Consider the following 68,829-nt stretch of genomic DNA (forward strand, 5'->3'; position numbering starts at 1 on the left):
AAAGTTATGAACATTTTCTTTTGTTTTATGTTGTCTTTTTCTCCTCACTTTTTTGTTTCACAATGTTACCGCGACTTACAGCAATCTGACCAATTTTTGCGATCTCCCATATCCCCATTATTGCCGCTAATAATAGTTGCCCAAATTGCCCCATAAATTATTGCATAACAATCATTCTCAATTACAACGGGCATTGGCATACTCTACATTCCATATTCTCGAAAATGAAAGTACATGAAGAAAGCCACTTTTATTTATTTATCTTTTAATCTGTTTAAGGTTACACAAAGAGACGTATAAAACACGTATAAAAGACGTATAAAGTTGTTCTCTAAAACAGAGTTTTCTCAGTAATTAAATATCGCAGCAAGTGAAATGTTGGTGCATTGGATGTAGCTTAACATTTATCTTGTGTGTTTATACAAAATTTTAGAATAAATTTGAAAATCCTTCATTTAAAGCCGTTTTACGCACCATGTTCACAAGATCAAAAACACGTTCCATGACGTTTTTTTCAAATATGCGCCCCGTATAAAAGCACGCCGAGTGATTCTTTTCTTCTTTTTTGTATTGTACTACAAATCGATTAAAGAAATAATGTTGCCATGGGGAAGAACCAAATACAGTACCGATTAAATTTTAAAAGCCCGTTTTTGGGGAACATTTTCGAGAATCTTGCCTGAGAAAAAACTGTTTTGTGAAATTATCGATATCTTGATTAGGGACATTAATTTAGACATCTGAATACCTACATTATTTCTCAACATTCTGCCAATTGAAATCCCATTTGATTTTCACTCCAAATTGAAGCTAGTATTGCAAAAACGAGGTTTTTCCTCCATCAGTTCGTTCAAAATTTCAGCTCCGACATGCGTGTTTATTCTAAGAGCCATTGTGCGGACGCGATTGTAATCACATCCAATTATAGTTATATATCCGCTTCGAGAACAAGCAATTGCGTAAGTTGATGTATGGCCGAGTGGATAGAGCGTTGGACTAGGAATCTGTTATGAACAATTTTTGTGGGTTCGAGTCCCCGTAAGGCTGAATTTTTTTTCTCTCTTTTCTCATTTTTACTTCCTTTCTTTCCTCTTTTCTTTCTCATTTTTTTTCATTTCTTTCTTTCTTTTTCGTTCTTTTTCTTTCTCGCTCTTTCTTTCTCTTTTTCACTACCGTATTTCTTAAATTCTTTCTTGCTCCTTTCGTTTTAGTTTTATTTGATTGATTCGCTGACTGCAGTGAATCGTGATTGATTGTTTTTCACTCTATATAATTCAGAAATTTGTAGGCTTGTTAAGTCTGTCTTGTTGAATATTCTTCCCAAATTTGATTTGCAAATAATTGCTTTTTGATATTGTTGTTATTGTTGATCATTCAAGGCTATAAATTCAAAATCAACACATTTTCCAGGTCGTAGCTTGACGAGGTGCCCCCCAATCAATTTTAAAATGTATAAAATCCTTATGAAAATTGCCGAAAACGGCTTGTGCTCCCCCCCCCCCGGCATCTGACCCGGCATGCCGCCCCTCATGACCACCACCCCCCCACCACCCCCACCACCCCACCACCACCATCACCACCACCACCCACTCACGAGCTCCGGGCACGAGCTAAGCCAAGTTTCATAGCCTTTTCATGTCTTGACCGTGGATTGCTATTCTATTGTAAGTAGGCCTACGTGGTCCCGGTACGCTTGTTCATTTTCGGCATGGCTGTTTCTGTTATGAACTTACGCCCCTCTGAAATCAAGCGCATGAAAAACTCTCGGCTAATCTTAAGTGGAAAAAGAGAATCATTATTCCTGTATCATGATAAAACAGTAAAAAAAAGGTTTGTATTGTTGTGTGATTGATGCATTCTTTTGAATTCACGAAGTAACTCTTGATAAACTTGATGCTATCACACTGATTTACATGTAAAACCCTCTTCCCTAGTAAAAGTGGCACAATTGTGGTTATACTCTTTCGTCGTTAAGGGGTACTACACCCTGTGGTAAATTTGTGACTATTTTGCATTTTTCTCAAAAAATAATAACACACTGGTAATACAAATTATGTATATTATTGGGGCAAGGAATCCAATTACTACACTGAAATTTCAGTGACTCGAGACAAGCGGTTCGGTATATATGATAGGAAACGAGGTACATGCTAGCGGTACACACCGTCATCATCCCTATATCTTCGTGTTAAAAATTGCCGTGGTAGTACGATAAATCCTCACGTTTTTCAACAACTACGCATGGTGATTTTGTTCGAGATAGGCCGTGCGACTGTTTCTATTCTATGTTTTACGATTTTCGCATGATCAGTATATGGCTGGCCGTAATCGCCACAACGTGGAGCTGCTACGCGTAGCTTACTTTTCGCTTCGCGGAGCTAAATTGACCAATCATGTTAGATCTTTTCATTACGCGGAGCCAGTTGATGCATCATCGTTCCAGAGAGAGAAAACTCTTGCCAAAATTAATGTTTACTATGTGGATTTTAAATGAATCGAATGTAAATAATAAACCACCAACAGTTGTACAGGATCAATACCATTGTTTGATTAGTGTATAGTCAATGTTACCTTGCATGTATGTGCCATGTGTGTGGCGTGTTTGTTTGTTTGTCTACTGTGTCAGGCCAGGATCACTGACACCCACGGTACTGATACTGTCATACTATCACGGTGATCATATTGTTGAATGTTGTTGACTTTAAAATAATCATGATGCAGTCATGTCTATACAGTAGAATTCACCACGACCTTTGAAGGACTTAAACCCCATTAAAAGCTATTAAACCAAGATAACACTCAATGAAAACAGCTCAACTATGTTACATCAGATCTTCTCTGGTTAAATACACACTGCACTTGTGTCTGTTTTACCTGTGCAATGAACAATGAGCTGGTATTATAGTTTCAGTTGGGTGAATGATTATAAAGCGAACGCAAGGTAACAATACTGTCTGAGCTTTTGTTTACGAAATGAGACAATAGTCTGCTTATTGTTAACCAGCGTTCTTGAAAATGAGAAGCATAATGGTTTGCAGACTTAACACGGTTTAGAAATAATTTGTTCATATTTTTTGGTGTTATCTGTCGTTTACATATCCTTCCTAAAACACAAAAGTACCAATATTTCCAAACACCTAAATTAGCTAAAAATTTAGGAAATGTTACAAAACTATATTTTCTAGAATTTCAGAGAATACTTTAAATATTGACTGGTTATTTTTTACACAGTGACGTCATATAGGCAATGGCATAATACTTCTAACATACACTAGGTCACGCGTCAATGGTGAGCGCACTGAGTATTGTGTATTGGAAAACGGGCAGTACCGTAACTACAGTATGTATGGCCTACTACTAGTATATAAAGTAAATCCGAACTGGTTTGCTGAAGGTCGAATTCCGCAGGCCACGCCGCGCAAGATGTACAAATCAGCTCCCGGCGATACACTGCAGATCGCAGAATTGTGTGCATGGTTTACCACCACTCTGCCTAGCTATATAGTTGTGTACAATACTGTATGAGTTTCTTGTGAGTGCATGTCCATCTTAATAATAAGTCGGTTCGTACTTTTCATAAATTACTTTTTGAATCATAACTATCGTGACCGAGGATATCTTGCAACTACGTGAAGCTCGTCTGGCAAATTCTTAATGACTAAATTCGCTTCACGTAATGAGTAAGTCGTACTTGATTGGTCAGTTTTACCTCCGAGTAATGAAAAACTCTAACATGATTGGTCAATTTGGCTCCACGGAACAAAAAGTCAGCTACGCGTAGCAGCTCCACGTTGTGGCGGTTGCGGCCTACCATATCAGTATCCCATATGATATTTCTATTGTAAGAAAATTTTATTTGTTGTCACGTAAATCACAGGTTTCGTTTAAATGTACTAACTGGAAATTAATTGTACTAATTAGTGAGGACCGGTATTTTGCTGTGGATATGTTTAACTGCAATTTTGATGTAAAACATTTGAAATCCTGGGTAAAAATTTTGATAATATTTAACTCTTTGAGAAAATTATTTTATAAAGGAATGCTGGTAAAACCAGGTGCAATACAACGTACATTATTGACACACTATCACGCTCTTTATCTTCGTCAATAATAGAATAATCGATTTCAATCGAATTGAATGCATGAGTTTGTAGTTGACTACTGAGCGACCTAAGCGATCGATTGCTAGCCAATCAGATAGAACTCCTTTTCTTGCGTTCAGTGAAATATCACTCGCCTGTCGCTCACTACCACTCGCCCGTCGCTCACCAACGGAGTATTAAATTTATATTTATCGTATAGGACGTCGACGGTGTGCGGTACCTTATTTCTTATAAACAATTTTACCGTAGAAATTGTTGATAGCCGGTCCTATCCCCGCGTAAATTGTTATCACTTAAATGACCGCAAAGGATGGATCTACGATTAGCTCAGGTTGTTGAGACGTAAACACGAGCGTTTTTTATGACGGATAAAAAATCTTAGGTCTTAGATGGATCTACAATTAGCTCAAATCATGTGGGCGTAAATACACACGTTTCCTATGGCGGATGAAAAACCCTAAGGGTTGACGCAGACATCCCCCCCCCCCCCTTCTTTAACGTTTTATTATGTGACGTCAGTAATGTAATGAATACCGTGTCTTTTGACAGTTAACCAAAATCTGACTCTACGGTTAGTACCAACCACGAACAACTACACGGGTCTTCTGGAAGTGTTTGATGGAACATCAAATTGGGGCAGCGTTTGTGGACGCAGAGCTTGGAACTTTTATGCAGCAGATATAGCATGTCGACAACTAGGTTATTCGTCGGCACAATCTAGCTTTACAAGAACCACTACTCAAACGAAGCATGTCGCATTAATATATGATGTCAACTGCGGAATTAGTGGTCACAAAAACAAAACCTCTCTAAACCAGTGTGATTTTCCTGCTTGGCGTCATAACTACCAAACCTGTTTCCCGTACCAAGTAGCTGGAGTCGTGTGTTCAAGTAAGAAATGTTCAATAGAGGCCATCAGCCTTTCGCCATCTTGTGGGTACAAATGATACGTGTGTTCATGCGTCGGACACTACGCGCAGTGCGCAGCTTGCCACGCAGCTGTTATCACTCATTGACACAGTGATTTTACTGTTCACGCATGCATGGAGATCGAAAGAACATCACAGCGTGTACCCACAAGATGGCGGCATATGACGTCACGTTGATGGCCTCTATACCATATTTCAGACATTTGTAATGAAAACTGGAGCCTTTTTATGATATTGACCCGTGTAGCTCAACATATGACATTTGACTTTTTTGCTTATAACTAATGGCATGTATGATGGTTTTTTAAACCAATGATTGCGCAATATTTTCAGTTTGTCCCCTGTATAGAGTTTGATAACCAAAAACTACCTCTACAGAGTTCAACCACTGATTATTTCGGTGCCATTAGGACATATCAGAATCATTTCCGCTTCACCAAATCCGCAACTGATGCGCAGGTACTCTCAGTGACTTGTGTTTATCACCCCCCCCCCCCTATTTTACAGCTCCCCATTTTACACATGGGTGGAGTGAATCAATTGAGAATTAAGCTATCATTCCCAAGGACGCAACACACTGGCCGGGGTTGGACTCGAATGAAGCTCGCGCCTTAACCATTAGACCACCATAATTTTATCCAGCCCCCGTATCACTGGCACGCGAGGGGTCCTGGGTCGAAATTCGGGGTACCAAACAACTTCTTTGTTCATCTTCTATCGTTTTTAGTTCCTTCTTTCCTTTCCAATAGCCAAAAATCACATGGAGGGTTAGGGAATATGGATAATAATAAATTTACTAAAATATTGTTTAGTTTTAACATTACGGGCTCGTCTTTAAGTGTAATTATACATTTTCTACGCAGTTTATTACAAACATTTTCTCAGCTGGTTGTCGCTCAAATAATGATATAACTAAATATAGCTTTTATCATATTGTTTTCAACATGGCTGTTTTTTCTCACTATTAACAGATTCTGCGGTAATTGATTTTTCAAAAAGTGATGTGCGATTATGGGGAACCGAAGATGAAACCGAAGGAGTCGTACAAATAAGAGCACCAACCGAGTCTGTCTGGAGAACCATGTGCTTTCCACAACAATCGAGAGTGAGTTTATTTACTTACATAGTATTGAACATTTTAATTAATCTACTTTTGCATTTATATTCCATCCCAGGAAAAAAAAACACTTTTCCTTACCAGAACCACACTTGGCATATGTTGCTTGGGTTAATAGAATTGAAAAAAAAAACCACGGGCCACCTCAATTTTTTCCCTGAATCCATGATGGCGCCCAAAATCACCACGTGTGATTTTACTGTTCACGCATGCATGGAGATCGAACGAACATCGCAGCGTGTACCCACAAGATGGCGGCATATGACGTCACGTTGACGGCCTCTATACCATATTTCAGACATTTGTAATGAAAACTGGAGCCTTTTCATGATATTAACCCGTGTAGCTCAACATATGACATTTGACTTTTTTGCTTATAACTAATACAATACAGATTACTATTTTTCCTCGTAATCCTACGGCATGTATGATGGTTTTTTAAACCAATGATTGCGCAATATTTTCAGTTTGACCCCTGTATAGAGTTTGATAACCAAAAACTACATCTACATAGTTCAACCACTGATTATTTTGCTGCCATTAGGACATATCAGAATCATTTCCGCTTCACCAAATCCGCAACTGATGCGCAGGTACTCTCAGCGACTTGTGTTAACCCCCCCCCAATTTACAGCTCCCCATTTTACACATTGGTGATGTGCGATGTACAAAATATCATCAAAATAACACGATTTATGTGAATCAGATGCCATCAATTTGCCTAATATGTATCCATAAGCCAAATATTCAAACTGATTGATTTCAGCCAATGTCTCATCACTTGACCATGAAATAAGGTTAAAAATCGATGATAAACAATGTTTTGACATTTTTATGTGAAGCAAATGCCACCATTTTCGCCTAAAATGTATAAGCAAAATATACAAAAAGATTAACTTCAGTCAATGGCTCATCACTTGACCTTAAAATATACAAGAAGGCTGCCATTTGCACTGTACAGGTTAAAAATCGTTGAAAAAACAATGTTTTGACATCTTTATGTGAAGCAAATGCCACCATTTTCGAATAAAATGTATAAGCAAAATATACAAACAGATTACCTTCAGTCAATGTCTCATCACTTGACCTTAAAATATTCAAAATATATAGCTGCCATTTGCACTGTACAGGTTAAAAATCGTTGGAAAAACTATGTTTTGACATCGTCATGTGAGGCAAATGCAACCATTTCAAGTTCGCCTAAAATATATATAAGCAAAATATTCAAACAGATTAACTTCAGTTAATGTTTCATCACTTGACCTTGAAATATTCAAAATAGCTGCCATTTGCACTATACATGTTACAAAAATTTTTTTTAAAAATGCTTTGACATCTTTATGTGAAGTAAATGCCACCATTTTCATCTAAAATGTATCAGCAAAATACTAGTATACAAAAAAAATAACTTCAGTTAATGTCACATCACTTGACCTTGAAATATTCAAAATGGCTGCCATTTGCACCGGTTAAAATCATTAAAAAACAATGTTTTGACATCTTTATGTGAAGTAAATGCCACCATTTCCATCTAAAATGTATAATCAAAATCTACAAACAGATTAATTTTAGTCAATGTCTCATCCCTTGACCTTGAAATAGTCAAAATGGCAGCTATTTGTACTGTACAGGTTAAAAATCATTGACAATATAATGCTTTGACATCTTTGTGTGAAGTAAATGGCACCATTTCAGCCTAAAATGTATAAGCAAAATACACAAACAGATTAACTTCAGTCAATGTCTCATCACTTGACTTTGAAATATATATATACAAAATGGCTGCCATTTGTAATGTTCAGGTTAAAAATCATTGCAAAATAATGTTTTGTCATCTTTATATGAAGTAAATGCACTGTATAGGTTAAATAGCATTGCAAATATAATGCTTTGACATCTTTAAGTGTGATAAATGACACAATTTTGGCCTAAAATGTATCCAGATGCAGGCCTTGCCGTGTAGATTTCAAAGGCGAGTGGTCAATCGCTCGCTACCTTGATGCTAGGCGAGTAATTGAATCAATCACTAGTGGTCGAATCACTCGCTAGTGGTCAAATCACTCGCTAGTGGTCGAATCACTCGCTAGTGGTCGAATCACTCTCTAGGTCTGAAAGAGCAATCAGTATGAAACACATAAGCACTGCTGACATCCTGTCTTTCAGAAATCAAGACTAATTTATTACGATAAATTGAATACATTGGAAGTGCTAAAACTTGAATGTAATTTAGATTCAAATTGGGTGATTCGCATCGAGCGATATATATTGTCTATGGTGAGTGGAAAATCGCTCGCTAGAAATTGAGGCGAGCGGTGGCGAGCGAGAGCGATCGCTCGCCTCAAACCGCAAGGCCTGCAGATGTAGGCGAAATACAAAGTGATTAATTACAGTCAATAGTCACCATAGGCTATTTAATAAAATTCTCAACTTATAAATGTCCACATTCATTCACCCATTAATTTGTCTGGGACACACTCTATGAGAAACACATGCTGGATGACTATAAGCGAGTTATGGAAAAACGCTCTTTGATTTCATTTGTCTTCAGATTTACATAGAAGCCAGTACCATTGGATATACATTTTGTTCGATCATCAGTGGATATGCCGAACCTGCTATAGCGGAAATAATGGAAGACTGTAACCTGGCACAATTCGTTTCGAACATATCCAGCATTGCATTGGTAGCAGCATTGGAACTCGTTTACGATAATGCGTTGAATCATGACGTTGCTAGCATAGTACAAGTTTCTGCATCAGAGGGCTCGTGTTCTGATTATTACCATTATGGTTTATTCCTTGGATGTGCAAAAGGTAAATGTTTGGTACAGCTGCTACAGCTGAATCATTGTGCACTTTGTGATAAACGCATGAGAGTATCGACAAATGAAGTCCATGTTCAAAGTTATTTTAAGGTATTGAGAATTTGACCCCCAATGACCTTTAGAGGTCATGAAATGTCAAACAGGGGTAAAATTTAAAAATTTTCCAGTCTTGTTGACACATGCACCAAATTATTCCTCTCATCACAAGGAGTCACTTTAACCCGGCCCTATTTAGGCAAATTCGACTGCTCAGTGCCAGAAGTGCAATTATTGCTGCCCTGTGAACATTTATCAATTAATACACATTATAGTGTACTCATCTACACATGGAAGCTGTAATTGCACTTACCCACTTCTGACACTGAGCAATATATTCTTGTTTTGTACACACTGCTTTATTGTCGAAATTGAGTTATATGCAGAACATGAAAATGAATTACAAATATGAGCTGACCTTAAGAATCGACCATGAGGCGGGTTGGTATAGTCCATCATAGGTTTGGCAGAAAACCAGGTACAAATTGCATGATCGTGGAATGTTTAGCCAAAAATCTACTTTTCCATTATAGTTTTGTTCATGGCCAGAATTTTGCGAGTGCGCACTAAACATAGAGTTTGCGAAATGAAGTTTGAAAATTTACTGCAATTTCCACGGCAACTGGAAATATATCGATTGAATGTCTTGCTCACAACGCGAACGACTGATCAGTTACTGCACGAGCAACGTTTTGTCGCTTAAACTCGGGACATGTGTATCAATGACGGATCAAAAGAAGGACATGTGTATAAGCGACTGCATCCCCGAACTGCATCAAACCAATATCTGTGATCAAACTTCTGAATACGAATTTCGACAGTATTTTTTGTGGAACATGAGAGCACCTCAGACCTATCGAATTGCATTCTGAATACGAAGCATGTCTTTCTGATATCAAATAATTTTCATTTTTGAAAATCATAATATAATACAAATTTTATGACAAATTATAAAAATTTGATATTTTTCAAATTTTTGATATTTAACAGTCCTCGAAGTAAATTATATAAATCTAATGATATATTCTTAAAGTGTATGTAGCAGGGAGGAAAAGCCGACAGTCAATTGAAAATTTTACCTTTCATATTGAAGTTATGAATTTTTTCCCAAAAAGACCTAATTTTTTGGTGTTTTGGGGAAAAAATCCATATCTTCTATACGAAAGGTCAAAATTTTCAATTGATCGTCGGCTTTTCATCCCACCTACATACACTTTAAGTATAAATCATCAGATTTACAAAGTTTACTTCAAGTACCGTTAAATATCAAAATATCAATTTTAATGATTTGCCATAAAATGTGTATTAAATTGCGAATTTCAAAAATCAAAATTATTTGATATCAGAATGACATTCTTCGTATTCAGAATGCAATTCGACATGTCTGATGTGCTCTAATGTCCCAAAATAAATACTGTCCAAACGTTCATACCCCAGCCCTTAAATAAATGCGTAATTATTTAACGTTAGCTCTGTCAATTTGATTTTTCCATTTGCCAACACAAAGCGTAATGAAACACCAATTTTTCTTTCATTTCCCTCCTTCCCAATTTCTCTCCTCTTCCCCTCCTGTTTCCTCTTCCCTCCCTTCATCAGATTCTCTTCTCCCTTTACACTCCATCTGTTCTGGCTCTCTCAAACTTACCCACTCTTATAATACTCCACTCCCACTCCAGGGCACTATAATAGTTTCCCCCTCCCCAATGGCGTTGTCAGGGTTTTCCTGGGGAGGGAGGCGAACTTCAAGGGGAAACATTATTGACATGAATGGGCTAAAAAGGCTTAAAACGTAAAATATCACGGCGGCAAGCACACAACACGGGAGGGTCAAGAATGAGGACAATATGTCCAATGGGGTGCTGTACCTGGCTACCACTACTGCACCTCCCTGTCCACTTCCAATACAATACCGATCTTTTCAAATATACTAAATCTCACAGGTGCCCAAGGTGCCTATAGAATTACGATTCAGGTCTTTATCCCTATTCTTTGACATATATGGTTCAATGTATAGGTACCGCGAGAACGTTGTAGTGCAGGGCGATATATTCAAAAAATTTATTCATCTATTGCTTTGGTAGTTAATCCTTTTATTACGTCATTTCTACGGCGAATAGCTGTACATTGGTAGGAAATAATACAGATATAATTATCACGTTTAATGAATAGGGAAGGGGTTGCAATCACCCCTTCAAAGTTCGTGTTACAAAAGATTTAGTTTATGAATAATTCTGTATTAGGTTTCAGCCCCCCGCCTCCCTCATCCATTGATGTTCTACCTCAGCGCCTGGGAAGGTTACGAGGTCAACACGCTCGTTTACAGCTTTTACTGGTGAGTGGCCCATCCGGGTTTTAAATTTCAACTCGGTGTATTGTGCAAAGTATTAATCATACTATGTTGTACTGTGTTATTACACTTATTTTTGCATATTGACCATTTCCACCTTTTGATCTGTAATGCCTTTACTTTAATGTACAAAAGCTTCCAACTGATTGTCCAACCGTTCCTTCATGCGAAAAGGTTTACAAGGAATAATTGGGAAATTTATCTTTCCAGAGTTGAGCTACGAGAATACCAGTATCTTGGTAACTACTGACAGCAGTTGTCAAGGGCGTTGTGGTTATCAACTTGGACTTGCCAGATGTCGCTGTGATCCTCAGTGTGAGCTATTCCAAGATTGCTGTTATGATTATCACGAAACCTGTTTCTCATCAATTAACGAAACAGGAATTGTAGAACCAGCTTTATTCACCTGTGTGTTCCACTAGATAGAGTTTATCCTGATATCGGTTCAGTTCTGCTCGTCAGTAAGTGTCCTGCTAACTGGAGTAATGATTTGGTACAGCACCGTTGTGAAACCTTACCATCAACTTACACTGATCTTGCAGAACGACTTCATTTGGAATGGCCTGTCTCAGATCAGTATGGTGAAAACTTTCAAAACATCTTCTGTGCAATATGTAACGGGAGAGATTTCGGTGACATTCAGCCTTGGGACGTCAAGTATCCTACAAGTTCGCCATTCATGACAGCAGGACAGGAAAATTCTGAAAAATGTGCGACACATCATGAATTCGGAAAAGTGGGAAAACGTCTTCGGGATTGCCTTCCTTCAATAATTGATACATGTCCATCACATGTTAACATGTCCATAGCCAGGGTTTGTGAATCTTACTCCAACTATGTGTGTACAAAAGATGGACAGTATAAAAATAACCACTGTGCCCTCTGCAATGGCGTTGTCGTTGACAGTACGACCTCATGTAGTAGTATTAGTTTTCTAGGTTCAGTTTGGCAGATAATTTGGAAGTTCAAAGCAAACACGCCGTCTTCAAATGCGCGTTCTCGGTATTGTACAGATAAAGACACTGTCTATGATCCATACACAGATGAATGCAGATCATTCTCGTGTCCACCTGGTTATACGTTGAACAACAACAGTGAATGCGTTGTGGCGGCTGGCAAAAGCGATGTCATGGATGGTTTATGTTGTCGCCAACAATTGTCTTGGATCTTTTTTGCATATGATAGATCATCTAATAGCCACAGAAGCGATGACGGAATGAGTGGCACAAACATTTCGTGTCTTCTTCAGGAACTCAACATTTCAATGTATGATGAAAATTCTCACTGGAAAGAAAGTCGTTACTTCGGGGTGTACTCGGACAAATATCTGTTTCAAAGTGATAGGATTTGTAATATGGCTGGAACATTAGACGTCATTTTTCGTACATCCGATGAGATTGCCAATGTTTGCAACAACATGTTTATTGTGTACATGTTCATGTGCAATAATTTCCCTTCAATAATGCTTGTGACGAAACTTGGTTCAGTGGTAAGGCCAGCGAATTTATACCAGTTAATGTGTCTCATGTTACGGAGGTTTTCTTGCATAATGGCCAATACATTCTCCTTGTGTTCAGCCTCCACCAAGTAACCTACACGTATGATATACATCAAGGAACATTCGTCAAAGATGAAACCGTGCAAGTATGTGGTAGGGTTATCAATCTCCTACATTGCCGACTAATCACACTTACAAAAGACAATTACACTGTCATCTCGACAGAAAACGGCTCAAGCGCAATCCATTTTGGCAACGTAACCTTGGAGGAAGAAGAGTATCTAATGTATCCTGATGGCCGAGTTCAGATTTGTGCTGACATGACGAGATTCGTAAACAATTTCTTTGTCTTTTCTGGAAATCTCGCCATAGCAAATATTATAGGGATTAGTTTGTCTCTTTGTGGACTTACTGTAACATTTATCTTACACTGTTGTTATAAAGATCTCCGTCACTTTCACGGTCGTTGCATCATGATACTCAGTGTCTTTCTTTTCATAGCTCAGCTACTGACTACATTGTCTGCATATATTTCATTTCCACCCGGCTTTTGCGTCTTTTCAGCATTAATCAGTCACTATGGCTGGCTTGGTGCTTTCTCATGGATGACGGTCATTGCTCTAAACTTACTGCATATTTTTCGGGGCTCGTTGCAGACCGTCGAAGAATGGGAGTCAGGTCATTTTTGCCGCTATGTAGCTCCAGCCTTTGGCTTTGGTGCACCGTTTATCGTTGTCGTTATTTCTCTCTTTCTTCACTTTACTCACGAATCATTTGCGTACGGAGCAGAATCCATATGCTGGATATCTGATTCTGTCTGTAATTTCTGGGCATTTGGCTTACCAGCTGGTATTTTCCTTGTGGTAAATACAGGGTTGTTTTCAGCCATCGTAGTGTTGGTCTTCAAAAGCCAAAGACGTTCTAGGGAACTTCGCCACCAACAAGAAACTATTCGTACATCTGTAAGAGACATATTACTTTGTTTCAAGGTAAGTACGTGGATTAAAGGTATTTGCTTTCTTATAATAAATATACTTTTGAAATTTTCAGGATTGGTCGATATTTTATATAAACTGGGCTCAAAGAAAAACTTATAATTTTTCACAAGGTCATGTCTTAAAATCCTGTCCATAAGAATGAATTGAAATTACACACATGATTATTTCAATACTCTACTCTAAATACTGGTCAATAACCAAACAGTTGTCCAACTAACACAACAGCGAACCACATTCACAGCTCAATAATTGGCATCCAACACAAGAAATCTGTGTGTAATTGGAATAGTGTGGAACAAGACCTGTTTCGTGAAGAAAGTGTGTGAAAAGCAGGGCAGCCCCATTCCACACTATTCCACTTACTCTTTGGAAATTATCACCTGTGTAAGAATCTTGTACGCATTCTCAGATATTTCTTTTGCTGAGTGCCAAGTATTCGCCTGTGAATGTGGTCCAGAAATCTATTTCCGTGTCAGTGCATGTTGCTGTGGTGTCAGTTGGACAACTGCTTAGTTACTGACATGTGTTTAGAGCAGAATATTGAAGTAATCATGTGTGTAATTTTGGTTCATTTTTATGGACGGGATTTTAAGATATGACCTTGTAAAATATTACAAGTTTCTTTTTGATCCCAGTTTAGCTAGAGTTTCTTAGGTTTTATTAATCGGACTTAAATGTGTGAGAATGTAGATTCCGAAGCCGACCAATAACTTAAGGAAACGAGTGCGGTAAATCTGAATAAAGCAATTATACTCTCAAATCAATTGGTAACAATAGCTATGTTTTTGAATAATAATACAATAAACTGAAAAATAATTATAACGTGAGATTTATGGATGTAATTTGCTGATATGTTCGCATTTCAGATCGAGGTATTAATGGGTATCACGTGGATCATTGGCTTCCTTGCATCATTCCTCGATAATGAGATATTATGGTGGGTCTTCATCATAATAAACTCCCTTCAAGGTGTTTTCATGCTTCTGATTACTCTATGTAGCAGTGATGTGCAGGATAAAATCAACAAGAAGCAGCAAAGAAAATCAGAACCAAAGACCGCTCCACCAACCGTAGAGCCACATACCACTACCGCAGCCGCAGCCGCAGAACCAAATACAACAGCTGCAGAGTCAATACCACTCCGACAACCACAGATTCATATCTCTGAACGGTAAAGCACTCGTACATCAACCTGATCGCCAAACAAAACTGCATTATGTGGTCAGTTTATATCACTATATACGACAGATTATGAAAGCGAAGTCCAGTACACTGTGTATTAGTTATGATACGAGATACAGGCACCGTGCAATATTGCGATTTATTCCGTGAAGGCACAGTCACAACCCTGATTCCATAATTATTTAATGTAAGATGCCTAATCAAAAATTGCTGTGTATGATCAGAATAATTATGATCTTTATAAACATTTTACAGACCGTAGTTTACTTGGACGACCAGGTTGCGTACATGATAGGTACCATCACTCACATTAATATTCTTGTTTTACTTTAGATTAGTGACACATTAGCTACCTGATCAAAACTAAGCACTGCGTTACCCACGAATTCAAAGATAAAGCACCATATATGTCATTGAATGTCCTTCAATCAAAATGAAACTATTACCGTTAGAAAGACGTTTGCATGATCTCTCATCCTATGTAAAATGATCGAATTTCACCAAACTTTGTGGACTCTAGAGGCCATTAAGTCAATTTGGCTAATAATTTTGTTACCCGCGTATCAAAAATAAAATGATCGTGCTGAAAAATGTAAAGTGAATATGCCATAAATGACTATATTATTAAACGAAGTTTCGTTCTATAATTCTGAGGTCCAAGTGATTATTTTATACAAATACATTTAACCATAAAATTCCATAAAATCAAATTTGACGTTACCCACGTATCAACTGTTACCCACGAGTCCAGCAAATATAATTGCCATAACTTAAATTAACATTTAATGACTTTGGACACTGAATTTAGTTTGACAAGCGCTTAAAATTGTAAATCATAAAAATACGTCCACCGCTTTAAAAAAAAGAATCTACCACGATTGAACACATTCATCAGGATCGGTAGAGTAAACTCAGTAACAAAGTTCCTTGTATCTGATCCAATTATACACTTACTTGTGAACGTATCAACAACCACTGTTGCCTTTGTCAACACTTGATGAGGAATGACTGCAGTTACTGACAACCGACGCTAGAGGATTTCCAGCGTGATTTTTGGGTTGCCAGTTGGTTTTCCTTCTAGGGATTTTTTAGGTCCCTGCTGCAGAAACTCATCGAAAATGTGAGAAAGCTGGTAACTTTGTTACTGAGTTTACTCTACCAATCCTGATGAATTTGTTCAATCATGTTAGACAGTCTTACGGACAGAACACAGTGAAACATCTACGTGATTTAGAAAATTGTGAGAAGAAGATACAGCGTCATAGAAACCACCTTGTCTATAGCCTCCGTTGCCGTGACCAAAAGCTAACCCCTTTCAGTTTAAAACTGCGTTGTCCGGTGAACACCATCAAAGGATGTCATCAAGCGAGCGGAGAAGGGCCTCATTAAGAGAGGATACGTGTGGTGAACAACAAAATCAAGAACCTAAAAGCGAAAAAAAAAATATCTTGAAGGAAGAGGTAAACAATGAAATTCCCGCGGAAACTGAGTTGGGACAAAGAATTGATCGTCATCTGGCGACTGTTGGTGAGTCTACGCACGTGGATACTAAACAACGTCACCTACAGAAGTTAAAGATCTTGACTGAAAAAACCGCCGCGAGCAACAAGATGTCCGTCGATTCTACCATTGATTTATCGGGTACGCAGCTCAAGAAATGGGTAATAAACCTCTCAAAGTACAAATTAAACACAGCAGAAACCAGTGTTTTGTCTAAGGGACTTCATTTCGCCATATCACCACCAGAAATATGCGCGGAGGAATATGTACTAGCAACAGAGTTGGCGTGTAAACACCTACCGCTGGCCGATGGGATCCAACTGCGAGCAAAAGTAGCTAGCACGTTAAAATCATCCAAAGTGCCTGAACAAAATATCACCAAAGATGAAAGAAAAGCTATCAAAGACCTGAAAAAAGCGGAGGATATTATCATCCTACCAGCAGACAAAGGGAAATCCACGGTGGTATTAGATAAGGTAGAATATGAGGAGAAAGTCACAACCATGCTCGACGACAAGAAGACGTATGAGGAATTACCAGCTGATCCAACTCAAAAGTACAAGCGTAAACTCGTCTCGATGTTATCTAACATGAAGAAGGAAGGTAAGATCAGTGAAGTTAAGTATAAACAACTGTATCCCACTGCTGAAAACGTGCCTAGGTTATACTGTACACCAAAAATTCACAAGCCAAACACCCCGTTGCGTCCCATCGTTGATTATACGGCGACTATTGGGTATAGCACTTCCAGATGGCTGGCAGATATTCTAGGTGGATTAGTAGGCAACACACAGCATCATGTAAAGAACTCCCATCATAGCTCATCATTTATCTGAGGAACTTAGCAAAGTAATCATCGAGGAAGAGGACATTCTCAACTCCCATGATGTGGTCAGTTTGTTCACAAATACTCCGATTGACCAAGTGTTGAATATCGTGAAAAATAGACTTGAGAATGAGAATGTTCTTCGTGTTTACAACAAAGAGACTGGTTTCAGCTTAGCGAGCGATGACGTCGTACAATTACTTGAATTCATCCTAACGACCACTTATTTTACGTTCAGGGGAAAAATCTATCGCCAGCTCTTCGGTACAGCCATGGGCAGCCCTGTTTCGCCGATAGCAGCAAACATTTTTATGGAAGCGTTAGAACAGCAGGCTATTGCTACAGCTCCCCTCGACTGTAGACCGAAGCTGTGGCTTCGTTATGTTGATGATGTCATAGAAGTAATAAACAAAGACAGCGTTCAGCAGCTGACTGACCACATCAATCAGGTTGATAAGTCTGGCTCCATAAAGTTTACGTTTGAGCAGGAAACACATGGTTCGCTTCCCTTTCTCGACACATTGATCGTAAGGAAAGAAGATGGTACGGTTAAACTCATGGTCTACCGCAAACCAACGCACACCGACCAATACCTTAATTACCATTCCCATCATCCTTTGCACGAAAAGCTTGGGGTCATACGATCGTTGTACTACAGAAAAGACACTATAGCGACAGAAGAGGAGGATAAGGTCGAAGAAGAAAGTAAAGAAAGCCCTTCAGACTTGTGGGTATCCGAGTTGGACATTTGAGAAAGTGAAAGATCAGATGCAGAGTGTGAAACCAAAGAAAACTACAAAGAAGAACGAGGAAAGCAACAAGAGCAAAGGCATGGTTTTTCTACCATATGTGAAAGGCGTCACGGAAAGAGTGTCCAGGGTAATGAAGAACTATAATATATCCACAGCAATGAGGCCACACAACACCCTCAGAAAGCAACTGGTCCACCCAAAAGATAAGCGAGACCCTCTCAACACCACTCAGGCAGTGTATAAAATCCCCTGCAAGAACTGTAACCTGTCTTATATTGGTGAAACAGGAAGAAAATTTGGCACACGCTTAGAAGAACACAAAAGTGAAGTGGAGAAAGTCAGCAACACACAGTGGTCACAAGGGCAGGGAGAAAAGGTCATTGACACGGAACAAGATAGATTCAAACGCTGGATTAAGGAAGCTGTAGAAATTAGGAAGACGGGCCGCACGACTATGAACAGAGACGAGGGGCAGTACCAGCTTTCTCACATTTTCAATGAGTTTCTGCAGCAGGGACCTAAACAATCCCTAGAAGGAAAGCCAACTGGCAACCCAAAAAAATCACGCTGGAAATCCCTCTAGCGTCGGTTGTCAGTAACTGCAGTCATTCCTCATCAAGTGTTGACAAAGGCAATAGAGGTTGTTGAAACGTTTACAAGTAAGTGTATAATTGGATCAGATACAAGGAACTTTGTTACTAAGAATCTACCACGGTTTAAACTTTTGATACCCACGAATCTACTTTTGAATAGATGCTAACCTTGAAAAACAAGGAGATTGTTTATTTTAAGTTTAAATCAGCACATATTCAAGCTATGGGTATGTTATAAGTTGTACAGTACTTACAGTTTATGCATCTAAGAAACGCAAACCCCAAACGGTACTATAGTACTTTTACTGAACATGTTCTTCAGGACTGTTATTGAAAATAAAGACGAATTTCATAGTTCTAGTCCAATAAAACAGCACTTACTGTGGACGTTTCGGAATCTGTCAGATTCCTTTATCAACACTGATGTTGTTGTGACGACCTTCTGTGTACAACTCGTTGTTGCTTAGCAACTTGGTTGCCAGTTGGTTTCTTCAGGAGATCGTCAAATACGTGAGTTAGATTGTATTGCCCCTCGTCTCTGTTCATGGTGGTGCCCTGTTGTCTGATTTTCACTGCCTCTTTGATCCATCGTTTGTATCTGTCTGCCTCTTTGCCTAAAATCTTAGCCTCCTCCCAGTCAATGATGTGGTCTTTCTCGAGAACATGATCTGTGATGACCGATTTATTGGTAGCTGATTGAGATGCTTTCCTGTTTGCCCTCGTACGAACGTTAACACACGCCTTATCTGCCTCTGCCCTATGTTCTTCCAATCGCTTGCCAAATTTCCTCCCCGTCTCACCGACATAGGTTTCATTGCAATTCTTGCAAGGGATGGAATAAACAACCTCTGTGGTGTTGAGCGGGTCCCTTTTATCTTTAGGGTGCACGAGCATGTTTCTTAAGGTGCAATGGGGCTTCATGGCAGCAGAGATGTTGTAACTCTTCAAAGTTCTCGCGATACGCTCCGACACGCCCTCTACGTAGGGGATAACGACAAGGCCTTTTGACTTGGTAGTTTCATCCTTCTTAACTGCCTTCTTCTTCTGCTTTGGTGTATCCATCTGTTGTTTGACTTTCTCAAAACTCCAAGAAGGATAACCGCAGTTATCTATAGTACTTATAGCTTTACCCACGAATTCGGCTTTACCCACGAATCCAAGGATTTACTCGTAATTTATATATTCATCTTAACATTTTGAAAACATGCGAAATAGGTTCCAAAACAGTCCTGTTTAATAGCGTCCTGTTGAAGGTATACTGAAGCTGTATCGTGAAGTTTTGATTGATTATCCTAAATTACCATTTTTTGGGTGAATGCAATTGGTTAGAGAAACGGGAATCATAGAAACACAATGGAGGAATAACCGCATGATGGTTTCCAACCCACGAACATTTTGGTTACCCACGAATCCCTACTTAAATTATAGTTAACAATGTATTGATAGTGTTTTAGTTCATAGGAACTGTCAAACACGATTTAATAGAATATTGCTGCATAAAAATATGGAATGATTTTACTTAAAATAATAATATAAAACTGTTTGCTCTGTCTATTTGAATTTGGTAACTTCATTATTCTCAAAATTTTTATACTCAAAATGCCATAATGATCAATTCTAAATATTCCATTTGGTGTAAAAAGATTAAAATTCATTTTAGTGCCATTGCAGCCTGAATTATTGACATACGGAAAAGTAATTTTTTATTTTTATTAAAAAAATTAATATTAATTGCTATTTTTCAAACGCTGTTACCCCACGAATCCATCCGAGATCCTCATCCTGCGACGAGATACAAAATCTAACTTTATATTTCTATGAAGCATTTATTCTAATCTTTCGAAATAACACAGTGTTGTTAAATGACAGCCACTTTGGAAAGAGTTCGAAGAATTGACACAATCTGAACTGTACACCTGCTTCTTTCTTAAAATTTGTAATAACCAAAATATTCTATTTTACGTTCAACGTCTTCACCGATTTCTAGTGTATATGGGTCACACATAAAATATTGAAAGATATTAAAGAAAGTGAAATTTATGGCGTACAACAGGTGAAAAAGGCTTGAATTCGTGGGTAATGCATATGCGCATTTAACAGTTTATTTGGTCTGGCAAGACCAAATTGATAAGTCTAGATTTGAAAAGGAAAACATTTTTAAAATGGCCCCCAGAGAGAATTTTGTCCCGCTTTGGCTGGAATTTACCATATATGCATTTCAGTGCCACATAGGCTACCTGAATAAATCTGATTACTTATTGTATGTAAACACCTCAAATAAAGAAAGTCCGCAGTCATGTAATCCGTTCTACACCAAAACCTGATCTTGTTATGACAATTTGATTCAAAAGGTCGTGTGCCGAATCTTGTTAGCTACAATTTGATACCAAATTTTCTAGCGAAAACTCTGAATTCACAGAGATTGATACCAGTATATGAAATTTGGTGCATTTTCAAATCTTGCAAATTAAAAACGGACCATGCGGATCTGTAGAGGTGAAAGGCAATGCGCGATCATTCAGTTAGCAACCTGGACAACCGATTCTTTAGAAATGCTTAGTCGCGCTGAAAGTCGATCGATACATGTTAAAATCAGCACAATTCAGAGATACACCTTTTTGCTATGAAATTAATTTTCTCGGTCAAATATAAAGCAATATTTTTTTTTTTCTTCAGTAATGTCAGTTAAAAACTTGGTGCTTGGATATACATTTTTTTACAAATCCTGGTGTTAAAATTAAGCATCAAATTGTGTCTTTTAGTGTGATATTTTTGATTTTTATAGGCCTTCAGTTCGCCCGCGAGCTTTTTACGGAATTCATTTTTAGCGTCTCAAACTAATATAGTTTGCTAAAGAAAGATATTTCCCACCTCTGTAAAGCACATCGTGTGGGTCTATATATTATAGTTTTGTTAGAATTTCCGTTTTTATTTTACCCTTTTTTTTTTCATACTCTAACTCAGTACTTTTATCTCGAGAGCAACCAGCAGAAATAGTCGATATTTCCTTTGTTGTTTATCCAGGTCAATTTTCCATTGAAAGCAAATTGCCCGACCAGCGATTTGGTAGCCCAAATCCCCAATTGAGTGTTCTGGTTAAACATGATCAGTAGGAGCGCTATAGGCCTGGGAATTTCTTTGCTATATTGAAGTTCTAGCAACACTGTAGCCATGCCGGTATTCCTATTAAACTCAGGGATATCGATCCACAATGCTAGTATTAGCCTTAGATTTCACTCGTTGATTTTGAAAAATGGTCAGCCGGCAGTAAAAATGGTGAAATGAAAACGCAAATTCTGACAAAACTATGATATATCGCTCACGGTGATGTGCGTTAGAAAGTTGGGAAAAATCCTTCATTAGCGAACTATCTTACTTTGAAAAGCTAAAAAGTTGATCCAAAAAAGGCTCGCGGGCAGAGTTTAAGCCTATCAAAATCGAAAATCTTACACTAAATGACTAAATTTCACGCCTAAGTTTAACACTAGAATTTGAAAAAAAAAAAATACAGTATCAAGCACTACAATTTTTCCTGACATTTACTGAAAAAATGAAAATGATTGCTTTTCATTTGGCCGAGAAAATTAATTTTACATCGAAAAGGTGTAAATAAAAATTTAGCTCATTTCAACACCAAATTCAATCGTTTGTATTGCCTCATTAAATGACTGAGTGAGCCTTGCCAAACAAAAGAATCGGTTGTCCAGGATGCTAACTGCATTGACATAGCCCGAAATAACCGCTGGGTCATATCGATTGCATCGTGCCCTAGTATTCATCAGTAAAGCACTGTAGCAATCCATGCGTTTTACATTAACAATTGAATAAAGCGCGCACTTGGGATAGTTGACAGGGGCCCATCGTGGGCAAGCAAGCTTGACCATATTGCCACGCTAAGCAATTTCGACCGCGTGCTTCGTTTTGATTTGCAACTTTTGAAAATGCACCAAATGTCATAAACTGGTATCAATCTTTGTCACTTTTGAGTGTTTGTTAGCAAATTTGGTATCAAATTGGAGCTAACAAGATTCTGCACACGACTGTATCAAGCAAATTGTCATAACAAGATCAGGTTTTGGTGTAGGACGGGTTACATGACTGCGGACTTTCTTTATTTGAGCAGTTTATTTCAGTGCCCCATAGGCTACCTGAACAAAGCTAACCATTTAATTGAATGTATTACTGTGTATTAATGCCTTCATTTGGCGCCCATTTTCTACAATTTCTACTACCTTTTCTTGCATCTTTTTCAGATACCATATGCATGAAAAAATTCCTTCCATTTGTATTCAAGCCCTGCCCAGCCCTAATTAGTGGTATTTAAGCTATATTAACTTACCTTGTTATGCATTATATTATATTGTATTGTAATTAATTCTTATGTATTCTATTATTTTGTGATGAAATTAAGGATCTTTCATGCCTTATGAATTATATCATTTTGTGACAAGAACGTATGGTTTATCATTTCCGCAGAAAATGTTGTAACTAGCTGGTAAAAACAAAACTCATAGCGCATTGTTACGTATCTCACACAAAACAAATTGATGCTTCGTAAGGGTTTGACAACGAAATCGCAACTCACAATGATTTCAGTTGGAACACACACTCTACATGTAATTATACTTTTTGGTTTCTATGTATAGTTTACATAGTACTACATGGAATTATTCACTACATGTAGTTCATGTACTGTACTGTAGTACGTAGTACAGTGTGGTACATGTAATATCATTTCTGCAAAGTATATGGACTGTGACACTGTTATGTTCGCACAAATTATTATCATTGGCATCTGTTTTATTTGTAAATAAAGCCAGGGTGATTTTTAACTGTTTTAATGTTCCAATATTCTGACCAAAATACGCTATACCGTACAGTATATTTCGCATTTTGTGTAGTGAAGCAGTGATGGTGTACGGACATAAGTTGTCAATTATTACGCATCTAAGAAGTGTGAACGGTAAATCTTGGGTAGCTTTTTTATCTTAAGCTTCTGGTTTACTTGAAAAAATTAATAAAAGGTAATTGGGAGTGTCTTCGTGGGTCTATTCTAGTGATCAAAATGGGTTATTTTCACATTCGAAAGGACATTTCGTCGCCTTTATGGGCGATCGATTACGGTCGATAACTATGTAGGGTTGGGCGGTATGAGAATTTTGAGTCAACACTACCGCTATACTTTTGTGTGCTAATTGGTATCGGGAGTTTTAAATTATAACTCTTTGTATCGCCCTACACCACTTAAACGAAATGAGACTCCTTAAGTCGAAACTAAGGGCGCTCTAGATAAAAGTAGACATCACGCATAGGCGGCGAACGGCCGTGTAAGAATGTGAGTACTGGAGCAAATGTAATGGTCGACAGAAGAAAGAAAGAAAGAAAGAAAGAAAGAAAGAAAGAAAGAAAGAAAGAAAGAAAGAAAGAAAGAAAGAAAGAAAGAAAGAAAGAAAGAAAGAAAGAAAGAAAGAAAGAAGAAGAAGAAGAAGATGAAGATGAAGAAGAAGAAGAAGAAGAAGAAGAAGAAACTAGACAAAGCTGTGGTCTAAGACCACGAACACAACCGCGTTGTGACCCCTTAATGACCTTTGACCCAAAAATATATTAAAACTCCATAGGCATTGGCTAATGTCAATGCATGGGTGCACGTGGCTTCGATCACTTTGCTATGTTATTTGTGGCAGAAGGGGCATTTTGAAGGTTTTTTGTCTCAGGCCGGAAGTGACCCCTTAATGACCTTTGAACCCAAATAAAAAAATACCACATATAAATTGGGTAGCCACAATTCATGTGTGAACATACCGTTACTGTCCTACGTTTTTCTTAGCTAATAAATTTTTTTGAATGTATTTCGTTTTATACCGGAAAATGACCCCTTAATGACCTTTGACCCCAAATCTTTGAGGACCCCATACACACTGGGTAATAATAATGCATGTGTGCATGTGGTTTCACTGTCCTACGTAATTAGTGGGAGAAGAAGCATTTTAAAGGTATTTCGTTTTATACCGGAAGTGACCTCTTAATGACATTTGACCCTGGATAAAACAATACCACATATACACAGGGTAACCACAATTTATGTGTGAACGTACCGTTACTGTCCTATGTTTTTCTTAGCAATTAAAAATTTTTTGAAGGTTTTTCGTTTTATACCGAAAGTGACCCCTGATGACCTTTGACCCAAAATCTGTGATGACCATATTAACACTGGATAATAACAATGCATGTGTGCAAGTGGCGTCATTGTCCTACGTAATTTGTGGGATGGTAGCATTTTTAGTTGAAATCACGTTTTGACCCCTGTGACCTCTGCGTGACCTTTGACCCCACGAGTTTCATGTGACATGTAGGGGCACGGTCAATAATTGTTGTGACTAAGTTAGGTCAAAATCGATGTAAGTATGTGAGTACTAGAGCAAATGTAATGGTCAACAGAAGAAGAAAGAAGAAGAACTAGACTTAGCTGTGGTCTAACCCACGAACACAGCCGTGTGGTGACCCCTTAATGACCTTTGACCCAAAAATGTATGAAAACTCCCATAGACATTGGCTAATGTCAATGCATGGGTGTACGTGGTACCACTTTGCTGTTATTTGTGGCAGAAGGTGCATTTTGAAGGTTTTTCGTCTCAGACCGGAAGTGACCCCTTAATGACCTTTGACCCAAAGTAAAATAATACCACATATGAATTGGGTAACCACAATTCATGTGTGAACATACCGTTACTGTGCTACGTTTTTCTTAGCTAATAAAATTTGTTGAATGTATTTCGTTTTATACCGGAAGTGACCACATAATGACCTTTGACCCCAAATCTGTGAGGACCCCATAGACACTGGGTAATAACAATGCATGTGTGCAAGTGGCGTCACTTTCCTACGTAATTTGTGGGAGAAGAAGCATTTTAAGGGTATTTCGTTTTATACCGGAAGTGGCCCCTTAATGACCTTTGACCCTAAATAAAAAATACCACATATACACGGGGTAACCACAATTTATGTGTGAACATACCGTTACTGTCTTATGTTTTTCTTAGCAAATAAAATTTTTTGAAGGTTTTTCGTTTTTTACCGGAAGTGACCCCTTAATGACCTTTGACCCCAAATCTGTGAGGACCCCATAGACACTGGATAATAACAATGCATGTGTGCAAGTGGTGTCACTCTCCTACGTAATCTGTGAGAGAAGAAGCATTTTGAGTTGAAATCACGTTTTTGACCCCTATGACCCCTGCTTGACCTTTGACCCCACGAATTTCATGTGACATGTAGGGGCATGTTCAGTGATGGTTGTGACCAAGTTAGGTCAAAATCGGTGCAAGCATCTAAGTGCTAGAGCAAATGTAGTGGTCGGCAGAAAGAAGAAAGAAGAAACTAGATATATTGCATCCTTAGTAAGGCTGCGAAGTCTAGCCGTGACCTTGAAATGACATCTGATGACCTTGAAATGACCTTCACCACATTTTGCATCATATCCACATAACATATACTAATTTTCATTCAAATTGAATAAACTTTGTAATTTGACCCCTTTTGACCTTTAGTTGACCTCTGGTGACCTTGAAATGACCTCCAATATATTTTGAATCATATCAAGATCACATATACTAATTTTCATCTAAATTGGACAAATATTAGAATTTGACCCCTTTTGACCTTTCGTTGACCTCTGGTGACCTTGAAATGACCTCCAATATATTTTGAATCATATCAAGATCACATATACTAATTTTCATTTAAATTGGACAAACTTTAGAATTTTACCCCTTTTGACCCCAAAACACACCCCTCCTCCATGTTTAAGCCAAATCTGATTACAATCGTATATGAACATAATGCTAGAGCCCTTTTGGCATTATTCTGATGATCACAGCACGTAATATGCAGAAAATATTGAATTTTAAAGTGATTTTCAGTAATCAACCATTTTTGTCCCCTGTTTGACCTTGAACTCAAAATCTGTGAGGACCCCATAGACACCAACTAATGTCAATGCATATGTGTCAGTCGCATCTCTGTACCATAGAATCTGTAGGAAAAGAAGCATTTTGAAGGTATTTGGTTATGTGCCGGAAATCCCCCTTAATGACCTTTGACCCAAATCTGTGAGGACCCCATAGGCCCCGGCTATAGCCAAGGTAAATGTCCAAATCTCGAAACTCTACCATGTAATCTATAGGAGAAGAAGCATTTTTGGTAAAAATCACATTTTTAGCCAAAATTACTCATGCATGACGTTTGACCCCAAATGGGTCATGTCAAATGTTAAGGCTGGGGTAGTGGAGCTTGTGCCCAACTTTGGTCATAATCGGTCAAATAATAAAGGAGCTAGAGCAAATTATGTTAAATGTTGACAGAAGAAGAAGAAGAACTAGATATATTGCATCCTTAGTAAGGCTGCGAAGTCTAGCCGTGACCTTGAAATGACATCTGATGACCTTGAAATGACCTTCACCACATTTTGCATCATATCCACATAACATATACTAATTTTCATTCAAATTGAATAAACTTTGTAATTTGACCCCTTTTGACCTTTAGTTGACCTCTGGTGACCTTGAAATGACCTCCAATATATTTTGAATCATATCAAGATCACATATACTAATTTTCATCTAAATTGGACAAATATTAGAATTTGACCCTTTTGACCTTTCGTTGACCTCTGGTGACCTTGAAATGACCTCCAATATATTTTGAATCATATCAAGATCACATATACTAATTTTCATTTAAATTGGACAAACTTGAGAATTTTACCCTTTTGACCCCAAAACAGACCCCTCCTCCATGTTTAAGCCAAATCTGATTACAATCGTATATGAACATAATGCTAGAGCCCTTTTGGCATTATTCTGATGATCACAGCACGTAATATGCAGAAAATATTGAATTTTAAAGTGATTTTCAGTAATCAACCATTTTTGTCCCCTGTATGACCTTGAACTCAAAATCTGTGAGGACCCCATAGACACCAACTAATGTCAATGCATATGTGTCAGTCGCATCTCTGTACCATAGAATCTGTAGGAAAAGAAGCATTTTGAAGGTATTTGGTTATGTGCTGGAAATACCACCTTAATGACCTTTGACCCCAAATCTGTGAGGACCCCATAGGCCCCGGCTATAGCCAAGGTCAATGTATAAATCTCATTACTGTACCATGTAATCTGTAGGAGAAGAAGCATTTTTGGTAAAAATCACATTTTTAGCCAAAATTACTCATGCATGACGTTTGACCCCAAATGGGTCATGTCAAATGTAAAGGCTGGGGTAGTGGAGCTTGTGCCCAAGTTTGGTCATAATCGGTCAAATAATAAAGGAGCTAGAGCAAATTATGTTAAATGTTGACAGAAGAAGAAGAAGAAGAAGAAGAAGAAAGAAATCGCCCAGAAACAGGAGTCTAGCCGCCGCTCGGCTAGACTAAGAAGAAGAAGAACTAGATATATTGCATCCTTAGTAAGGCTGCGAAGTCTAGCCGTGACCTTGAAATGACATCTGATGACCTTGAAATGACCTTCACCACATTTTGCATCATATCCACATAACATATACTAATTTTCATTCAAATTGAATAAACTTTGTAATTTGACCCCTTTTGACCTTTAGTTGACCTCTGGTGACCTTGAAATGACCTCCAATATATTTTGAATCATATCAAGATCACATATACTAATTTTCATTTAAATTGGACAAACTTTAGAATTTTACCCCTTTTGACCCCAAAACAGACCCCTCCTCCATGTTTAAGCCAAATCTGATTACAATCGTACATGAACATAATGCTAGAGCCCTTTTGGCATTATTCTGATGATCACAGCACGTAATATGCAGAAAATATTGAATTTTAAAGTGATTTTCAGTAATCAACCATTTTTGTCCCCTGTTTGACCTTGAACTCAAAATCTGTGAGGACCCCATAGACACCAACTAATGTCAATGCATATGTGTCAGTCGCCTCTCTGTACCATAGAATCTGTAGGAAAAGAAGCATTTTGAAGGTATTTGGTTATGTGCCGGAAATCCCCCCTTAATGACCTTTGACCCCAAATCTGTGAGGACCCCATAGGCCCCGGCTATAGCCAAGGTAAATGTCCAAATCTCGATACTCTACCATGTAATCTGTAGGAGAAGAAGCTGTAGCCAAAATTACTCATGCGTGACGTTTGACCCCAAATGGGTCATGTCATATGTAAAGGCTGGGGTAGTTGAGCTTGTGCGCAAGTTTGGTCATAATCGGTCAAATAATGAAGGAGCTAGAGCAAATTATATCAAATGTTGACAGAAAGAAGAAGAACTAGATATATTGCATCCTTAGTAAGGCTGCGAAGTCTAGCCGTGACCTTGAAATGACATCTGATGACCTTGAAATGACCTTCACCACATTTTGCATCATATCCACATAACATATACTAATTTTCATTCAAATTGAATAAACTTTGTAATTTGACCCCTTTTGACCTTTAGTTGACCTCTGGTGACCTTGAAATGACCTCCAATATATTTTGAATCATATCAAGATCACATATACTAATTTTCATCTAAATTGGACAAATATTAGAATTTGACCCCTTTTGACCTTTCGTTGACCTCTGGTGACCTTGAAATGACCTCCAATATATTTTGAATCATATCAAGATCACATATACTAATTTTCATTTAAATTGGACAAACTTTAGAATTTTACCCTTTTGACCCCAAAACAGACCCCTCCTCCATGTTTAAGCCAAATCTGATTACAATCGTATATGAACATAATGCTACAGCCCTTTTGGCATTATTCTGATGATCACAGCACGTAATATGCAGAAAATATTGAATTTTAAAGTGATTTTCAGTAATCAACCATTTTTGTCCCCTGTTTGACCTTGAACTCAAAATCTGTGAGGACCCCATAGACACCAACTAATGTCAATGCATATGTGTCAATCGCATCTCTGTACCATAGAATCTGTAGGAAAAGAAGCATTTTGAAGGTATTTGGTTATGTGCCGGAAATACCCCCTTAATGACCTTTGACCCCAAATCTGTGAGGACCCCATAGGCCCCGGCTATAGCCAAGGTAAATGTCCAAATCTCGATACTCTACCATGTAATCTGTAGGAGAAGAAGCATTTTTGGTAAAAATCACATTTTTAGCCAAAATTACTCATGCGTGACGTTTGACCCCAAATGGGTCATGTCAAATTTAAAGGCTGGGGTAGTGGAGCTTGTGCCCAAGTTTGGTCATAATCGGTCAAATAATGAAGGAGCTAGAGCAAATTAGGTTAAATGTTGACAGAAGAAGAAGAAGAAGAAGAAGAAGAAAGAAATCGCCCAAAAACAGGAGTCTAGCCGCCGCTCGGCTAGACTAAGAAGAAGAAGAAAGAAACTACTGGGATTCAAGAGTCTAGCCGCCGCTCGGCGAGACTAAGAAATCGCCCAGAAACAGGAGTCTAGCCGCCGCTCGGCTAGACTAAGAAAGAAGAAAGAACCTGTAAGAAAAAAGACACAGCCGTGACTAACGTCACGGCTGTGTAAGAAAGAACCTGTAAGAAAAAGAACACAGCGTGACTCACGTCACGGCTGTGTAACTAACTGCTCAGCACAATTATATTTAGAAAAAGGTATTCAGGTATTTGTGTTGTAACCTGTTCTTACTTCCACTAAATAGTAATAATTTCACTTAATCTTAATTCAGTCCAGAACTATTCAGTTTTTAAAGCTCTACATCCGTGCCAATAATCGTTTTTCGGTAGTTACTAACCCCCTCCCCCGATCTCAAAGACTGCGAGATGATAGGTACATTTACCTGTTAATGACCAAATAAACATTTGAACCGTTTTTTGTGTCTCGCGCAGAATCGTTATGTGGTTTTGTCATTGTACATTTTTACTCTATATAATAAAAGATTTTGACTTCAAATGTCAAATTTACATATACATATAGTACGGTTTCCTCTGCCCAGCGACGATAAGTTAATAAGACCAGTCGGCATTGTAACTTCCGGTTTTTGAGAGCAGTTTTTGGGACATTTTGACCTCTGACATGTCAGGGAAATTGCTGTAAATAGTTTTTATTCATTTATTATTGTAAAATTGTTCTCATTAACAATATTTTAAATTATTTATTTATGATATAAGCATGTTTTTTAACAATTTTTATTCTAATAAAGCATTTTAAAAATATTGTTGCTTACGAATCACTTACAAAAAAATACTATAACTATAAATGTTTTGAGCCACTCTAGAATTGGGCTGCCGTTTTATTTATATCATATCTTACTCCAGAATATTATAACTTTTGACACCATACTATAAAAATCGATAATATCGGCACTTACACAGAATTGGTAAACTTGATCATACAGTATGTGACTTGATAAACGGCTTGATACGATGTTCTCACCTGTTTGCCATGTTCATTTAGATTTTGATTAATAACATTTAAACCTTAAGGGATAAGATAGCAAGGTTTGCACAGTATTTTTGTGGGCCATGAGAGCACATCAGACACATCAACTTGCATTCTGAATACGATTAATGTCTTTCTGATATCAAATAATTTCAAGATATAGTATGAATTTTATGGCAAATTATTAACAATTGATATTTTTGATATTTAACAGTCCTCGAAGTAAACTTTATAAATCTAATGATATGTACATAAAGTGTATGTAGTTGTGAGGAAATGCCATCCATCATTTGAACATTGTGACCATTCGTATTTGAAGATCTACATTTTTTCCCAAAAGTTGGGGAAATGTATATCTTGTGTGTCTGATGTGTTCTCAGGCCTCGCAAAAAATACTGTGCAAACGTTGCTATCCGATTCCTTAAAAGTATATGGATTTAAGTATAAGTTGCGAACATGTCTACGAATACAAGTTACAATAACATATCTAATCAATTTAACTTGCTATTTGTAACATAAACGTTTCTATGTCCTCAGAACTTTTAACACCATACAAAAAGTCCTTAAAAAGAGGAAAGGTGCTTACAAACGCAGAATAACTACTCATGCATGGCTTAAATTTCTACGTTCGTCAATTATAAACATACCAATGAGTTCCTCTCATTATAAAATTTGTATTATATCTCGAATTTCAAAACATTATTTGATATCAGAAGGATATTCATCGTATTCAGAATGCAATTCGTTATGTCTGCATGGTGTGCTCTCAGGACACACAAAAAATACTGTACAAACGTTGCTATCCGATTCCTTAAAGTGTTTTTGCAAGCGGAACAATTTGAGACCAATTTGATCGAATTCGGAGCATTTATCAATATACGTGGAGCCCAATTGACCATTTTGTACTCAAGAACTATACATTTTCTAACTCATTTTGCTCGAAAGGAACACATTTTCCAGATTTGTTGACCAATTCTGACATTTGACCCATGTATAATTGGCCATTTTGATTTTATGCAAATTATGCAACTTTCCCTTATTTGGATTTGTTAGGACTTTTAGTTAACACTGTGCTCTGCGGACCTCATAGAAATGTCCTGTTGTAAAATAACTTCTGTTTTAATTAGTTCTAAGTTGGGCCATGCAAGATGTAAATACATAATATTTCCTTTTATTTTCTTTATTTTATTTTCTGTGAATGTTCTTAATTATCCAGGTAGATAAACAAAGTCAAGTAAACTATGAATAAGTTAATTATTAATTAACGGTGTACATGCTGTTTTGTGTTTATGTAACTAATTCAAGTTAATTAAAAAGATATCGTGACATATTAAAATGGCTCTTGTGTTATCGGTTTTACGATCACCCTGTAAAACAAAATATTATTCTCCTAATGAGTTTGAATCTAATATTAAAAATATGACAATGTTACGTCATTCAGTGACTTTCCCTCCCCCGTTGGCCATGTTGACTCCCCTCCTCCAAAAGGTTGCGTCATTCACACTGACATGCCCTCCCCCGTCCATGTTGACTCCCCTCCACCAAATATCCGTCAAAATATCGACCAACGGGTGTGTTCATTACATTTTTAACACATCGTAACGTAATTTAGCCGTCGTATAGTTACGACGGCACTTGTTGATGTAACTTTCTTATTACTTCGTAACCTACAGCCCCTTTTGAATTTCACGACGTATCGTGGAATATTAGTGAAACACCCTGATTCTACTATACTAGTAATTAAAGACCGGATTAAAAAGACTAGTTTGCGTTTGACGTCAGGGCAAAGGCGCGGCGTGATTGGTTGCTGACCTGCGCAGTATGGCATTTTTGGTCTGGTTGACAGGACGTCACACGCAAACTAGTCTTCAATTATGTATAAATGTGTCAGCAAAAGATAAATGGTGATTACAGGAAGTCTCCGGCAATCACAACATTATATCTTATATGCAAGAAAAATAATTATCAGGCACGAATCACGTGATTATAATTAAAACGAACTCATAGTAACTGTAGAAACGAATAAAAACATCCGTCTTTTAACACGCGATATTCAAAATTCCCGGGCACCCAAATTGTCCAGTGCAATGACGTCCCAGTAATACAATGGAGGCTGACGACAATTGAGCACAAATAACTATTATGTCATTGCACTTAGACAATTTCGGCGCGGGCATTTTGAATATCGCGTGTTGAGACCGAATGTTTTTATTCGTTTTATGGTCAATATGAGTTTGTTTTGAATAAGACCATGTGATTCGTGCTTGAGAATTATTTTTCTAACATTGAAGGCATAATGATATGATTACCGGGGATCCCCTTTAAGCTTTAAGTAAATGAAATAAAATATGAGATTGGAATGTTCACCATATTTCTAATTGCACATTCTACATTCTAATATTTATGACTAAATAAGGCGCCAGCAAATATTTCCAAGCATATGCACAAAAGACATGCATGTCAGATGAGATGAGTGATGTACCTTACCGAGATCATCCACTCTTCCATTAGCCTTTTCAAGTATGGCGCACACAGTAGGAGGAGGCAGTATTCAACCTGGGTAAAACCCGGCAAAAGCCTTTACCCTCTTCGTGCAGCGCCATCCTATTGTGTCCGCCATATCCCGGAAAGGATAATTGGCTATGGCGACACATCAAAATTATAATCGCAGACTGATTTAAAAAGATCAACTTCCCGCAGCCCGTGATTGGTTAGTAAGATAATGGTTAATTCATCTGGACAGGTGGCTTCACAGGAGAAAATGTATCGCAGAAAATGGTGAAAATAACATACTTTTACAAGGCAAAGAGCAACTTTTCTATAGACATTGTTGACATCACGGTGCCTCTAGGAAAAAGGTTTCCATTACTAAGACCTAACTTTTGAGGCAGTGTGCGTGTATGAAGGTGCAAAATCAACCACAGGGAACGACAAATCGTAAAGAAATCGTTTCTGGGTTTGATTGACAAGTGACGTCAGAGGCAGATTCAGTCTCCGATTATAGGTCTGGAGTCTTTCTTCCACGATATCTTTGAAACAAGATTTTTTCCCAGTAAGTGTTTCTAATAATTGAGTACGTATACATTTGTGTGTATTTCATAAGATTCTCCACAGTTACGGTCAAAACATGAAATAAATTATTCATATTCCCGGGCTCATGTTGTATTAAAGCCATATTATAACATTTGCTGAGGAGAACGCCCTCAAAAATGTTAAATTCTGGTTTTTACACGAAAAATCAAGACTTAAGGTGCTGTAGTTTTGTCAAAATCCGAGATTTTGAATAAAACGCAGGAACCGTCGTTTTATTATTAAGATGGAAATATTGTTCGAACACGTATGCGATGTTCATAACACAGTACGCACACGGCGTGCGGGACACACATACACACACATGAGAGGGTCGTACCGTATTACAACCGCCGGAGTAACATGTATTGGCGCTAGTACATGCAGTAAATTCCAATTTTCTTTGCTTTACCTCACTTGTTCAGCTCAAAATTAAAAGGGGACATATATGACAGTAAAGAAATGTTATAATATGGCTTTAATTTGAAGTTATGCCGCGTCTCCTTCTGTAGTAAAATGTTTATAAACAGCAGAATTACTAGATGACTTGGACTTGGACTGCTGATATGTCATGTCTGTGGACGGAAAAAGAAAGAGAAAATTAACAGCATTACCTTAATGCTATCAACAACCCAGCAAAATATGTATTGCAGAAAACGTTTAACCCTAGAACTACTGAAACATAAACTACAGAACGGTCAACTGCAGATCCGTCGTATAACGCTTTTTCAATGGGAAATGAACTTTGCTGCTTGGATGATGTCACGATGAGGTTAGCATTTATTCCGTATTGAAAAGCGTGTACTGACGGATCTGCACTCGACCGGCCTCACTAATGAAACACGGATTACGAAGGAAGGGGTTATTGCATACCCCCCCCCCCCCAATTTTCAATTATAAACATCACAAACGTTATATACCGTGTACTAATGTATAGCTGTGGAGGGCTCTGTGGGTCTCAGTGATATCAAATTAAGTAAAATATTCCCCACATATTGTCATTGTGACGTCATAATCGAGAATTTGCGAAATGAAGTTTGAAAACTTCAAGTATATCGATTGAAGTTTTTGATCAGATTAACAACGCGAACGTCTGATTGGTGGGGACATGTGTATAAATGGGCCATCAATAGAAGGGCATGTGTAAGCAACTGTATCCCTGGACTTTCTGCCTTTGTTTGGTCAAGTGGGGTATTGGTGACACTTCAAGACAAAAGACTCTAGCTAAGGCGCTTCGTTTGAACAAACATGAATGAACTCGCAAGGCGACAAGCTTCGTAACAGGGATTATGTCCGGACACAGCGCTAATCTCCTTATCATATTGTTTCTAATTAGCTATATGGTTCAATTAATATTCTTGATATGATATTAGGCCTATATTATTTAATAAATTCTTAATTATTAAAGTTAACGAAATGTCAATTTCATATTTTCAATAAAACACCAGTTTTTCCTTTTCAATTTCTCTCTCCCTTCCACTCCTGTTTCCCCTCCCATCCCTTCCCCATATTCTCCCCACCCTCTCTTACATCTATCTTCGCTCTCTCAAACTTTACCCCCTCTTATAATACCTCACTTCCAATCCAGGGCACTCCAGTTTCCCCCTCCCCAGTTTTGCAAATTGTCTTTATCTTAGCCCAATCCTCCGCGGGTTTTTTGGAGGGGGAGATACGTCGACGACACCTTCGTTATCATTAAGAAATCCGAAGTTACAGCTTTCACAAACCATAACAACTCTCTCCACCCCTCGATCAAATTCACTATGGAACGCGAGGACGACGGTTAACTCGCTATGTTGGATGTACCGGTGAAACGCGCTCCTAATGGCTCACTCAATTTTCAAGTTTCAAATTGGATAAATCAGGTGCAGTGTACGGCCTCGAATGTGCTGATTGTGAATCCACCTATTTTTGTGAGAGTGCCCGCCCTCTAAGAAATAGACTCAGGGAACACGAAAGACCTAGCTCTCCGGTTGGAGAGCACGTACGCCATAAGGGCTAAGCACCGCATTGATTGAGACAATGTCCGCGTGTTGGACCGCGAAAGTGACTGTTACTGTTCGGGGAGTGCGGGAAGCCATTCACAACAAGAGACGAGACTGCAACCTGAACATGCTGAACAGGGACCAGGGCAGGCACATCCTCCCTCTCAGCTATGATAACATCATCAAGTCATGTGACCCCTAGAAACACCAGCGGTCACGTGACGACCATGGAATAAACCAGTGGCTCCGAAGACTTGTGGAAGCTGCAGGCTAACACAGCTCTGAATAATATAGTCGTGAGACGTAAGTTAAAACTTTCTTATATCAGTGTATATTATCTAATTCCTTCTGTCCTTCCCCTGCCACGAAGCTACGGTGGAGTTAGGGTTAGGTTAATTGTTACCCTCTGGTTCAAAAGAAATGAAACTCCGAATCCAGTATCAACTCATCTGCCACTGAGTTTTAAGGCATCATTTGATATTTCCAACATGGTCTATTTTTTCCTAAATTAATTATTTTGACGAACATGTTCGTTGAGCAGTTCTTTTTGTGCTCTAGCTATGATTTTGTTAGCCTTATGTACCTTCACAAGCGGTTTAATCCACAAACTCCGTGGCGTAGTTTCAGAGTGTAAACAACGTCCTCATTTGTCGTCAGCCTTCATTGTATATATTATTGGGACGTCATTGCTTTAGACAATTTCGGCGCGGGAATTTTGAATATCGCGTGCTGAGAGCCGGCTGTTTTTATTCGTTTTTATGGTCAATATGAGTTTGAAACGGAGATAGTTTCTACACAGAATGTGAAATATTGTCACTCATAAAAACATAAGTCCAGTAGATCAAATTGTAACCTCAATTTCATAGTTGTGCTAGATAATCCTCATTTCAGATTTATTTTACAAAGAATGACTCCCCAAAGCTTAGATTTTAGTTTTATTTAACAACGAATGACTTACCAAAGTTTCGACGTCATCCGTTTTTGTGCAGCAAAGGGACTATCGCATACCATCAGGAGTGTACACAGTCGACGGAACCGTTGGTGCTCTGAAGGTGGTATTTGTTCTATCGCTATTAAATTGAGAATAAACGGAGACAAAAACAGATAACGGAATTATGTAGAGAAGTTGCTCGATATGCAAAGAAGCAGAAAAAATAGAGTGTCGAGGGGCAGCGAAAGTGGGGATATAGAGAACGTGTCTCAGTGGTTAGAATTCTCGGCGGTGGAAAACTTGCTGGGATATTGATCTCTGAAGCCTGAATGTAATTGATAACACCTGTATATTAAATTCAGACATCTACTCTCCGATCCACGTGGTGCATATAGAGTTTGGTATGTAAACCATGAGAGAATTTCGTCCTTCTGAGGCGACATTAAGCCGTCAGTCCCGCGTACAGAAGAGTAGGGTGTTAACCCCTGACTTCCCAACCTGTTCACTGTCCAGTGAGTGCAATAGTCCGTTTTCCATTGCACTCACGCCCAGCTACCATGGCTACGCTGATAAACGCGAGCGTATAGCGTGCATGGTGACCACCTCGACTCGCCAATATGGGTGTCGCTTATAGTTTAAATATTTTTTTAATTTATTTTGTTTTTCTGGTGATTTTTATTAAGTGAAAGAAAAGGAATCATGAGTTATATAAAACAAATATTGAATGTTTTTATTCGTTCAATGGAAAGAATATTTTCATTCGATGAACTGTTCCATTCAACTCGGTAAAGCATCGTCGCGTTGAATGGAACAGTCTATATTTCATCTCGTGACCATTGTACTCCTAAACATTTAATATTTGTATAGGCCTATTATATAAGTATCAAGTTTATAATCTGTACTCACAAAATGTTCCCACGTCGTCTTGTGTCCTTGTTGGGCAGCTTTCGCATAACAAATTATTTGCTCCGTCACTCAATAGGCACATTGCGCATATAATATCTGTAAACAAACCGGGAAAAAAGATTTAATGTTGCGTGGGGCATAGGTGGCGGAAACGGAGCGGACGGAAGGGACATGCCCCCCCCCCTAAAATTTTGCAAGGGGGACTGCCACTAAAAATCACAACAGAAGAAAAAATAAAGTAATGAATTCCCTTGTGCATCATCCTTTTTGCACGAATAGCATCGTTTTTGGGCGCAAATTGGGCAACATTGCAATAGTTTTCGCGCTTTACCATGTTTACGCGCACTGGCGTATAAAATAGTAAACACACTTTCATTTGGGTCTAAAATAATTATGTCATTAAGGGATCTAAAATGAGCGTTTATGGCGTTTCGACAGTATTTTTTGTGGGACATGAGAGCATCTCAGACGTATCGAATTGCATTCTGAATACGAAGCATGTCTTTCTGATATCAAATATTTTTCATTTTTTGAAAATCACGGTATAATACAAATTTTATGACAAAATATAAAAATTTTATATTTTTCAAATTTTTGATATATAACAGTCCTCGAAGTAAATTTCATAAATCTAATGATATATTCTTAAAGTGTATGTAGCTGGGAGGAAAAGCCGACGATCAATTGAACATTTTGACCTTTCATATTGAAGATATGGATTTTTTTCCCAAAAAGACCTAATTTTTTTTGGTGTTTTGGGGAAAAAATCCATATCTTCAATACGAAAGGTCAAAATTTTCAATTGATCGTCGGCTTTTCATCCCACCTACATACACTTTAAGTATAAATCATCAGATTTATAAAGTTTACTTCGAGTACTGTAAAATATCAAAAATATCAATTTTTAATGATTTGCCATAAAATGTGTATTACTCAAGTTCAAAAAAGGGGTCACGTTACTCTTCTGCCGAAAGGAGATAAGCCCCGCCACTTCTTAAAAAACTGGAGGCCTATATCACTTCTAAATGTATCATATAAATTGGCCTCTGCCTGTATTGCAAACCGCATAAAATCGGTTTTGCCATATTTAATTTCGGAGGACCAAACAGGTTTTGTCCCGAATAGATTCATTGGTGAAAGTATTCGACTTATTTATGATTTGTTGAGCTATACAGAAGTTAAAGAAATTCCTGGGATGCTTTTACTGATAGATTTTGAAAAAGCTTTTGACACGGTCTCACATGATTTTATTCTTAAAACTTTAAGGGCATTTAATTTCGGATCAGACATTTGCAAATGGTTTAGAGCTTTGTAGAAAAATGCATCCTCTTCTGTAATCATAAATGGAAATATATCTAAACCATTCCAAATTCAGCGCAGTTGTAGACAAGGCGATCCTCTCTCACCATATATCTTTGTTTTATGTGCGGAGGTATTAGCTTCCATGATAAGACAAAATAAGGATATAACAGGAATTTGCATAAATGACATAAATTTTAAAATTGCGCAGTATGCAGATGACACTACATTAATACTAGATGGTACAGAAAAATCACTGGAAAGTGCCTTTAAAACATTGCAATCATTTTATGAGATGTCTGGTTTAAAAATTAATATAGATAAAACGGTTGCAGTTTGGATTGGGTCTCAGAAATTCAGAAATACTAAAATTAGTAACAATTTAAGAATAAAATGGAATTTCAATGGTGGCTTTGATTTTCTAGGAATTTCTTTTAGTACAAACCTTGCTCAAATGGTAAATGATAATTATGATAATGCACTTCTTTTGATAAGAAAAATGTTATCAAGTTGGAAAAAAGAAATTTAACTGTGTTGGGACGGATTGTAGTTGTGAAATCACTGGCTTTGCCAAAAATAAGTTACATTGCTCAAATGCTACCAAACCCAAGCAAGGAGTTTATCAAAACGGTAAATGATGAGATATATAAATATATTTGGAACGGCAAGCCAGACAGAGTAAAAAGAAGCCAATTTATACAAAATTATGAAAATGGTGGAGTAAAGATGCCAAATGTAGAAATGCATATAAATGCTCTAAAGGTAAATTGGATTCGGAGAGTTGCCTGTGGTGATCAAAAATGGGTTAAGCTATTTCGTTTTTGTTTGAATGTAATAAGTGATGATATTTGTTGCTTTGGTATGAATCGTTTTAATGACATGAAAAACATGATCGATAACAAGTTCTGGTATGATACTCTGCTTTCTTGGTCCTCGCTTATAAACATTGTAAATTATAATAATCTGGATTTCAATCGTATTGCAAAACAATACTTGTGGTGGAACGATAAAATAAAGATTGGTGGTAAATCAGTTTGTTATGCCCATTGGAAGAAAAGGGGTGTGCTGTTTATAAATGATCTTTTAAAAGTAAACGGATCTTTTTGTCTAGTGCAGAATTTACAAAACTTTATAAAGTGAAGACCAATTTCTTGGAATACAATGGTATTGTCAGGGCAATTCAATCAAACTTTAATTACAATGGCACTATAGGCTCCAAACTAGCCTCGCCTTTTCAGTCATATAATATGGAATTACTTTTTAAGCAACGAAAAGGGTGCAAAGTGTTCTATGATATTTCTATTGGATCAAAGATGAAGAATAAAATGAGTAAGTGGCAAACGGAATTTGGAATGGACAATGATGATTGGAAAAAAATATGTACCTTAAATTTTAAATTTTCTACTGATATTAAAATGAGATGGTTTCAATATAGAATTAATCAGAGTATCATAGGCACAAACACTTTGTTGTTGAAAATGAACACGAGAAATGATGACTTATGTACATTTTGTAAGACAAATCCGGAAACAATCAAGCATCTCTTTGTGGATTGCACTATTTTCTAGAAACTTTTGGGATAACTTTAAAGATTGGATAAAAGAGAAGCTTAATATAGATCTAGCTATGGCCTCTCAATTAATTCTTTTTGGATCAACACATGATTTTATTTTAACACTGATTTTGACTATTGCAAAACTTCATTTGTATAGAGTAAAGATGACAGAAAAACGACCAAATTTCGATGTTTTAAAAGGGAAGTTAAATGTTATTACAATGTTTTGAAATACCAAGCAAAATGTAGCTTACAGTTACAAAAGTTTAATAAAAGGTGGCAATCCTGGCAACTGTTAATGGCATGATAAAAATCTAATCCCTGTGTATTTTAACCATTGTAAACTCGCTTCACTCTTAATTTTTTTTTTTAAATAGTAAAAATTGCTTAATGTTGAGTGAGGGGGAGCGGGACAGCGGGTGAGACCGGTGGAGCTCAGTGTTGATTGTGTGTTTGATAGGCCTACTAAATTTGAGTCGTAATCCAGTAGTTGTCAACATTGGGCTCTATTCGCTACATGTTGGTGCTCTGTTCCCTTTTTGCTCTGCATTGATTAGTTTTTATTTAAAGTGTTGCTTTTTTCCAATCCTCTTATAACTCTCTGTTAATGCCTATATCATTAATCAAATGCATGTAAATGTACATTAAGGTCACTGATTAGTGGCAGTATTATGTAGTAAGAAACTTTTAATAAAATCAGCTGTCTACAAAAAAAAAAAAAAAAAAAAAAATGTGTATTACGTTGCGAATTTCAAAAATCAAAATTATTTGATATCAGAAGGACATTCTTCGTATTCAGAATGCAATTCGATAGGTCTGATGTGCTCTCATGTCCCACAATAAATACTGTCCAAACGTTCATACCCCAGCCCTTAAATGAAAGAGCACACTTATATTGTCCATTATACTAGCTTCATTTCGATGTGCAATGACCAGTGCAAATCGTGTGCGAAAAAGTTAGTAGTTTCGCCTGTTTTGTTCATGGTTGTAGATCAATGAACAATGTCTTTGCTAAATGAGCGCTTACAAATTGATATGAGACAGGCAAAGCATCTTGGAATGGACCGTGGATGTTAAAAGTCGATGCCGCATTAATGAACAATCGAACAATAACCCGGGTGTTCTTAGTGGAAATGACCAAGAACGGGGATGTGCGGCAGATTCGATGGGAATTTTCCGGTATTAAGTTTAGACTCGTGGGTTTAGCCATTTTGTCTTATTGATGACACTCAATTTCATGAAATGGTTTAAGTAAGGATGTTGTTCAAAATTTTCTCGAAAAAAATTTAGATTTTTCATGTTTTTTTAACAACATTATTAACAAGTCAATTAGTTATAGGTTAATAAACGCGTATCACTTGTTGAGAGTGAAATTGTACAAAATAATGCACGCGTACTAAGATGTTGATGCATCTTATGCATTAGCCCGCAGGTGAATTGCATTAGACGCAACAACATCTCAGCAGTACAAGTGCATGATTTTGTACAATTTCTCGAGCAACAAGTGATACGCATTAATTAACCTATTTCATACACGAGAAAAAAATTCCATGATTTTTGCTATTTTTATAACAAAATTGTCACTTAAAATGCACCAACCCGCAAAAAACTTTTTTTCTAACGCGTGCTCTGATTGGTTCTCGCTACTATACTTTGATCAGCTCGTAATCGGCGGGAAGTGTTAGGCTTTTATCACTACGGCGACCAATGTTAAGATTGTGATAGGTGACCTGCTTGGTCTACATTGTTCGTGTTAAATAAAGTAGACAAAGTATAGGACTTCAATTAATAATTTGTGATGCTTCTGGCGAGATGTCGCAAAGTAATTCTCTAAATAAAATATATTGATATTAATCCGCGATGTTATAAGGCCCGCCGATTGCGAGCTTATCAAAGTATAAGAGTGCATGAATTGATATTTGATACATAATTATCGACCAAGGACGATTCATAGATCGAACAAATTAGGCTCCATTGCCTAACACTGAATATCAGAATATACGTCACTGTTACCCAGAAAATGTTTTCGACATCATTCACAAAAGGTTAGAAAAGGTTGCCAGAAAACATTTAAATGTTGGGTTATATAAAGGGTATATAAAGGGTATAAAACGTTTTCATAACATTCATAAACATTTTTGATAAATTACTGTAAACATTCTAACATATCGTTTGACAAAAATATCATGTTTGCAGAAAATATTTTTCAATAACATTTTGAAAACATTAAAAAAATATTTTAGTGTGTTTTCATACAGAACGTTTTAAAACGTTTTCATGATCTTTATATAAGCTGACATTTAATGCTATTAAAACGTTTTTACCAAAACCAAAAGCCCAAAGTATAACCTGTTTAAAATGTTTTGCTGGGCAGTCGTCTTACCTTGTTTTGTACTGTATTGTGCAAAGACGATTGAATTGCAAATGAGATATGTGACGACCACAATAACTAGCGGCTTTCTGTTCCTGAGAAGACAAGAAAGAAATTATAATATATTAAAAATAAAAATATTTAAAGATATTTTCGCTCGTGCTGTCTTCACCTCCACCCCTGCCCTAAACAGTCAATACAAAGTGGGTCACCAATAAAAAGCGCAAATATAGTGCTCTACGCACAGGCACAACGCCTACACGTTGATCCACAAGCCACAGTACACTCTACGGGTTGTCGCTGACCACTACGGCCTCACATCATTCCATAAACCATTATACAACAATTTAGGGACTTTGCTGCTTCAAGAGCGCACACCTTATAGACATTCCACAAATAGCAACCAGGATCAGCTCCCCGAGTTTCGTACGGGTTACAACGAGACAAATTAGCAGTAAGTTCCTTGTCCAGGGGAATTTCAAGCTGACTCAATTTTTTTCCGCGAGAGCGTACTATTTAGTAGGCACCACCAACCATGCCAATGGCCATGTTCAAAATATTACTATCTCCAAAACCGCTTGGAGGTTGGAGGTGAGCATTCATTTTTTTCCATGTGTTCATGATGCCCATAGAGGTATGCTAGAAATGATTTTGAGGGGATGACCACTGACCAGCAAACCCATTTGTTGATATGGCATGGAATGACTCATATCATGTATGAAGTATGGAGTAGACAAGTTTTCTGATGCCAGATTTGAATTCTACACAAAAAAGTACCCCAGGATTCATACTTTTCAAAGTTGTAGGGGGTTCCCTTTATACATTTATGGACCTCCAAACATTGTCTGTCGCGTTGCGATACATTTTTTTATGCTGACCCCCCTAAATTTCAAATTAATGCCACGGAAAAACGAAATGGAGTATGAAGCTCAAATTTTCAGGATTTTACTTTCTCATCAATATCTACCACCAAAAAAAAAAAAAAAAAAATGAAGAGGTGCTGCGGTGCACATCCCTGGAGTTGACATGGATTGGCTGTTTTTAGGGCATACACAAACATGATTAAACCATTCTTAATCTTCTTATATCGTTAAATGCATTTGGCACGTTTGAAGAGAATTTAGACCGTTAATCGTATCTTCGACTGTTTTTCAAGTTCACATTTTAAGTCTACTTGTATATATAACTTTTTGTTCAAAACAAACTTCACTGTTCTTATCAATGCTCGTAATACACTGAGCGTTTCCTGAAACTTAATTGTAACATGTTCGTACTGCGCTGTGTCAGGATAGATTAAACAAATATAAATAGATTACATTCGTGAATATTTTACGTTAATCCTGATTCAAACAAAAACAACGACAGGATTTTATTTAAGAGGATAATCGCTAGACACTAATTTTAACCTACTTACTTTTAAAGCTTATTGCTTAACGGTTTCTGTATAATGATAATGAGTCATTATCTTAGTGATCAATTATTAATCACCCACCCGTTATGTGGGTTAGAATAATATGTCCGTAGATTACACCATTCCATTTTGTTTCACGTAGATATTATTATAAGAGGAATCAAAGAAGCAGGATGCTGTGGTTTGTCATCAGTCATCCCACAAAATTACCGGTTTCGGTCCAAAACTAGAATGGTAGTATCAGTCAACGATATTACGAAATTGTCACTACTGTTTGAAAGTTCATACCAGAAGCTTCCAAACGAAAACGATCAATTTGTAAGCGCTCTGTAGCAAAGTCATAGTTCATTGAATTTACAACCGTATGATGATGACAAAACAGGCGAAATCATGAACTTTTTGCATAAGATTTGCAATTTAAAGAGAATTGGCCATTGCTCATTCTAATGATGCTATTATATAGATAATATAAATGTGCTCTTTCATTTAATGATATAAAAGTTGATAAATATTGTAAAGAACAATTGAGGTTTTGACTTTTAAAATCTCCATTTTTGTCAAAAAGTCTGCTTGAATAGGTCGTTTTCAACAGATTTTTCACATTCGCGTTGCTATAAAATTGACTTGCGTCATCTGTTGACTAATGACAAAGAGTGTTTTTACGGGGAAGTGTTATAGCTTTCGTTCGATATAAAAAAAAATTGGATGAAGGGAACACTTGAGGTTTTGGCAAAAAGCAACTTCGGATGTCTATTTTCCACTAGATCTCACACAGCTCTTAAAATGCTATGCTCTCAACCGTAATGTATAACATAGACTGCGTGGAGACTAGACTCGCTCATTCTCGCTGTGCTGGAAATTTTTGTGTACTCAGGTGTATCGAGGTGGAATCGTTTTTGTAGTAAAACATTTTCATATGTTCTTGTATTGGTCAATCCTATCCCTATAGACGAACCCAACGAGCCAAGTCATGGTCAGGATTTGGTCGGCCATATTTGGGACCCCGCATGCACCAAACAGGTGTTGTGAGTGCCCAATTGGGTGGATTAAACCCGCTTAAATTCGATGTTAGATTCTTTTGTGTTGTAATCTGTCATCATTCTTTTGTCTGCGTGTAACATGGGTGATATAATGCAGTTTAAAATACCCTTCAAGGCCGCATCATTTCACATTTTAGGTGAGATAGTTGGGTCCCCGTCGCGGCTATGGCCGCCATTGAGGTGCAGGAATGCGTGAAATTGGATTCGTCTATACCAATTCGCTGTCGTAGTGCACGTTAGTATAAACCATTAGTTACTGCTCCAAGCCTGGGCACATACACCTGTTCCGAATTTTGATATGCCATAGGCTTTGTGTTGTGATCATTTCGATTAGTGGTTCGTAACAAAGAAAGCGTGATCCAGTTGACCTAGCAACGGTCATATTATAACGTGCACTACGACAGGGATACAAAGGGATAAGCATCCTAGTTTACATAACCAAACCGGAAGATGTAGCCTAGGTCTAGACAATAGGCGGATTAGCGGCCATTTTGTCTTCAACATGATTTTATTTACGTGTTAATTTACTTTAGTACACAAATATATAAGTTAACAGGTTTACAATTTTAAAATTATATTTTGAGTATACAATATATTTTGTAGTAAATCGATGAAATGGCGGTGATTGTTCAGGTATTATATGCTTGATAGAATTAAACTTTCTGACCAGCTAGTATTCTCCTCCGCCGTCATTGTGATTCCAGTCACTCCACGTACCGTGTTGCGAAGGTGGAGGAGACTAAAGCTGTATTGAAGAACACGCATGCGTTAAAAATGATGTAGCCTAGGTCGAACAATAGCATGAATAGCGTGACGTAGTTTCCGGCATTGTTCCTATGCACTTTCACCCTCCTGACTACGACCGCGAATTCTAACAATTAGTCAATTTTTGGAACTGTTCGCGGTTAATAAGCAATAATTACTATACTTGGGCCCAATATTCAATGTGAGGAAAACACCCATGATGGCCATGATGGCAAAAGGATCATGCCTGCCATTATTATTATAAAGGATACAATTACATGCAACAATTCATTATAAATATAAAATATTACAATATTGTTAACCAAATCACATTTAACATCAGAGACATTCTTCAAAGAACAAAACTATTTTGATATTAGTTCAAAGACGTACAAGTGTCACTCATCAGCAAAAACTGTAATACTTCATAAACTTATTGATCAGAGCTCTGCTTATTGATTTTGGTGACTTTTTGTTACTAACTCAGTTATTTTATTTCTACTACTTATTTTTCAAATATGTTCTTTCTTTTCTTTTTTTTTCTTTGGATCATAACATATTGAGCTTTTAAATATTTTCATTTTGCTTGACAAAACCAAGTGAATTTTTTACTCACTACATTATTTCGTCGAAACGTGGAATCATGTGAATAGTAATAACATTTGTTGTACTTATTTTGAAGCGAGCTTGACGATGATTCAAATTTCAACAACTCTTCCTATACCTTTGTACAGGAGCCAACCGTTGTTAATCCGTGATGAATCCACACTTTTACTGTAGCGTATACGCGAACGCGAGCGAGACTACGCGTTACGCGAGAGCGAGTAAAATTCGTCATGCCTGGAACCTTTGTGCGTATGCAAGCTTACAAGTTGAATTCAGTATTTTCAGATAGCGGCTAAATTTTGCCGTTTTATTCTGTAGTTTTATTGATGATATTAACAGAGAAATCATCGAAGTTTTTGTAAGGCTTAGTGACAATGATTAACTGACATTTCCCCGTGAAATAATCGTGAATTATACGATCTTTAGCATCTTTTTAACTGTTTAACAACTCGCTTCCGGCGCGTCTGCGTGGTTTACTTCACACGCAGACGACGCGGCCGCATCGTTGTTAAACGGTGATGAACAACGGTGAAACATGATTCTTATTCAATGGGTGCGTCTTGTAAAGAATTCACGTAATTTGATTGGTTTTCTGGTGTATAATATCTCACAATAGTTGATAGTGATAGTAGTCAGGGCGCGCGCCGCCACGCAACGGCGGCACGCTTGTTGCTCCTCAATAATCGCGCGATAATGCGTTCGCGTAATACACGTGCGAGAATTAAGAACGCAATTCGGCGGCTTAGATGTTCGTGATGGTTTCGTTCATTTAAAACAACGGGGATGTCCTTACAAAAGTAACTTTATTTTTTTCTGAAAAAGGCAGTTTTTCTCGCAAAAATTACATTAAAACTGAATAAGAATGAGAATAAAGATAAGATTTTGTCTTTTGCCTATCAATATCGTGTCATAATGGATGGGCTGGCCAATATTTTATCGTAGTGGATACCGGCTGCGCCGGCATCCACTACTCAAAATATTGGCCAGCCCATCCATTATGACACGATATTGATAGGCAAAAGACAAAATCCTATCATTTATTCTCTAATTGAATCCCTAAATCACAGTTACACTTTTGTTGGTCTTGTGGATCTTTGAATTATGATGTAAAGAGTGTTGAAACGAAACGTCTTCATAAAATGATACATATCTTAAGAACCACAATACAATTTTGGAAGTGCATGTTTTGCATTCCGTACCCATTCAAATCTACAAGGTGTAACTTTTCATTAATCCCCCAATCTAGACAATGAAAATTGATTTCACTACTCCCATATGATCTAATATGATCTAATCTGCATATTTTTGGGAAGACCAACCAATTTTGGCCATGCCATTCATAAAATGTGATTCTTATTGTGACTACATTTTGTCAACCGACAGAAAACAGTAAATTCGGAGACCAAATCAAGTCAGACCAAGTATAGCAGTAAATCGTGAAACTCACTGGTCCTAAAACCATACGGAAAATTATTATTATAATTATTATATAGTTCCGTATAACAAATGTCCCACAGCAATATTTTTGTGTTGAGATCGTTAGTTTACCAAAACAGATGAACTTTCATGCTATTATTATTATTATTATTATTATTATTATTATTATTATTATTATTATTATTATTATTATTATTATTATTATTATTATTATTATTATTATACTATTCATACGCATTTGCCTATCAAGAGGTCATTTCGTAAGTTGTTCATTATGTACCGTTTTCTTAAGATAAGTCAAAATTATGATTATGTAATTGAGTGATGCTTGAAAGTAATACATTTTTCAATCAATTCCGACAGTTAAAAAGGGTTTTAGTGATATTTCATCTGAGCCGTTTGCGCCAAGAATATGTTCCCACACCTTACCGGAACAGATGCTTTTAGGACGGCACAGTGATTAATAGGCACGGAAGGGCTGTGCTGTACAAAAATATAAATTGATATGAAATAATGCATATTTTAGTTCTTTAATACGTGCTCCAGTATTTCATTTTGTTTTTAGCTTGATTTATTTTTTATTGAAAACTGTCACAAAATATGGTGTTAGATAATTTGGGTCTCGGTTTTTTCTTTCTCCTCCTATTCTCTCGTTTCGTGTATTTCTTAGCACAGATATCAGAGGCAGTAGCGTATTTCTAAGGAAAGCAAAATTGCACAATTCTCTAGCAATTTCACTAGCAAAATAACATTACCTTAAAAATGCTCTCGTTCATGTGATACATACTTTTGTACCTGTGATAAACATATCTAGGCAAAAGCCTAGACACTTCCGATTTTTGGCAATAACAAATTATCCCACGCCTTAACATACTTAAGGTGGTATTACACCCCCTAATAAATTTTGTGACTAATTTTGCCATTTTTCTCAAACAATAACTACACACTGCACTGGTAACAAAAGTTATGTATGTTATAGGGGCAACGAATCCAATTACTTCACTGAAATTTCAGTGATTCAAGACAAGTGGTTCATTATACATGTTACGAAATGAGGTCCATTCTAGCGGTACCTCTTTTGTATCATAAATAACGTACCGCTTGTCTTGAGTCACTGCAATTCCAGTGTAGTAACTGGATCACTTGCCCCTATAATATACATAACTTTTGTTACCAGCGTGTTATTATTTTTTGAGAAAAATGCAAACATAGTCACAAATTTATCAAGGGGTGTAGTACCACCTTAAAGTATCCCAAGCTAATCATACCAGTTCGCTCTATGTAGTATTGCGTACGGAAAGAGAGAAAATCTAATCCCGGGCTTAATTGTAAATGATAGCGTAAATCAAAATCATTAAAAAACAATGGTGGCATTAGAAGATAATTGACATTTTATATTACTCTAATCCAGAGTTATGATACTTACAGATCCTCGGCAAAGCTCTATTTTTGACGCCATATAACCCAATTATTTCCTATATATATAAGAAGGCGCAGGATTTTAAAATAACGTTTTTAAAAGTTTTGAGTCACCTTGATCAGTGTACTTCGGTTATATTTATAAATGCGCTTTTATAAATACGCACGTGACTCATGGGCACGACATACCAAGACCAGCAAGCGTGACCAAATCCTCATACATTGACCACTACACAGAAAAGGATAGGAATTCTGTAGATAATTATCACCAAATTGAAGTATTAGTTGAATAACAAAATTATTACACATGGGGGGATTCCGAGTTTGTAATATGTTATCAAAAACAACATTTTGAAAGTATTTGACGACGGGAAAAATATTCAACGACGGAAACGTCTACAATATAATCACAAACTTAGTTGAACAAAATAGACTATTTTGCTGCATGCACAGTAGTCTCATGTTGTTCCGCCTTTGCATTCAAATGTATAGGAAAACCACCCGCTATGTAGAAGGTCACTTCAAGACTTACTACCTACAAGCTGTTATGGCATCGCGGTGGTGGTCACGTGTGTATTTATAAAAGCGCATTTCAAAAAACAACAACTAACATTTGTTTTTTATAGGCCGCGGACATGCATTTCGCATTTGGTAGCAATTTTACCGCAGTAGTTGTTGTTTTTTATTTGAAAAAGAAAGAAAAAAGACAACCAAATGGATTAAAATCAATAATTTTGTCAAAATTCTACAGAAATTTAAAAAATTTTATTGTGTCTGTTAAATAGTGTCTGATTTCTTTATTTTCTTAAATCCTATGACTATAATTATCCTCGTAGCCGATGTGCAATTGTTATTAACAGTTCATAATTTATCAACTTCATGTTATCATATATTCTCTAATACAGCACAGTCACAGGATATGACGCTTTGCCTCAAATTCAGCCGTCTCGTTCTAAAATCCCCAAATACCATGAAAACCTGCTCGTAGTACGTGGGACTTGTTATTACAAATTACTGCTACATTAAAATTTCATGTGAAATCGACGATACTTAGTAATAATTACACATAATGCAGTGGTCCGTAGCACCAATCGAAACCACTTTTCCCTCTAATTTCCCTCTAATTGGGTAAATATTACATTTTCAGTGAGGTTTTATTTCGAACTCTGTAGATGTATTTGTTCATGTTCAAAATACAAACCCCGCGTGACGTAATTTCGTAAGCTATAATTATGTTATGTTGACTTTTTCTTTGAAATAAACACTGCATTTTCATAATTTTGTAGAAGTAAACAAGTTACAAAACCCTTAGGTATTCAACCAACATTTCGCAAGAATTGGAATGAACGTCTAATCAAACATGTGATAAAAACGTTATACAGCATCCCCAACAAGTTATACGTTAGAATAATATAAAATGATATCAGATGTCAAGGAAAGATTAGGAAACTATTTCAAAATAACTATTATCAAAAAAATGTTAAAGCCTTCATTTGAATTTGATTATTTTTTGCAAAATATTATAAAATATTAGTAGTAACAACTGTCAGGAAAGTTTTGTGGTCATTTTAAGCCAAACTAATGAGGTAAAATGAAAGAAAACTCACTATATTAGCCGCTATTACCGTGGTGTTCTATGGCAAACTTAAGGGGGTACTACACCCCTCGATAAATGTGTGTCTATTTTTGCATTTTTCTCAAAAACTAATAACACAGTGGTAACAAAAGTTATGTATGTTATAGGGGCAAGGAATCCAATTACTACACTGTAATTTCAGTGACCCAAGGCAAGCGGTTTGTTATTTATGATAAGAAATAAGGTACCGCTAGGATGTACCTCGTTTCTTATCATCATACTGAACCGCTTGTCTTGAGTCACTGATATTTCAGTGTAGTAATTGGATTCCTTGCCCCAATAATATACATAACTTTTGTTACCAGTGTGTTATTATTTTTTGAAAAAATGCAAAAATAGTCACAAATTTGCCACAGGGGTGTAGTATCCCCTTAAAGCCATAATATGACTCTTAATTCAAACTTGCTCTGTTGTCTTTGAACTGACTGCAATGCATTTGGCTGAATCCAATTAGGTGGGACACGTGTAATAAGTTGGGACACGTGTTAACATTACAACTATGTCACAGAAAATCAGGATTGAAAGAAAATTGACCAACAGGTCGTACATTGTGGCTTTAAAACAATGTTGTCTAATGCAATTGTAAACATTAATGAAAAATGTTATGTCAGCTTGATATGAACACCTTCTGAAAACTTTTAGAAAACATTGCACAAATGTTGTGAAAACGTTTTATAACCTTTACTAGATTCGACATTTAACGTATTTACTGGTAACCTTTGTCTAAAAACGTTATGAAGAAAATTAAAAAGGTTTTGTGTTTCCTGGGATGTTCATTAATGTTGCATCCGCAAATTATTACACATGCACTCAATAAATAGTGAGTCAACATTCAGTGAAAAATTAATAAACTCTAATTTGTCAACGTCAACATGTATACAAATCGCGTACAAACAATGTTTAGAAACTATTTAATTGCCAGGCAATGTATTTACAGTGTACTATGCACTTTTAGAACCACATAGCCAATTAGAAAAGCCGATAGAAAATATGCGGAGTGCATAAATAACGTATAATTATACTCGCGCGAAGTTTTACGTACTACGTGCTGTGCATTCGCGTCTTGCAGGATTTTTTTAATTTTTCATGAAGGTGGGTGCATTGATATTGGTCAAATTTTCCGATATTTCTAGTATTTTGTTTGTTATAAATAATAGTAGAAGTTGCAGAAATTCTTTGTCGTATATGAAATAAGTTAATAATTGCCGATTATTAATGATGTCCTCACCATAAACTTTCTGTTTCGTCTCGTTTGTTTTGTTGTTGAAGTCGTGCCAATGAACAGAAGTTAACCAAACAGACTTTCGCATCCCGCCCCATGCATTTGAATTCCACCATTGACGTCTACATTGTTTAATGTTTTCCCTTTTCTTTCCCGAACGTTTAAAATATTTTCCTATAGACGAATCCAATTTCACGGATTCCTACCCCTCAATGGCAGCCATAGCCGCGACGGGGACCAAGCTATCTTACCTAAAATGTGAGATGATGCGTCCTTGAAGGATATTTTAAACTGCATTCTATCACCCGTGTTACACGTAGACAAAAGAATGATGACAGTTTACAACACAAAAGAATCTAACATCGAATTTTAAGCGGGTTTAATCCACCCAATTGGGCACTCACAACACTTGTTTGGTACATGCGGGGAACCAAATATGGCCGACCAAATCCTGACCATGACTTGGCTCGTTGGATTCGTCTATACATGTAAATCCAAAACTGTGTAGTAAACATTAACCAAATTGTCAAAAACAGTAAGGAAGGTATAAGATATAACCCAATGCTAATACAAATATCATATTTATAGGTTAATAAACGCATATCACTTGCTGAGAGTAAAATTGTACAAAATGCACGAGCCCCGAAGGGGGAGTGCATTAGACGCATGGACATCTCAGTACACGTACATTATAATGTACAATTTCTTGAGCAAGATTTTTGCTCTTTTTTTTTAATTGTCACTTAAATGTTGGAAAACACAAGCAAATATAAATGCATCAACCCGCAAGAAAAATGAACGCGTCCAACAACATTGCGCGTAGTACGCGGAGTGCTCGCCCGTGCATATACACAATCAATGCATGGTTTGTCTTTTTCTAACGCTTGCTCTGATTACTTCTCGCTATCTAAGAGTGTATGAATTCATAATAATGAAGTAAACTACACTTTCTCCTGTCCTTGCTGCATAGACCATGTAGAAGTACAAACAGTCCACTTCTATTGACTGACCCCCACACTGTAACTTGTCAATAAAAAAATAATTTTGTGTGTACTGGAAGCTGACCAATCAGCAGCTCTTGTACAAACACACCCACTGCTGAATGCTTTGTTCTCATGAATTTTACCTCTAAACATGACAATTTTCATCCTATGATTACAGAAAACTGTAGCCTTTTCTGGTAACCATTAAGGCTTTTTTAACAAATGAATAATTAATCTTAATAATGATACTATACTCATAGGCCGACTTTTGGCTACAGATATTTTGTCTCTAGCCTACGCTAAGCTGACGTGAGTTGGCACGGTTCAGTTGTTTACAATAGATTTCGCCAGTGCTTCCGATCTCTTTTGGTATTATTGTCTCAAATATTGAGAGCGCAAAATATGGTCCTAGGATTACTGAAAGTAATTAGGTGGTTAATTTCAGTGTTGTAGTGCATCGGGGAAAACGTAATTAATCGGGGGGTACAGCCTCCTCATGGTAAGGTGAGGGTTTAAATAGGGCTGAATATCTTCTCTTTGAACTTTTAATATACTGCTTATAAACAGGTGTTTGGTTTTTGAAAATAAACATGTTAAAATTTAATGTTTGAATAGGTTAGTTAGAACAAGGGGGTAGTTAGAAGAAGGGGATATCGTGCATCCGCGGAAATCAACATCTAATCGACGTTTCTAGATCAGAAAAAAATGCGTAGAAAACGATAAGCTATCTTAAATATTTTTTTTTTAATATCTCTAATTTCATACTACTAATACTAATCTATTTTTATAGAAATGTTACAATATGGCTTCAGCTATGTTACAGATAATAAGATGCGCAATAAAAAAAAAAATACTTTAAGCCATATAATACAAGAATATTAGATAAATCAGTAAATGTAGTTAAGAATAATATTATCTTTCACTTTGGTTTTGAAATGCTTGGTCGTCTTTATATTTTGTTTCTCAAGTGAATTCCACTTTATTGGGCCCACTGTTTTTAAGCGAAATTCTGTTTCGTTTTAGGAACCTGATCATCTTCATTACTTCTCGCGTGGTACTTGTGCAGAGTACTCTGCATAACAAAATAATTTTGAAGTACTTTATAGTTCTTAAAGAGAGGAGCTGAATGACTTAGGTAATGACTATTTGATACAATTCGAAGTGCCTTTTTTTGCAGCTTGGAAAGTGTGTCTAAGTATGTTTTAGTATGTTTGTAAGTACTGTCCCGTGATGAATATAGAATATGTTCAGGTACGAAATGTTTAATTTCGTTAATGACTTCTATACCCTTAAACATATTTTTGCAATGTTACTGACATGACTTTTCCATGTCAGGTTCTCGTCATTATTGTTACTCCAAGAAATTTTGTATTTTAACTCTTTCCAAATTTATATTATCCAATACAAATTACAATGTAATCACTATCATTACAAATACATGTTTTACGACTTGTATAGAGTAGCTATAATTTGTCTTGCTTGCGTTTACAGAGAGCTTATTTGCTTTGAACCAATCATAATGCAGTCATGTCTACAGTAGAATTCACCATGACCTTTGCAGGACTTAAACCCCATTAAAAGCTATTAAACCAAGATAACACTCATTGAAAACAGCTCAACTACATTTATGTTAAATCAGATCTTCTCTGGTTAAATCCACACTACAAATGTTCCTGTTTTACCTGTGCGGTATTGCAATGAGCTGATATTATAGTTTCAGTTGGGTAACCGATTATAAAGCAAACGCAAGGTAACAATACTCTGTAAGACATGTTACAAAACTATATTTTCTAGAATTTCAGAGAATACTTTAAATATTGGCCGGTTATTTTTCACAGAGTGACGTTAACTAGGCAATGGCCTATACTTCTAACATACACTATTTGTAGAGGTCACGCGTCAATGGTGAGAGCACTGTGTATTGTGTACAGGAAAACGGACAGTAACTGCGGTATGTTATTGACCTCCTCAGTTCCTTGTTAATGAGATCAAATTTATGTGAATAGGTTATACTTATAGTAGTGTCAAACAAAGCAAATTCTAGAATAGTATTTATGATATCATTTACATACAATATGAATAGTAATGGGCCTAAAATCAATCCCTGGGATACGCCACATGAAATGATCATACAGGGTGTCCAAAAAGTTTCGATACCATTTTGAACCGTCATTTCTTTCATTATTTTAGCAGAGAGGAAATTAAAATACATATTTGGATAGAGTAAATTCATGCACTTATTTGGATACCAAACACGATACACTTTCCTTCCCTAACGGCATACATAACCAATCAACAATACACCTCAAATTTGTAGAATATGCCTAGACTTTGGAACACTTTCAATGAAAAACAACGGATTGTTTTCGCTGGGCTTGCAGTTACAATAAGACGAATATGTTCAATGTTGACCATACCGTCTCTCCTCATCCACTGTGAATTATTGAGAGTTATGTCCTGACAGTCCTGGTGGAGAGGTCTTGTGACAGAGCAGAGAATTGAAGGATGGAATATTACATCATAAGAAAGCTTACTGGCTTGTTTCCGAATAAACCAAAGCATAGGTACACATTTCTCGGTGTTGTATATCACCTTGATAGTCTATAATACGATAACAGTTCTATATTGCAATGGGGGAATGGGGGAAATTGGTCTAGATGTTGAGAGAAGATAACACTTGGATATACTTGGGATCCGGATATGTGCTGTAAACTTATTGTATATGTTTGTGTGTACTATGGTCAACTGTTCCACCGTAGACAGTCTGTTATTATTTGCCGGGAAAACTCACTTTTGAGGCCAATTCTTTACCTATTTCAACCAAATGTATTTTTAAGATGTTCCCGTATATATTCCTCGATCTCCCTTATGAAAAAGTGAATATTATCAGCTTTGGCAGATTTCTAATAGGACAGCTCGACATTATGGACTCATACCTTTTTTATGCAACACGAAATAAGTCACGAACAATATTTTTACTTTAATCAAGCAAACTAGCAAAGATTCTAACCAGATTCAGTAGGTCATTTCAAGTGTTTGATTTACAAATTGTAACTCGCAGACAAAGAAAACTCTAACCTTTTTGTGTCAAGGTTTGATAATCCGTTTTAAATTACATTCATGTTGAGCTAATAATGCGCCACCCGGGTGCGCCACGGTGTATGGTTTAAAATGGGTACATTTCTTATACCTGAAAGGATATTTCCAATAAATGCATATTTCCAACGCAATTACAAAAAAGTATTTATCTCTGGATTTGTTAATTTTGTTTAATTCATTCGCACAAGGTTTTACAGATTATGTGGAAGTTTTCATTCACGACTTAAACTCCAGTCTATTGTTTGGAGTAGGTCTTTTGCAGATTCCCGACTAGAGTTGTACGTTTACACCAAAAGGATGATTTAAATGTCGTCCAAATGTTTTGTAAATCTGAATAGTAGATTAAGGGTTGATCAGGTATACGTATACAGCCAAGCACATTCATATTACAAAACCCAAACGAAAACAATATCAAACACTTGACAAGTATGAAGGTCTCCGTTCATAATTTGTTGTCATGCAGAGTAAGGGTTAATCCGAAGATGTTCGTAAATGCCTATAATATTGATTGACAGCTATTTTTGAGTTACCATGTTTGATTGACAGGTCAACAGACAATTAATGCTATATTATAACATTTGCTAAGGAGGACGCCCTCAATATTTTTCCAAATTCTTTCTTTTCACGATTATTATGTATTTTAGTAAAGTAACTAACACAACCTGTAGTTTTTCAAAATCCGAGATTTTGAATAAACATGAACCGTCGTGTTTTATTATGACCATGGGGATATTAGTCGAACGCGTTCAAGATGTTCACAACAGAGTACGTACATGCATGCGGGCAGTCGTGACATATCAAAAGAACTGACATGACCCACATTCGAATGAGTGGCTCGCATTGGCGACATATGCGCTGGTATTAAATAGCGATTTTCTTTGTATTGTCTCGTCTGTTGGGCCCAAATTAAAAGAGGACATATCTGACAGCAAAAACTAACATTTTATACCAGAAAATACAATTCTTATGGACATGTTATAATATGGCTTTAAGGATACGATACATGATTTACCGACAAGTGACTCATTTCGGAATGCGATCATGAATTTTGAAGAAAAAAAAAGTTTCCACAGGCTTCGTTGGGATTCGAACCAGCGATTCGAACCTTCCTTCGATTACGCGTCTAGCGCTTTACCGTTCGGCCATGGTGACAGTTGGGTGGAGGAGTGTAATGATAAATCATAAATCTCATAATGCCATCTTTAGCCTTTTGTTTACTAAAAAAGACGCGTTTTGTAAAGATAGATTAGCCGTTTTATGCATAAAGAGCACGAACGTTTGGGAAAGGTTTCAAACAAATAATAAAGACACTGATGTGATGATGAAATTGCGTAAGTCGGGAAATATCTGCGTCGCAGTGTTTTGTTTTGGTTTTAGGAATTTGACCTTAAAATTTACGACTTCATGACATTATCATTCGAAATCAACAAAAGATATTTCAACAGTATATGGCATCATTCTTTCTCTAGAATGTTTTATACATGTATGTGAAATAGCTTCAACAATGGTTCGCTGCATAATGGTAAAAACAGCCTTGACCTAAAAAAGGGCGAGAGGTACCATATTTACGGATTCAGGCTAAATTTAAAATTGATATAAAACGTTTGTTTTTGATCGATTACAAAAATTAATTTTTGTCATATAAAGAAATTGTGTCTGGCGTGAATTACACTACAGTTTTTATTCTTAGGGCTCTTTGACTTCTTCAAATGATTTTTTTAATGATAGAGTGAATCCCCTGGCCCTCTATAATTACGCACAAAAGATCGAGTCCCCTTTTAACGATACGAAAGCGGCAAGGCATTTTCGTATTTTATCTAGTTGTTCGAGTTACAAAAAGTGAGCAGATACAGATCAGATACAGAAACCCAGACAATGGTTGTTGACAAAGAGATTAAATAAATTATAGATTTGATCAAAGAATTAAATTCTAAAACAAAATCAAAGATTTGAAATGAACCAATGCATACGGTTGAAGACAAATTATTTTAGTGAATTTTATTACACTTCTAGCGTTTCTGCAAAAATCCCAATTTGCACACACAAAAACGCAACTGGTACTTTTACCTCTTTCTTTTGTGATGAACCAACAAATTTGGTAAGGTTATTGCTGTGATGCTACTTTAAAAAACTTCTTCAATATCAATCAATTTACTCATGTTGGGTAAGATATGAGAGCCCACTGCCGTCACTCTACAAACTATCGGAGTGTAAATTAATTGAAAACACCCATTTTCGCGTGTTTTTCTGAATAAAAGCACAATTGTTGAGCATTAAAATGTCCTTAATAAATGCATATCACTTGTTGCACTGAGATTTTGATAGTCAAATGTAAGAGCCCCTCAGGGGGAGTATTCGACGCATCAACATGATTAACATTAAGCGGAAATGCAATATTGATCGTGACTGATCGTGACCAATCTCTCGTATCTGCATTTATTTACACGACAAAGAATGTGTGCAATTTCTGCCACTTTTTGTAACAAAAAAATATATATAAAAAATTTCGCAAAATTTGACTACTATCAATGCAGCCAACTTAAAGAAAATGATATGAATCTATCCTGCAAGTCTCGAACGCACAGCACGTAGTACGCGATACTGCGTGCAATTATACAATATTTATGGACTCCGTGTATTTTTCTAGCGGCTTTTCTGATTGGCTATGTGATTCCATAGGCGGCGGAAACAGGGGGGGGCGTCCCTAAATACTTGCATGGGGTACGCCCCCCTAAAACTCATAATAGAAGAAAAAATTAATCATATGACAGTATCTTAATTTTCCCTGTATATGAGACGTGTTTTTTTCAATTCTGTCTTTAATAGTCCTGATGAAGTCAGAGCCACGTCTGACGAAAGCTTTACCATTTTCACACAGTGACTGGTTGTAGCTTTCACACATTGACCGGCTGCACCGCGCCGGTAATGTGATATCCGACGGCGCACCCGAATAAAAATCAGTTGTTAAAAAATTAAGCAGTTCTGTGCATCTCCTTTTTCAACTCGAAAAATACCGTATTTTGGACCCAAATAGGGTACAACTAAAGTGTGAAATTTAGCACTCTTTGCTCGCATTAGTTCTAATAACAAAACCATAGACCAATGCAGACTATTTTCCAACAGCCAATGTCCCCGTGCATTGTATGCTGTGAATTTTCGCATATTCATGAGGGCTGATTGTTCGATCGTGCGTGTCTAATAATCACGTCAATATTGCGTGCCTTCGCGTATACGCGATAGAGCGTTGCGTGTCTTCGCGTTTACACGTTAGACAATAAAAATACGCGGTATGTGCGTATGAGTTTTGTCTTAATCGGCCCTCATTATCGAGTGATGATGGGACTATGAGTGTTTGGAGTTCGTCTGTACCTCTTTAGTCCACGAACAAAGCACACCTTCATTTCGGACTAAAATAGTCTGAAATTGATTTTTTTTTTTTTTTTCGTCCCAGTTGACATGGTAAAACCAAAACGAAATATGAAACTGAATTCTACAACCTAGGTTTTTGTATTAAAAACACACAAGACGAAGCAACACTAGCCTACCAAATCAACTAGAAATTATTAAAACAAACAAGAATCAATTACTTACATGATTATATTGACTTCGCCTTGCACCGAATTGTCCACGACAGTAGTGTTATCCCAGTAGCTAGCAATTATCATTGATGCTATTTAAATGGTAAGAGAATTGGATATCATAGTGTTAAGCGTCTATAATGCGCATTGTTAATCTGTATGCCGCATTCTGATTGGTTTGTAGGATTACGTGGGGTTTATCCCACTGATTTGTGCACTTGTTATTGGAAAATGACTTCTTACTTAAATTGTAATAAATTCTATCCCGGAAATTCTATACTTAGAAACTTAGATTTGTTTTTAGCAGACTAATGTCAGTAAAAGTTGGATATTGTAGTATTGATAAAATAAAAATGTTTGCAAATAATATTTTACAATTATATTTTGACAACATTTAAAAAAATGTTGTTGTAGTGTTTTTTCATATAGAACTACTGAGCCATATTTTGTAACACGGACTACGAAGGAGGGAGGGGGTTGTTGCAACCCCTAATTTCCAATTATAAACGTCATATACCGCTATGACGTCATAATGTCAGAGCGCCCATGCAAATTTGTGAAATTCTGACTATGTACAAAAGTATAGGCAAAATTGATTTTCGGCTACAAATTCTACAAAAATGCGATATTCACCACATGTTTTACTCAATATCTAAGGAAATGACTATTTCAACCTGACTGGCTAGTAGAAAGTCAGTAGCTCTTGGAATAATTTGATTATAGTGAAATGAAAATCATTGACTTTACTGTATAAACCAATGGTGGGCCTCACCCCCCCCCCCCCTCTATGGTCATCTTCGACACCCGGTCCTACCATGGTGCTGGAGTAAAAATTGTATCACTAAAATGAGCGCAACGGACGGATCTACGATTAGCTTAGGTCGTTTGGGCGTAAACGCGTGCGTTTTTTGTGACGGATAAAAATTCTCCCTCCCCCCTTCGTATTTTAAGGGTTAATCAAATTTTTAATCAATTTGAATAAACCAAAACGTGTTTATTACGTTTTAAGAACATTTTTATGTTTACTAGATTGTTATATTATTATTATTAGTATCATCATTATTATTATTGTTGTTGTTATTTTCATTATAAGTAGTAGTATTAGTAATATACATGTAATTTTGTCTACAAAACGTAGAGCTATTAGAAATCATTTTAGTATCAAAATCAGTTATTTTTGCCTTCATTTCCTACTGCTGTATTGGACACATCCGCCTGCAGTAAATGACCGACTGACTGATGTCAGTATATGCCCAGGTCATGGCAAGCTGTATCAAAGTGATTTTCTCGACACATGAGTAATTTTCAAGAAAAAAATAACAAAACTATAAAATCGATTTCATTCGGAATGTAAGTTATATGAGAACTACCTGCCGATTGGCCAAAAAGAAGTTTTCATTATCAATTGGCCCAATCAGCAACATTGTTAAAATAATTTCACCACGCAAAAAAATGGGGTGAGTTATTTGCAAAGCTCCATTCTGATTGGGGATTAAAGTGAAGATATCATGTAATTGACCAATCAGAGGCAATATTAGATCGGCAGGTAGTGCTCAGGAGTTAACATTGTATACCAGTACTACTTGATCAGTGATTTCTGTTTGAATTGTCTGTTGAATTTTGGAGGTATTGTCATTTGAATTAAGGGATCGGATAGCAACGTTTGCACAGTACTTTTGTGGGACATTAGAGCACATCAGACATATCGACTTGCATTCTGAATACGAGGAATGTCCTTCTGATATTAAATAATTTTGATTTTTTAAATTGGCGATATAAACATATTTTATGGCAAATTATTAAAAATTTATATTTACATTTAACAGTCCTCGAAGTAAAATTTATAAATTTTATGATATTTAATTAAAAGATCTTAAACATTTAGGTCTTTTTTGGGAAACAAATGTGCATCATCAATACGAAAGGTCAAATTTTCGTTGGATTTTCCTCCAAGCTCCATACACTTTAAGTAAATATCATTAGATTTATAAATTTTATTTCGAGGACTGTTAAATATGGAAAATAATAAAAATATCCATTTTTAATAATTTGCCATATAATGTGTGTCATATGGAAAGGTTTATATACAAAAACGATTGATGTTTTGTTCAAACAATAATATATAGGCAACTGAAATATAATAACAGAGCTGTAAACTTGTTTAAAACAAATACTTATTGTTCTCAAACTGCTTTCTCACATTGTCCAGGCAAATCGCACCATTGGTATCCTGGTTGATCAGTGGTTGATCAGTGGAAGAAGAAGAGCGGTGTAGCCAAGGGAGGAAACTCAAGGCACAGTGTTATCGCCCCGATATCTTCATGGCAGAAATCCCCATGATGGTAGATCGAATCCACTAGTTCTTCAACAGCCACCCATGACCATTTTCCTGCCTGTTTAATAGTTTTGAGAATATGGGCCAAGGGACCTCCGACCAAGGCTATAGTCTGTACGCTTTTCTCCACTACGCATGCGCGGCTGCCCCTCATTTGCTTGAAGGACTCAATTATATGTTCTGCGCAAATTTGTTTTTACTTTTCTCAGTTTTGATCTCAATACGCATGCTTGGTTTATCAATACGCAGACTGAAGATTACCATGTTCTTTCAACACATATATTCAAGTGCAATACAATCGGTTTTTATAGAAACCAAAAATAACGGGTGATATTCATCATTTTCTACCCTGGTTTTCAAAGATCTATCGTCTGAATTTCAAATAGCAGATACACCACTCTACGCTATGCACAACTCGGCTAGCCCAATTCCACTAGAAAGGACAAGAGCGCGAGCGGACGTTTCATCATCTCATTGCAACCATGTGGTCTAATCGTTCAGGAATTCTTGAGGGACAGTGGGACACTGCTTATTTTATTGCCCCCCCCCCCTCAAGAATAGGATTTTTATTCTGTTTGGTCGTTACAACAGTAGGGTAGTTATCGTTGATTAGGAGCATTTGGAAAGTCAACTCTATTTTGTAACTTGCGATTAGTGGTGTGATAGCATATACATGCGATTTGATAAAGGGTGTATTTTCTATTGATTAGTTTCCCACCTGTACTAAAATTATTATTTACCTGGTGTTGACGCTGTATACGTGCAAGGAAAGCTATCCCCTGTGGAAAATCTGTCTCTTCCCATGTGATGCTGACAGCCTAGATTTGGATGAAATGAGTAACGTATGATTCCGCCACTTACAGATCATTTGGATAATATCGGATTCACATATATTGTGCCAAATAAATTAATGGGTATGGACAGACTGGGCAGTACAAGACAGGACAGGACAGACCCAAGTACGGCGGGCAGTTTGAAAATACCATCAGTTGTGGTATAAGAGTCGATTAAATAGTCTTTAAGTCTATGTTTGAACATTCTGTTAGGTCCCTTCGGAATAGTTATACTTGTCAATAGATTCTATTCATTTTGGGGGAGTTAATTTTAAGAGTGTGCATTCAACAAATGATTATCTTCCCTTACTTGTTACCACCAAGAGTCAAGAAGCTCTGATATGGATATATTTTTATATGTGCAATACTTATTTTGACTATGTTTAGCTACATAAAAAAGTTATAAAGAAACAATATGAAAACATGCTTGTGTTCAGTTTCATTGTACGATATTTTTTGCTATTTTTATGATAGTCACTCTTGACACCCCTGTAATCTTGCACTCATAAGTTACGTTGCATTTAAGATACGGAGTTGAAACCTAACAGACAATTACAAGAAGGATGAATAAATAATATCTGAAAAAATGCAAATTGTTCATTTTTTACATTTAACTTTTTATGGGACACCTTGTATTATCACGATATTACTCGTATGTTACAATAAATAATTCAAACAAATAATTCTGAACCAGGCTAACAACATAACCACATCCCATATTTCAAGAGTATGAACCAGGCTTACCAACGTAACAACTTCCCATAATTCAAAGGTATGAACCAGGCTTTATACCCACGTAACAACAGCCCATATATTAAAAGTCTGAACCAGGCTTTACCCACGTAACAACCTCCCATATTTCAAAGGATTTCAAAAGAGCCACACAGTTATCACAAAATTATGGATGTGATCTTGGATAATCACAATAACAGCCCTAATTTATTCTCAATTTGATTGAACGAAAACTTAATAGTTAAAACCACGATAAGGATACAACTGTGACCTATATTTTCAAATCGCTTGAGCAGATTATCAGGATGATTCAGACCTTGATAATACTAAATACACATCTACGCTTAAATGACTTCTCCTTGGTGTAAGGTTACACAAAGAAACGTATAAAAAACGTATAAAAGACGTATAAAGTTGTTCTCTAAAACAGAGTTTTCTCAGTAATCAAATATCAAACAAATAATTCTGAACCAGGCTAACAACATAACAACATCCCATATTTCAAGAGTATGAACCAGGCTTAGCAACGTAACAACTTCCCATAATTCAAAGGTATGAACCAGGCTTTATACCCACGTAACAACTTCCCATATTTCAAAGGGATTTCAAAAGAGCCACACGGTTATCAAAAAATTATGGATGTGATCTTGGATAATGGCAATAACAGCCCTAATTTATTCTCGATTTGATTGATAGAAAAGTTAATAGTGAAAACCACTTGTTAAAACCACGATAAAGATACAACTACATCCTATATTGTTAAAATCGCTTGAGCAGATTATCAGGATGATTCAGAACTTGATACTAAATACATAATCTACGCTATAATGTAAAATGACTGCTACTTGGTTTCAAAGTGAAACTAGCTGAAACTACAGCTTAGCCGCGGATTACTCTGATTTGATATGCCAATAATCTTATGCACCACTCAGCACCAGCTTTTTTGTTGTTGACTTTACGTGTCCAAAATGTAGCAGTTTTTTCTCGTATGCAATGCCACAATGAAGGGAAAGTCCCTTATGTTACACGGATTACTTTTTAAAATATATTTGTATTACAATATTAGTTAAATTGACGTCATTTGAAAAGTTTATGGATGGAGAAAACTACAAGGCATAATTATTTCTTGATAGGTTCTTCTTTTCTCCTCCGGTTTTCTTTTCCCTCCTCTTCATTTCTTCTCCTTCTTTATAACCCTTTTCTTTTCTCCTCGGTTTTCTCTTCTACTTCAGAACCTCAGTTATTAAAAGCTTAGTCTCACTTTTTATATAGGGAAAATGCTTATGCTGATTTAACCGAAATTGCCAGATAAGTCCAGTTATTATTTTCCGATGGGCTATTCTAGTATGAAAAACATGACCTCAATCTTCCATGCAGGTGATGTAGATTTCATATGTAGTCACTTATTCAGGTAACCATGGTAACTCCATTTGCAATTCACACTCCCTATGTATGTTGAAGAAAAAGGACGCCCTACAGGTCCTCCTACATTTTCAGCCGTTTTTCTTGAAGCTTTAATACTACTGGTAGTTACTAAAGGAGTTCGTTCCTTGTCCCCTATAGATGGGAAATCAGTTAACCTGAATTTATACTACATTGCTGAGCGATAGCGATTGGTTTTTAGCCAATGAGGTAGAACGCTTTTTGTTGTGTTGGGAAGAGCGCGGTACCCCATTGGTCAAATACCAATCGCTCGTCGGTCAGCTTTACATCATATGACCGTGTCAGTCCAGCTTTCCAGAAAGTGACTTTCACCTGCGCTGAGATAATTGGTTGTTAAATTTTGCCTTGATAATAGGTGTCACGCTGGATGGAAGTTTGGCCATAATTCAATAATCAGATATCCAAAGCGTTGGCAAAATAGGACTGGTTAGATTATCGCGTCTACAGCGCAGTGACCTTTTTAACGCTCCGTGGAGGCTAAGCACTTTTACCTTCTATATCTTCCCCTCATTACGCCCGTCTTTTTCTCATCTTACGAAACTTTCATCTTATGAATGTAACTAAATCAGCTGTCACAATATATTTATATTCTTATTATTTTTAGAGATTTTAACCTACATATTCAAGACTGTCCATTTAAATTCACAAATACTTTATCACACCTACTTCATCATTTCTCAATTTGACACGTGTCCATTATTCTCACACTATACCCGTTTAATGGTTGTGTTTCTTAACCTACTTACTATACAGGGTGGAATTAAAGTCAATTGCACCAATATTGGGTGCAAATCTTAACAACGAAAAGCATTTCCTATGAAATGTAATAATAATAATAAGTACAAACATTCCCAACATAATGTCGCTATGACGTCACAATGTGAGCGTGCCTGTGCACATTTTGGAAATTCTGACTATGTACAAAAGTATAGACAAAATTGATTTTCGGCTAAAAAAATCGATTTGCACCGAAGTTTCCCCTAAATATAAAAGAAAATGACTATTTGAACCTAACTACCAAGTAAAACGTCATTATGTCTTGGAATAAAATGTTATCACTAAAATGAGCGCAGAGGATGGATCTATGATAAGATTTGGTCGTTTTAAGGCGTAAACACTATAAGGCCCCTAAGATTGTGTCTATTTTTAAGATACCAGCAGGCGTCAGAAATAAACTAGAAGATATTGATTGGAACATATATATTTTACCCACCCTGTATCAATACAAAAAAAATGATTGACTCTAACCGCATTATGATATAAGTAAGAATTACAGTTGTTTTTGTGTGAAATAAGCCGCCAATTAAAGTCGAAAAGGTTTATATTAAAGTAGGGATATTAAGCTACTTGCGATGATATCAACTTACAAAACTGAAGGGCTTCAAAGTCGATTTTGACTCGCGTAATCAGCCATTTTATTACTTCAAAACTTGACCTACTTAGTGTTTTTCATCAAAGGGGCAAGGGGTCAGGCTTGTTTCTGAATCTTTTTAATTTTGTTCAAATAACAACCCAAACAAAGAAAAAATTCAAAAGGTTGTTACTAATTTCAGTATGTTGATGACAGAATATAAAGCGTACAGAAATACGTTATAATTTCGTAGTATTCATTTTTGAAATAGACCAAGCAAACACAAAACGTTTTCGACATCATTCACAAAAGGTTAGAAAAGGTTGCCAGAAAAGTTTAAATGTTGGGTTATATAAAGGACATATAAAGGGTATAAAACGTTTTCATAACATTCAAAAACATTCGTTGATAACCTACTGTAAATATTCTAAAATAATGTTATTTAAGTGTTGACAAAATAGTTGGCAAAACATGTTTGCAAAATATATATTACAATAATGTTTTGCAAACATTTCGAAAATTTTGTTGTAGTGCGTTTTCATACAAAACGTTTCAAAACGTTTTATGACTTTTATTAAATGTTATTAAAATGTTTTCATCTAAACCAAAACCTAAATTATAACGTGTTTAAAACGTTTTAAAAACATCTTTGTGTTTACTGGAGAATCCCTACTCATTTGTTTTTGATCCCGTAACTATTAGTTTTGATGAGATGTACAGTTCATTTTGATTATTTATGTTATCACTTTGAACCGATAATCTTATAGTTTCTGTTTTATTTTTAGAAGTAACTTTTCACAAGATCTCAAACTCATTATTTGACAAGATTACCCATTTAATTTTGACAACATTCTGTTATGTCCCCCTCGGACAAGACAAACTTTTCAAATTCATATCAATTTGTAAGCGTTCTTTATAGTTCATTGAATTCACAACCGTATGACAAAACAGGCGAAAATAGTAACTTTTTGCACAATATTTGCAATTTAAAGAGAGTTCGCTTATTCTAGTCACGCTAGTGTATGGACAATATAAGTAATAATAATAATACGACTCTTATATAGCGCTTTACACCGAAGTCCCTTAGCGCTTAAAACATGAATAAACAAATAACAAACAATACCTACACAATAAAACCTATAAACAATTTATGCATGTGATATAAATGAACAAAGTAAAACATGAGATAAATCAATTGTTACAAAATGCTAGAGTAAACAAATGTGTTTTAAGGAAGATTTAAATTGTAAGAGTCTTAGAGTTTTTTACATTATATGGTAAATTGTTCCAAAGTTCAGGAGCAGCGAAATAAAAAGATCTCTGTGCTTTTTCATTTAATGACATAAATAAAATTTGACAAATGTAAGAAAACGCTTTCAACAGATTGACCACATTCGCCTTGCTATAACATTGAATTGCGTTATCTGTCGACCTAGTGATGAAAAGTGTTTTCGCCAGCCCATAGGGCTGGTACCTAATTCTGAGATGGGATTTGTACACACTAAAGATTAGCTAAGATTATAGCCTTCTTCTATTGGTATGAATTTTTTTTTTACTTCTTGTGGTGGAAATGTTTTTGATGTCTGTTAATTCGATTTGCAAGGAAAAGAAGGTATGTTTTGCCGTTTCAACGAACGAAAACGATTGAGTATTGCCAAAGTTATGTTTGAATTAATTATGACTTAAAAAGTTATCATAGGTTAGGCCTACACATATAAACATAAACTTGTTCAGCAATCAGCA

At 36.6% G+C, this 68,829-nt stretch overlaps 3 protein-coding genes across 3 annotated transcripts; 1 reads left to right on the plus strand and 2 right to left on the minus strand.

The window, feature by feature from the left end:
• The first annotated feature begins 17,632 nt into the window (after window positions 1-17,632).
• On the plus strand, window positions 17,633-18,112 carry LOC140140389 (uncharacterized). The gene has a single exon (XM_072162148.1). The coding sequence runs from the start codon at window positions 17,633-17,635 to the stop codon at window positions 18,110-18,112; it is 480 nt and encodes a 159-aa protein (XP_072018249.1).
• A 12-nt stretch (window positions 18,113-18,124) lies between these two features.
• LOC140140390 (uncharacterized) lies at window positions 18,125-19,767 on the minus strand. The gene is made up of 2 exons (XM_072162149.1): window positions 19,260-19,767; window positions 18,125-18,153 (listed from the first exon to the last, which is right to left on the minus strand). Exons 1-2 carry the CDS (start codon window positions 19,765-19,767, stop codon window positions 18,125-18,127), a joined length of 537 nt encoding a protein of 178 aa, XP_072018250.1.
• Window positions 19,768-34,625: 14,858 nt separating this feature from the next.
• LOC140140267 (uncharacterized) lies at window positions 34,626-60,520 on the minus strand. Its single transcript, XM_072162056.1, has 5 exons — window positions 60,406-60,520; window positions 43,230-43,312; window positions 37,993-38,088; window positions 37,114-37,225; window positions 34,626-34,745 (listed from the first exon to the last, which is right to left on the minus strand). Coding segments are annotated over exons 1-5 (366 nt in total). The 5' UTR covers window positions 60,480-60,520; the 3' UTR covers window positions 34,626-34,744.
• Between the last annotated feature and the right edge of the window lie 8,309 nt (window positions 60,521-68,829).

The sequence above is a fragment of the Amphiura filiformis genome, chromosome 19 (genome assembly GCF_039555335.1).
Source record: "Amphiura filiformis chromosome 19, Afil_fr2py, whole genome shotgun sequence".
NCBI lineage: Eukaryota > Metazoa > Echinodermata > Ophiuroidea > Amphilepidida > Amphiuridae > Amphiura > Amphiura filiformis.

Bases quoted from the DNA above. Each gene is read 5' to 3' on its own strand.
- LOC140140389 (XM_072162148.1), top strand. From the start codon at position 17,633: ATGGGCAGCCCTGTTTCGCCGATAGCAGCAAACATTTTTATGGAAGCG.
- LOC140140390 (XM_072162149.1), bottom strand. From the start codon at position 19,767: ATGGATACACCAAAGCAGAAGAAGAAGGCAGTTAAGAAGGATGAAACT. The intron at 18,154-19,259 runs GCACCACCATGA...TCTTCTTTGTAG, and splicing joins AGTGAAAATCAGACAACAGG to TTTTCTTTGGTTTCACACTC.
- LOC140140267 (XM_072162056.1), bottom strand. From the start codon at position 60,479: ATGATAATTGCTAGCTACTGGGATAACACTACTGTCGTGGACAATTCG. The intron at 43,313-60,405 runs GTAAGTAATTGA...TTGTCTTCTCAG, and splicing joins GGCGAAGTCAATATAATCAT to GAACAGAAAGCCGCTAGTTA. The intron at 37,226-37,992 runs GTGAGTACAGAT...TCAATTTAATAG, and splicing joins AGACGACGTGGGAACATTTT to CGATAGAACAAATACCACCT.